The sequence below is a fragment of the Pavona decussata genome, unplaced genomic scaffold, assembly GCF_977016875.1.
Source record: "Pavona decussata unplaced genomic scaffold, jaPavDecu1.1 SCAFFOLD_274, whole genome shotgun sequence".
Lineage (NCBI taxonomy): Eukaryota > Metazoa > Cnidaria > Anthozoa > Scleractinia > Agariciidae > Pavona > Pavona decussata.
In genome coordinates, this window is record NW_028145676.1 from 1 (window position 1) to 60,000 (window position 60,000).

At 37.1% G+C, this 60,000-nt stretch overlaps 2 protein-coding genes and 1 long non-coding RNA gene across 7 annotated transcripts; 2 read left to right on the forward strand and 1 right to left on the reverse strand.

Annotated features, from left to right (window-relative positions):
• The first annotated feature begins 3,386 nt into the window (after positions 1-3,386).
• On the forward strand, positions 3,387-14,304 carry LOC146455408 (uncharacterized). Of its 2 annotated transcripts, XR_014859030.1 has the most exons (6): positions 3,387-3,531; positions 3,868-3,941; positions 4,739-4,826; positions 11,808-13,095; positions 13,189-13,520; positions 13,629-14,304. It is a non-coding gene; the product is annotated as an uncharacterized LOC146455408 (long non-coding RNA). The 2 variants fall into 2 exon arrangements; XR_014859029.1 differs by lacking the exon at positions 13,629-14,304 and having other exon boundaries at positions 13,189-13,569.
• A 14,520-nt stretch (positions 14,305-28,824) lies between these two features.
• Positions 28,825-42,488, reverse strand: LOC146455409 (uncharacterized). Of its 4 annotated transcripts, XM_085094293.1 has the most exons (17): positions 42,439-42,488; positions 41,294-41,375; positions 40,561-40,971; positions 39,666-39,865; positions 38,656-38,779; positions 37,940-38,164; positions 36,604-36,772; positions 35,491-35,708; positions 35,082-35,266; positions 34,292-34,384; positions 33,872-33,952; positions 33,404-33,469; positions 32,464-32,643; positions 31,890-32,101; positions 31,008-31,048; positions 30,454-30,550; positions 28,825-29,932 (listed from the first exon to the last, which is right to left on the reverse strand). In XM_085094293.1, exons 2-17 carry the CDS (start codon positions 41,349-41,351, stop codon positions 29,746-29,748), a joined length of 2,547 nt encoding a protein of 848 aa, XP_084950419.1. In that variant the 5' UTR covers positions 41,352-41,375; positions 42,439-42,488; the 3' UTR covers positions 28,825-29,745. The 4 variants fall into 4 exon arrangements, with proteins under 4 accessions (XP_084950419.1, XP_084950420.1, XP_084950422.1 ...); XM_085094294.1 differs by lacking the exon at positions 42,439-42,488 and having other exon boundaries at positions 33,872-33,949; positions 41,294-41,490; XM_085094296.1 differs by lacking the exons at positions 33,404-33,469; positions 42,439-42,488 and having other exon boundaries at positions 33,872-33,949; positions 41,294-41,490.
• A 1,121-nt stretch (positions 42,489-43,609) lies between these two features.
• Positions 43,610-48,143, forward strand: LOC146455410 (uncharacterized). The gene is made up of 3 exons (XM_085094303.1): positions 43,610-43,741; positions 44,485-44,625; positions 47,155-48,143. The coding sequence occupies exons 1-3, from the start codon at positions 43,651-43,653 to the stop codon at positions 48,141-48,143; spliced, it is 1,221 nt and encodes a 406-aa protein (XP_084950429.1). The 5' UTR covers positions 43,610-43,650.
• The last annotated feature ends 11,857 nt before the right edge of the window (positions 48,144-60,000 follow it).

Consider the following 60,000-nt stretch of genomic DNA (forward strand, 5'->3'; position numbering starts at 1 on the left):
CGCGTCCGTAATAGCGAGGTGACCGCAAGGCGAGAGTTGACTGTATTTGGAAGTGTGCCTAAAGACAAATGCTGGTTCTCTCAAAAACATAGAAAGGAAGAAAGCCTACCTCACCTAAACATGTTTTATGCAAGATTTTGTATCGACTGCGCAATCTGATATTAGTGCCAAATGTGTCCTGCTTACCAACGAAAATAGTTCATAACTACAAAAAAAGGTCTGGCGACTATTGTGAGATTTTTTAATTTTCCGAAGCAACACCGAGAGCCGCGGCCGTTTAGAGGGGTTTTCTGCTGGAAGGTTGATTTACTTAACGTCATTTAAGTTACGAAGGAAAAACTAAAAGCTGGAAAACGGATAAACTGGAAATCGAATTTGAAAATCATATTAAAGCCAAAACTATAACCTTAAACCTTTGGAAATTGGGTACCATTTAACAACAACAACAACAACAACAACAATTTTTCATTATTTGCCAATAAATCCTTAATCCCCTGGCTCCGCACATAGCTGTGCTAATCGAGGCGGTCTAGGAGAATCAGTAAAAGAAGAGGAAAGTACACACAGTAAAAACTACAGAACTAGCCACTTGCACTACCCTACCAACTTCGAAACCAACTTTGTAAATTCACCTCGGAATTCGGCGCCGGCAAATTAAGTCAGGTTTTTCTCGATTATGTGTGAGACATTTTTGTCGGAGTGCCCCATTGCCAACAAATCATAACAATCTAGAATAGATACTCTTGTCTCTGATTAAAATTATTGAGATCAATATAAATGCTCGCTAACCTCGTGTGGGTTTTAAGTTGGCAATTTCCGCGGAACTTAGTTTGGGTTTCTTAAAACGCTCCGCACAGAAATATTTAATAGAACAACGAGAATTACCATATTTCAATTCATCGGTTTCTCAAGACGAGTACACACCTACCCCGCCCTCTCAATTTCTTTTAGCTTTGGAGCTATAGATCTTTGATCATTCTGCTCCCCTCCCCTCCCCTCCCTTATAAAGGCTTATTTTGATTTTGCACGCCCACTTGAATAGCAATTCAAACACCGGCACGAATCAGCGATTGGCTTCAGTTTCTAATCCATATTCATAACGCACTTGTGAGGAATTCGTAGACTTGTGAGTCTTCGTTCGAAAGATTTGCCCAACGGTCATCCAGAAAGAAGAAACAGAGTCAAAAATGGAGGCATAAAGCAAGGAAATATGTCTCTCCATAAGTGAAGGTGAGCTCTGCTTTGTGAGTGCAGTTGTTATCAAGACGTTGTTTACCACAGAATAAACCAGCATAAATTTGTTGCTAGCTGACTGAACACGTGCGCTAGCTTCACTTGTGCGATTTAACCGTAAACTGAATCTACTCAGTATAAACCTTATTCTTCTTTAAATGAGCGTCTTTGCAGACATAATATGTGTAAACTATGTTGTTTGTACTTCAATATTTGAATGAACTTGGACACTGCTTTCCCTGGGCGAACAAGTTTCGACAACTACATTATTCAAAATTTAACATGCATACGATATTCGCTTCTCAAATTAACAATTTTTAATACCGGACAGTTTGAAGCGATAACTTCGAAACCTTCAGCATAAATGTTAGATCAGGAGTTGATAATTATAAGTGATATTACCGCCAAAATTGAAATTGAAAGTTAGGCAAGATTTATACTAGATTTATAGAAGTTTCAAACTAGAGTTCTAGAGTTCTGAAAAGATGTTAAAAATAATATGTCTTCCCTCCAATGAGTACGTTCATAATTTGTTATTTCAGGAAGTTTCTCAGTAAATTGGAAGAGGAATGGGAGAACAGAATCCAAGAAACAACCTGGAATCAGAAGCACCGCTAAGGTAAAACATTGAAATTATATAATTTGCTTTCAAGAATGATGAGGATTAATATGTATACTACCCTTAACGATTAAAATAGTTTTTGAATAAATGCCTTCAGGCGGCCGGCCGGTATCAGTGGAGGATTAAAGGCCCAAGGATGAAAGATTGTTAAAAAAATAAACAGCTGGCCAACAACAACAGTTGGCGAAATTTTGAGGACAATGTTTAAGCGAGTGCATTATCATCCTATATATACCAGCAATTCGAAAGGGATTTATTTATTTTATAACCCTCCGATTAATTTCTGAAACACACACGCTTTACTGTGGAAAAGATAAAACAGGTAGTGATGGCCACGGCGTGTTTGCAGAGAAATAATTGCAAGGTCTCTAGTTTACTAAAGTTTGTTAAACTGCCATTGGATTACAACAACTAAGGCCTAAAACTGTAGTTAACGTCGTTTCTTTGCTTTTTCTCGTCGAAAAAAAAAAAAAAAAAGAATCGGACGACTGTCATCGTCTTACAACCGCCGCAAACAATTATCTTTACATGCGGACCTTGGATATGAGATGATAGATATAGCCAAAGGGGCGCGTAGGGCCACGTTGGCTATAATCATCTTATATCCAAGAAGCGCGAGTGGAATAATTGTTGTTGAAGATTTTGAATCTCGCGGTCAGAAATTTGCTAATCGTCGGTTCTTTCAAGCTTTTGTTCTAGAAACAAAAAAGCCTTAAAGCTGCAAAAAATAAAAATGACTATAAAAGGAAGTTAATCCAGTGCCATTGTCTGCCAAAAATTAAACAGAAAGTTTGATATGTATTTCAAGCAATTAAAAAATATTGCTAGATTTTGCTGATTTCGCTTTGCAAGATCAACCAGAAGACAATTTAATGGTCGCTATTTCTCGGGCATTGTATAATGGCTCACCTACCATGGCCGTTAAGCCAATCAAATCCCTGGAATTGCATTATACAATGATCCAGATTAATAATGGTGGCTATCCATCACTATTCACCAAATACTAAGGTGACTTATTGTTTTAGTATATAACAAGTTAGTGGATAGACAGCCCAGATTTATTTTCGACAAACGATAAAGCTAGCCAGCGTGCAAAATCCAGAATAATACAGGGAAATGAATAGCAAATACTATTCGGAGTATGAGTAGCCAATCAGAGCGCGCCAAAAGTACTATCCACTTGTTAGCTGGTCTGTATGGCATTGGAGACCTATAGATTCTAATATAAGCATGACTACGAATACAATATATTACTTCAAGCTTTCAGCGAAGTACTAAAGAGGGGTATTTCAAAGAAGCTTCATCTCTTTGTGAGCGACGAGCTTTATGAAGTCGTTTTGAATGATTATAGCTAAGCTCTTTCGTGATTGCAAGACGACGAGATCATCTACGTTTCGAGGATTTCTTTTAGCTCTACGCCGTTGTCATAAAACCTTGTAGTAAAATGTCGTTTTCCCGCTAAAATGACACTGGATCACTCGGACGCGCTATTTGTCTATTGGGAAAACTCATACTCTTACTTGCACTCGAAATGGGCTTCAAATTTTCTGCAGAATCTTAATCACTTAATCATGTGAATATATATATTTTTTTATTTCAGGTCAACGCCAATGCAGCAAATTAAACATTGAAAAGAGACAACAGAGTGCAAGAGAACAAACTGGAATAATTGAAAGGTAAGAACTTAATGATATATTAACTAATTAAGGATAGTGTTTGTCTTAAGATGATTGGAGCTAAATCAGGCTACATAGAATATCCACCACATTTATTGGCAAGCCGACTTTATGATGGATGACTTAAGTTTCATCTTTGAATTTAAAGGCTAAGGACTTCTTGTTTCTTTCTTTCTTTCTTTCTTTCTTTATTTTTTGGCTCATAAAATTCTACCATACTCGACCATACTTATTTTACTCATAGAACAAAAAAGAAACAGTACAAATTTTAAATTTTAGTGATTTTGCTTGAGTATTGTTTAGTAGAGCTATAATGTTCAAAATTTTAATTTTCAGTCGATAAAACTGGAAGAGGAAGGAAATGTTCCAACTGAACAAGCTGGAATCAAAAGGAGGAGCTTTGAAATGATGTAAGTTTCTTTGACAAAAAGAAATGGTTGCTCAACTATCTAATAGACTGTCAGTTTTCTAGTTAAACAGGGAAGTTGAATCAGAATCTTTCGCTGAAAAGTTGAAATCTTTGGGGGCAGGGTGGGAGGGGAGCAGAGGGAAGGGACTAATAAGTTTAATAGCACTTAGCGGTGAAGCTCGCGGCTTGGGGCGAGAGGTTCGGGTAGGTAAGTGACGGTTGAGAATCTCGTAGACGTCTTTCTTTTTATCCAGAGTCACTTCCTAATTTGATAAATGAATGTCGATCACTCCTCATAAAACAAAAATGTGAATCGCAAAATCTGCTTTATGTATTTATGTAATTTGCTCTGCAACATTATCAAGAAAAGAAGAAAAGCTTTTTGGGATCGTAGTTCAATTTTTGAAGGCGTCTTCAACCAACTAACACAGTGGATTATAAACCTGGTGTGAGGAGGTGATCGTCGTACCTTTTAGAGGTTAAAATTCGTGCTTTGGTATCCCTTTTGGTGCTAAATTCTAAGATGACTTCCGTCAGACATATGGTGGCACTTTTAGGGTATTGAGCTGAAAAATATGAGAGGAAGTAAATGTCAGCCAACTGATTTGGTACTTCTAAGGGGGAAATAAAGCTCAGACCACGCTCACAGAACAGAATTCTGGTACCTCTTAGGGGTTCCTTTCAAAGTTTCCGACGATCACCCCGTCACGTTTATATGGGAGACCCTCCAGGGATTTTAAAGACGTAACAAAAAAGCACACTCGTTAAAATAATTGATTTTATTATTTGTATTTTTAGACAAGCCAAAAGTGGAAGTGGAAAGGAAAAACTGTATCGAAGGGGAAAACCTGGAATCATTGGATAAAGAGGAAACACCGTAAACAAGGTAAGAACTCTTAAAGTATTTCGATAACTTAAAATGAGACACTTAAAAAAATCGTGGATTGCTGATTCGAATTTTGTTTGTCAGTTGATTTGATTCCAGTCTGGCTCGATTTTAATTGACTATGATTTGACTGGAATAATGAAACAGATGGAGCACTAGTGATAAGTAGCTTAATCTAGATTGAGTGTTGTGGAACGCTATTTTTTGAAAAATGTCAGTAAAATGGGCACTGAATCTTTTGCGATTCTTCGCTTACAACAGTTCAAAATTGATATTTTATCATTTGCAGCTACTCAATTTGTCTGTTTGGTATAGAATTTGAACCAGTTTTGAATGAAAATAATGATGATGATGATGATGATGATGATGATGATGATGATGATGATGATGATGATGATGATGATGATGATGATGATAAGAGGGCCGAAGCAAATAGGCTATAGCCTTCATCCAAACTGATAGTCTACCGAATACTTTGGCCAAAATTGAGGCAAAGCTTAACTTTTCGGATTATAGCTCGCTTAGTTTTCAAATAGCAAGTCACCGTTTCGTAACAGTGCTTGACGACGTCATCTAGCTTATTTTTCTACTAAAAGTATCGAAGAAACAGCGTAGCATTTAAAAAGTAACTGGAGTAGACTGGAATTCCTTTTATTTTTGAGAGTTGAATTCTAACTGGATTTGAAAAACGAACAAAGAACAAAATTTAACACCTGGAAACGGCAGTTTTCAAAGACATTTTCTCGTTTTCTTGTTTTGATTACGCTTGTGGCAATTCAGTAGTATTTTTTTTTCTATCTAGAAGTCATCATTTGAGCGAACAAGGTTCTCGTTCTTTAATTTTATTATAGCCGGGATCATAGACACGTGATCATAGTCTAAATCTTACAAAAATCGGTTACTATAGCAACAACAACAACAATGAAACACGTGGACTTGATTTAACTGAACTTGAAATTGACTTAAATACAAACCATTTATTTAGCAACTTAATGGTATTTCAACTTTTTTAATGCAGGAGAACAGGTTTTCCTTACAAAGCACTAATTTCAAAATAGATTCTCATCGAACACGAACCTCGTTAGAAACGTTGGCAAGAACATCTTCGTGTTTTCTAGTACATATGCATGTGATATCTTATCAGTTAATAAGTGGAAAGTGTTTGGCAGATGTCCTGTTGCTCGATGATCTATGGCTTCACTCTAGCAAATAGAATTGCACAACAAGTATTAGAAAGCTCAGATCATTTTGTCTATTTCATGCATTTCTTTAACCAATTTAGCTTGGGCCTCCGTGTGGTCTACAAATTTTCTTGTCCTCTGTAGCAGTGCGATGCAGAATACATAGGCCTCACAACTCGACACCTTTTTCAGAGAATTGAAAACACTGTCGCAGTTCTTCATCCATTTGCAGACATCTTCAACAAGATCATGATACGAGCCCTAGATCTCTTGACTTAGCCAAGAATTTCGCAGTTCTGAGGAAATGCCAAGGAAAGATGGACTGTCTGGTATACGAGATGCTCCTGATTAAGAAGTACAGACCAAGTCTTAACATCCAATCAGACTCAATACGTGCCAAATTATTCACTTGACTTTGGTTTTCCTTTGTTTGAGGTCACTTGATGATTCACTGGCTTAGAACAATAGACTATTGTTTTCAGTTTAGTTTTGTCTACTTACTTGTGTAAATTTTCTTCATTTTCTTTATAATGATGACAGGATGTCATCGAAACGTCGAAATCTCTCCGCGTTAGTTTTTCTGCTTAATTTAATAACAAAAGTCAATCTTATACGTATTTTGTTTATTCGTTCCTAACGTATGGGAGTTGGGCAGGGGGGGAAGAGAGCGGGAGATGGTGGCCGTTGAAGATCGCTGAGGCTATAAACGTCAATGATCACATCCCTTGTTTTGCACAGCCTTCATCTTGGATTTGTCGATGCTTCCTAAACCTCTGTTACGAGAACAAACTTTGACGGTAAAAAGGTAAAAAATATTCAAATTTGAAAGAACGAAAAAAAAAAGGAGCAGTCAAGATCTTGCTGCTATGGAAACATCAAGTTATCTGACCAATCCATTATTATATCAAATTTTACCAGATTGTTATAAGGAAAGTCACAGAGTTTAGTGATGTTTGCTTTTATATTAAAACCGTTATGAATCAATATTCAAAGTCGGCCTTTGTGCGTTCCCCCTCCTCAAAGCCAACTGATTTGATTCCGGTCCGTTTGCTTAGATTTTAAATGATTTTTATTTAACTCGAATAATAAAACAGATGGAGCACCAGGAATAAGTAGTTAAATCAGGAGTGAGTGTTGTTAAATCAGCATTGGATCATTTCCGATCGATCCTTCGCTTACAATTGTTTAAAATTGATATTTTATCGTTTGTAGCTACTCAATTAGTCTGTTTGGTATAGACTTCGCGCCAGTTTTGAATAATAATGATGATGATGATGAGAATGATGGTAATGATGATGATGATGACGATGGCGATAACAGGGCCGAAGCAAATGGGCTATAGTCTTCATCCGAAGTGATAGTTTACCGAATACTTTGGCCAAAATTGAAGCAACGTTTAACTTTTCCGATTAGAGCGCGCTTAGTTTTCAAGTAGTAAGTCACCGTTTCGTAACAGTGCTTGACGACATCATGTAGTTTATTTTCTACTAAAAGAAGCGAAGAAACAGCGTGACATTTAAAAGAAGACATTGAAAATTTCGAGACAACCTGATTCACCTTAAACAATAGGCGCTGTTCGCATTCTGATTGCTAGGCATTTTGTAATTTGCATTAAACAAAATTTTGAATTAGACTGGAATGCATCATTTGGGCGAACAATCTTCTTGTTTTTTTCATTACATTACAGTCGGGATAATAGACACGTGATCATAGCCTTAATCTTAGTAAAATTGGTTACTATAGCAACAACCGCACTATCAACAACAGTGGAACAAATGGACTTTATTTAATATACATGTAAATGAAGCAGATTTTGTTAAAAATTTACACAGAAACTCTAAAAAGAACTGAACTTGGAGGAAATAGGTTACAAACAAAGTAAAAACAAAGGTGCTTCCAATACAAACCATTTATTTAGCAATTTAATGGTATTTCAAATTTTTTTGAATGAAAGTTCCAGGTTTTCCTTATCAGGCACTAAATAGATTCTGATCGATCTGATACACGAGCACGAACCACGTTTGAAAACTTGTCTGGGAAATCTTCGTATTTCCTAGTAAGCACGATATTTTATCAGTTTATCAGTCGAAACAGTTTGGTAGATTTCCTGTTTCTCGATAATCTATGGCTTCACTCTAGCAAATAGAATTGCAAAAGAAGTATTAAAAAGCTCAGATCATTTTGTCTATTTCATGCATTTCTTTAACCAATTTAGCTTGGGCTTTTGTTTATTCGTTCCTAAAGCCTGGGGTGGGGGTGGTGTCCCTTCAAGACCGTTGATGCTATAAACTGTAATGATCACATCACTTGTTTTGTACTACCTTCATCTTGGATTTGTCGATACCTCTGAGGACCGTCCAAATTGGTTCAAAAATTATCAGGTTACGAGGACAAACTTAGAATTTCTCATAAAAAAAGAGTAAAAATATCCAAATTTGAAAAGAAAAAGGCTGTCAAGATCTTGTTGCTATGGGAATGTCACGTTATCTGACCAATCAAATACTGTATCAAATTGTGCAGGAAAACTAACGCGGAGAGATTTCGACGTTTCGATGACATCTTTCATCATTATCAAGAAAATGAAGAAAATTTACATAAGTAAGTAGACAAAACTAAACTGAAAACAACAGTCTATTGTTCTACGCCAGTGAATCATCAAGTGACCTCACACAAAGGAAAACCAAAGTCAAGTGAATAATTTGGCACGTATTGAGTCTGATTGGATGTTAAGACTTGGTCTGTACTTCTTAATCAGGGGCATCATGTATACCTTTTTGAGCTTGAATGTAAAGATCTTAGATCAATTTCGCGTTAGTTTTTCTGCTTAATTTAATAACAAAAGTCAATCTTATACGTATATCAAATTGTTGCCAGATAATTATTAGGAAAAGTCACAAAGTTTGGTAATTTTTGCTTTTATATTAAAAATGCTATGAATATTTAAACCCAGCCCGGGCACTTTGTGCGCTCCCTTCTCTCAAACCCCCCCCCCCCCCCTCCCCCAACATTTTTTTAGGGCTTATACATGTAGACACAAAGAGGGAGCATCATTTAGCCTAAGACATTTTTGACAAATTTTCGCCTTGGACTATCAGAAAATGTCTCATAATGATTTGGGGAAAAGTAAGCTGGCGAGCTGAAGCAATTTGTTTTAAGAAAAGAATAACGAGATTAATGACCAACTTTTACAAATACAAAGAGAACATTTTTTTTTAAATTATGACTAATTTCTTTTGCAAGCTTGTGACAAACAGAGAGATAGTACTATGAAATTGCTCCACATTATAGCGATTTTGAATCTCGGTTAATGGCCCAAAAACGTGGCTATTTAAGGTTACCCTATACCTTCAGAGGTGTCTCGCATCCAAGCGATGAAGCGCGTCCGGTTTAAACCGTAGATACCTGAACCCTTATATCAAATTAAAGCTTATAGAGCTGGCTATCACACAAAACCAAGAATTTTGAAATAAAATGAATTGCCGAATTTTTAGCGCTGTTTTCTCGAATCAATTCACTTGAAGGAGCCACTTCAAAGAGCTAAAACTCAAAAGGAATTTGTTCGTTTGCCTTCAAATTTGGACAGTAGCTATTTTAACATATAAACAACAAAAACATGTCTGAGAATTTTTTCTTTCGAAATATTTTTTTCCAAGAGCGATTTTTGTTCGATCAATGGTCTATAACTTTTCATTCGAAAATGGTCTATAACTTTTCATTGCGATAGAATATGGCAAAACGCAGACACGTTTTTTTTTTTTTTGCGCTTTGGGTCCGGAAACTGAGGAGAAAATTAAATTAGCGAAAAACAGAATTCGCTTTGACTTGTAGCTTTAAAAATGTGATTCGGACGCCTGCATTTAGAGGTCGTGGAAAATTCGACAATTCATTTTATTTCAAAATTCGTGGTACAGTTTGATGGTAGGCTCTATAAGCTTTAATTTGATATAGAGGCTTAGATATCTACAGTTTAAACTGGACGCACTACATCGCTTTAACGCGAGACACCTCTGAAGGTATAGGGTAACCTTAACTCACCGTCAGTTTACTGTCCCTGTCTTTTGCGATATATTTTTCACTGTCATTTTTTTGTCATTGGGAGGTGCGCCCAAATCAAAAAGGAATTGGAAACAATATATGATTTTTTTTGAGACCCAGAAATACACTGTTATGGTGAGGTTTTCTGGAAATAATAGAATTGTAACAAGTAAAAGTTTCTAAACAATTTTCAGCAACTCTAGTTCACCCACAGCAACTCTAGTTCACCCACAGAGATGAATACTCTTTAGTTGATCTCATAAAATAAGAAGCGTCTCCAAACAGTTTCTTATAAGGACATAAAAAGTCGTATATTATTTATGGACCTTTGAACAGAGTTTAGGCTCAGACCAGTAGAACTTTGTTTTGGAACAGCTGAATGGGAGAGTTACCGTTACCAAATACTCTAGATTATTTTTTATCGGTTTAAGAGAAAAATGTTTAGTATTGGAAGTGGTGAACAGCTTTGAAGAGAAAACAGTGGTATCAGTATATTTTGTTAAATGCTCGAAGTGTGAAGAACGCTTGCCATCTCGCGACTTCTAAGTTAAAATTCGTCCAAAGATTTTCACGCCAATTCAATGGCCGCAATTGAATTTTTTAACAAAAAATATTTAGTGTTGAAGTGGCGAATACCTTTTAGTTGACGAGGAGAACAGTAGTATCAGATTGAGTAAAGTTTATTTTTGCTCGGCGCATGAAGAAAGCTCGCCATCTGGCGACTTCTAAGTTGCAATTCGTCGAAAGATTTTCACGCCAATCCAATGCTCGCAATTAATTTTATCTGCCTAGTGGCTGTTTAGTGTGTCTTGAATTTGTCTTACGCAAAAAAAAAAAAGGTTTCTACTGAGACAAATCAATAAATTTTACTGCGATTGGCCTCGTACAAATGTCTAGAAATTTTAACGTTAGGCTTCTACAAATGTGCTGATTTTCCATGCCAAAATTCACAAAACAAAATCAGCAAGAACGAGCAAAAGAAAAAAAAAGTTATAAACAATGAAACAATTTACGATTAAGAAAAAAAAAATTGCCTGCTGCATCGGGGCTTGAACTCCAAGCCCCTCGAAGCAACTTAAATTTAACGAGGGCAGAGATAAGGCCGTCGTTCTATAAATCCGGGCGTGTGCCTATCCACAAGACCACCGAGGCATTGCATGATAACTTAGGGTCAACATTTCCTAGGTTGTCGGGTATTGTGTCCAGTGAATCTATTTAAATTAATTAGTTCATGCAACTTGAGTGCCTTGTAACCATGACAGCGAAGTCATGAACGCGTGCTAATTGTGAATAACAACAAACACTTTTCAAAACAATAATAGTTGGTGGAAAATTTATTGAGATTTGGCCTTCGCGGTTTCGTTTTCGAATTTACTGAAGCAAAAAAGAAATTACAATTTCAATGAAGATTGATCTTGTAACTGATGAATTTCTCCGTGTGCAAAACAAATAATTCAAGCCGTCATACGCTTTTTTGCTACACGATGGTTATTGGCCTATCTAAAACAATTGAATGAACGCGGGTACAAACATATTATTTTACACAAAATAAACTTAATCTATGTAGAGATGTGTTGTATGCGCTCGCAAACAATAAGCAAAAGAAGGTACAAAAGCGAATGTACTGATTTGTTAAAAAAATAAGCAATTGTAGAGTCCAAATAAATCTAACGTTGTCTTAATTTACTCGACTAAATTTATCAAACGAAATGTGTGGAATGTGCGGAGACAACTTTTGCTTAATGTTGATTTTCTTGTTGTTCAGTTGTGAAGCTCAAACAAGTTGGATTCAACGCAAGACGAAGAACAAAAAGAAAGCGCTGACGAGCAAGCAAGGAAGGAAGGAACTCAAGTCTACAATATTGAGACAAGAGAGAGTGAACATGGCGAAACATTCTGGACTAGATAAAGGTAGAAAATTTATCTTGAATTATCATTCAGCTCGACCGGCGCTAAACATGAAGTTCCACTTTAAAATTGCTTAGATCACCAGCCTTAAAACTGGGAAATGGACATTAAAGTTTAGCAAAATTCAACAAACAAACTGAATTGTTTTGTTAACTAAATTTTCACTAAAAACACTTACATTTGAATTACTTGGCTGACAAAAAATTTTGATTGAATAGATATTGGATGGAGACACATTTGGCTCGAAGATGGTTATCATGCCCTTAGGCCGTTTTAAAAAGTGCAACAACAACAACAACAACAACAACACTTTAGTACAGCACACTAGATAAGTTTATACAAAAATTCTTCCACCCGCATGTTACTGGCTAATCGAGGCCGAGGAAGAAGAAAAAGAAATTACAAATAAACAAGAAATCATTTTTTAGAGTGGAACTTCTTGTTTACAATGCCTGTTCACTGAGTACTGGAACAAAACATGTTTTCGGGATTCACTCGTAAGTGCACGATACAAAATCTCACACCAGTACAGCAAAGGATTCCTTGTTTCTTGTAATCGTCCTAAATTTTGGCCAGTTCTCTCAGCTTGTGGAATCCTCTCCAAATCATTGTTTGTAAGTTCGAGATGCAAACTTTTACTCAAAAACACTGGAGTTTTTAGTGGAAAATGTTTAGAACGCGGTTGAAATTCAGTTTCTAGAAATATTTAGAAAAATGCTTCCAATTTCAAGTCTCCTTACAGTTTAAATGCTTATTATATAAACAAAAAGTGTAGTTTTGAAAATGGACCGAAATACTTTCAGCGGTAAAAAGTGAGCTTTGTATCGTGCACTTATGATTTTCTTCGGTTTCGGCAATTCATTGAACTTTTTTCTCGTCTTATACAAGTTAGTGTTTTGCTATTTTCAAAGGGTGCAAACATGGCTTGAATGTTGCGTTTATGTGGAAATCCAATTTTGTTAACCAAATATCGAATTTTTTCAGTCAGTCATTCACTTTAAACTTGAAAATTTATCATTTGATTTCCACACAAACTCAATTTTGACCGTGTTTGTACTCTTGAAAACAGCAAATTTGTCAAACAAATTGCCAAAGCTAGTTTCAGAAACTTCAGACATCAGTGTCAACAAAGATTTATTCTTGATGTTTTAATTTTCCAAAAAAGGCATAGAATAATTTTTCGTTTGACTTCAGTAATTCGTTTCATAATATTGCCAACCAAAATATTATTCTTGAAGCTTAATTTTTCAAGAAAGACTTAAAATAATTTTTCGTTTTTGACTTCAGTAATTCGTTTCACAATATTGTCAAGTTCAAAGTATTTTTATTATCACTACTTAAGTAGTTACAATAACTTGTAATTAATATCAATTAGTCAATAAAGAATTCAAAACTATTTCATTATTCCACTTTATTTGTCTTGCATTCATTACAATGATAATAAATGAAAAAAAAATCGCGCTTTTAAAAGGGGCCTGGTAACTAGTCAATTTGTAGGCTATCTCTTTTACTTTTTTTTGCCTAGGAGAGGTTGCCGAGAAGAAAAAAAGTCCTGCGCTTTTAACACGGGGTCTAGCACAAAATGAAAAAATATCTTGACTTTTGAGGGGAAGAACCTGGCTTAAACGTGCACAGATTTTTCCCGCCAAAAGACATAATTTTTTTCACTCAGTACTAGAATAGCACAAAATCAAAAAATATCTTGACTTTTGAAGGGCTAAATCCGGCTAAAACCTGCACGGATTTTTCCGGCCAAAAGACTTAAATTTTTTTTGACTCAGTACTTGAACACCCACATCAAAAGCACACCGCTTTTTTTCTTAGTAAAGGCAATCAAACATAGACAAAATTTAAAAGAAATAGTCTACAAAATACTAGTTTTTAAGTCCCCTTTAAAAGCGCCTTTTACTTTACAGTTTTCTCTATCTATTGAAAACAGAAACGTTGTTCCATTAAAAGTAGACAAAAATCTTATGAAATAGCGATTCCTCTCACTTCTTGCACATAGAAAGCTATTAAACTAAAATAAAAAGCCGATACAGTTTGTCTCCCGATTTTTCGCTCAGCGCGCTTCCATATACAACAGTAAATTTCACTGAGGATATAATTTTGGCAAAACGATATTGTATTCAGTTTTTTTCCTGAATTTAAGCACCTCTGGTAGAAACAAAACTATATCAGGTTTCTATTTCACTAATTTGCTATTTAAACGCAAAACGTGAGAAAAAATCGCTCTTACAATTTTTCCAATTTTGTTTTCAAGTCGTACATAAGTCATCGGGCTGATCTTTTTTAGGATTTAGGACTCAACTTCGATTTAAGTCTCGGAAAACGCGCATTTCAGAGCAAAGGTGACCTGTTTTAGGAGCCAGTTATTGAAAGTAAATTAAGCTAACCCAGGGTGAATATTTACATTAACTTCAAAACTCTTGATCAAGACAAGTTTGAAATGTGAATATGAAAGATAAAGTTTAAAACCTCGACGTATCTTATTCTAAGATTGTGAGAAGACCTTTTAAAAGTTGAAAAAAATTAACATAAGGCATTAAACAAAGACCTTGGCGCGAAGAGAGGCAGTTTGCACGTGCAAACTGTCTTGTTCTTGTTTTTCTACTATATTTTGTTTCTGTTACTGTAAATCTTTACAGTTCTGTCTCTTTTTTGTCAGCTTTTGCTCTTGTATCTTATCAGTTCTGTTCTATAATTTATTCGCGCCAAGGTCTTTGCCTTATGTTAATTTTTTTATCTTTCAATAGGTCTTCTCACAATCTTAGAATCATTATCTTTCTCTTGGTAATGGCGTCATGACGACGTTGAAACGTCGAGGTTTTATACGTTTATCTTAAATATTCACATATCTTCAAAACGTCCGTTTTTTTCAGAAAAAAAAAATTGCAAAAATAATTTCGATTGCCTCGTTTGGTCCAAAATATTTCGGGTTGGGCTAATGCTAGACTCACATAGAAAACCGAATGACGGATTTTCTATGACATCTAAACATCTGTTTAAACCCTGGATTAGCGTTAACTTACTTTCAACCAAACCAAACCCTCCAGTTATACACCCTGATGCCTTTTGTCTTGGCGGTCTAAATTGAATTTATCTTAACATGCTATTATGCGAATATAATAATTCGAATAGAAAATACATTATCAAGTTTTAAACGGAGTAATGTTCTTCAGTTTTGCCTAGCTTTTTCTCAGTCTCCTTTTTTTATTTTGCTTCTCTCTTAGTTCTATTACTGTTTTCTTCCGTTAACCTTTTTTCCCGGATTCTCTATAAATTTGGTCTTGTCGATGTTTATTTTTTGTGTGTCATCCTAATGTCATGCTTCTCAACAATATTTTTTCCTTTCATTTTTTTTCTTGTTTCTCCATAGGTTTCGCTTGTTTTCTTGTCAAATGTTGCTCTCATTTCTCCGTCTTTGTTCTTGTTTTCTTACTATATTTTGTTCCTGTTACTGTAAATGGTAGTCTTGTCTCTTTTTTGCAAACATTTTGGCTCTTGTCTCTTTAGTTTCTGTTTCTCTATCGTTTTTCTCTTATTTTCCTATCAAATGCTCCTGTCATTTCTCTGTCTTGTTCTTGTTTTTCCACTATATTTTGTCCCCGTTACTGTAAACGGTACAGTTTTGTCTCTTTTCTGTCAACTTTGTATTGTATTGCAACTTTGTTTTGCTCTCATCTCTTTTGTTTCTGTTTCTTTGTAGTTTTTCTCTTGTTTTCCTGTCAAATGTTACTCTCCTTCCTCTGTCTTGTTTTTCTACTATATTTTGTTCCTGTCGCTGTAAATGGTACTGTTTTGTCTCTTTTTGTCCACTTTTTTTTGCTCGTCTCCTTTGCTTCTCACAATCTTCTATCGTTTTTCTCTTATTTTCCTGCCAAATGTTGCCTCATTTCTCTGTCTTGTTATTAATTTTCTACTATATTTTATTCGTGAGCTGTAAATGGTACAGTTTTGTCTCTTTTTGTCCACCTTTTTTTGCTCGTCTCTTTTGTTTCTCACGGTTTCTCTATCGTTTTTCTCTTGTTTTCCTTTCAAATGTTGCTCTCATTTCTCTATCTTAATATTATTTGTCTACTATATTTTGTTCCTGTTGCTGTAAATGGTAGAGTTTTGTCTCTGTTTTGTCAACTTTTTTTGCCCTTGATTCTTTTCTTTTCTGCTTCTCTACAGATTTTCGCTTGTTTTCCTGTCCAATGTTGCTGGCATTTCTCGTTCTACTATATTTTGTTCTCGTTATTGTAAATGTTATAGTTTTGTCTCTGTTTTGTCAACGCTTTTTCTATCTAAAGGCAGGCACTAATGTTTTTTTTTTCTAATTTCTTTTTCGTCATATTTTGCTCTTGTAGTTTTTGCCATATTTCTCCATGTTATTGTGAGTTTTCCTGCCATGTTTTGTTGTTTTTACTCTTCAGTTTTACCTTGGTTTTCATGTGATCATTTTCTTTGTTCCGCCCTTGTTGTCTCTTTGTTTTGCTCCCGTTTTTTTTTTTTTTTTTTTTTTTACTGTTATGGTAAGCATTCCTGACTGTTTTGTTGTTACTATGTTTTTATTTTTTTAAAACTTTTATGTAATTTGTTGTGTCTGTTTGTCTGTTATTGTTTGTTTATTGTTCTGTCATATATGTTTGCTTTTGTTTGGATGTCGTGTCTTCCCCTTTTTCAAATAATCTCTACAGTCATGTCTCTTTTTCTGTCAATTTTTTTGCACTTGCCTCGTTTGTGTCTGTTTCCCTTTAGTTTTTCTCTTGTTTTCCTGTAAAATGTTGCTCTCGTTCCCCTGTTTTGTTGTTTTTTCTACCGTAGATGGTACAACTTGTCTCTTTGTTACTTGTTTTTGCTCATCTCTTTCTTCCTTTTCTGTTTCTCTCAAGTTTTTTTTCTTGTTTCCCTGTCAAATAACGCTCTCATTTCTCTGTATTGTTTTTGTTTTCTATATTTTGTTCCTGTTGCTGTCAAATGTTGCCTTTTTTTCTCTGTCTTGTTCTTGTTTTTCTAGTGTATTTTGTTTCTGTTACTGTAAATGGCAGTCTTTTTTCTTTTGTTTCTGTTTCTTTGTAGTTTTTCTCTTGTTCTCCTGTCAAATGTTGTTCTCATTTCTCTGTCTTGGTCTTGTTTTTCTACTATATTTTGTTCCTGTTGCTGTAAATGGTACAGTTTTGTCTCTTTTTGTCCACCTTTTATTTGCTCGTCTCTTTTGCTTCTCACAATTTCTCTATGGTTTTTTTTTTTGTTTTCCTGTCAAATATTGCTCTCATTTCTCTGTCTTGTTATTATTTTTCTACTATATTTTGCTCCTGTTGCTGTAAATAGTACAGTTTTTTCTCTGTTTTGTCAACTTTTTTTGCCCCTGATTCTTTATTTTTATTTTTCAGTTTTTCCATTACTTTTATGTGATGATTTGTGTCTGTTTGTCAGTTGTTGTTCATTAGTTTTTCTGTCATGTATTGTTCTGTTTTGTTTTCATGTCGTGTGTTGCTCTTGTTTTCATGAGATATGTTGTTTCTGTTTCTTTCTGTTATTGTTCGTTTTTCTGTCATGTCTTTTGTTTTTTATTTTTTTTTCTCCTCTTGTTTTCATGTGATAGTTTTTTCTCTGTTTCTTTATGTTGTTCTGTCATGTTTGGTCCTTTTTATGTCTGAGCCTTCCCTTGTCTTCATGTAACTTCTTGTGTCTGTTCCTCTATGTTATTTTTCGTTGTTTTTTCATGTAATTTTTTTTTTCTGTTTCTCTATAATATTGCTCATTTTTTCTGTTAGGTTTTGCTCTTGCGAATCTACAATTTTGTGGTCCCTAATTTCATAACGTGCCATGGTCTGCATCCACGTTTTGTCTTGTTTTCTTTTATTCTTCGTTCTCGTTGTAATTTGTTTCTCTTTTGCTTGTTTCCCGTCATGTTTTGCTCTCGTGTATCTACAGCTTCGCTCTGTCTTCAGGTTGTGTTTCGTTCTCGTTCTAACGTCATATATTGTTTGTCTTTTTCGTTTTACAGTGTTGCCTGTTTTCCGTCATGTTTTGCTCTTGTGTACCTACAGCGTCGCTCTGTCTTAAGGTCGTGTTTCGCTTACGTTGTTACGGCATATTTTGTTTGTCTTTTTCTTTTTTTACAGTATTGCCTGTTTTCCGTCATGTTCTGCTCTCGTGTACCTACAGCTTTGCTCATTCGTAAGGTTGTGTTTCGGCGTTCTCGTTGTAATTTCATATTTTGTCTCTGTTTTGCTGTATTATTGTGTTTTCCAGTCAGTTTTTTTTCCCTCAATGCTATAGTTATGACCTGGTTTTCATTTTCGTTTTCCCTCACTTTTGCTCTAATTTTCATGTAGTGAATTGATTCAGATTCTCATAGTACTGCAAAAATTACAGAGAGATTTAAGGCTCGACGTTTCGGAGTCATCTTGACTCCATTATCAAGAGAAAAAATCAGTTTTGTGATAGGCTAGAGCTGAAAATTAACATATTGATAGATGGTTAAACAAATACTTTAGCGCGAATTGAATCAGTTTGCACGTTCAGTTCTGGTATCAGTTTGCGTATGAATAGCATCTCATGAATGAGGCAATAAAATTTGCTGGTGCATTTCGCAAGTACATGAAACCGTTCTAAAAAACGCTGTGGTATCTGGTCATAGTATTGCTCTTTTTTCTGTCCTGTTTTGCTGTTGTTTGTCCGTCTAGTTTTTCCCTAAACTTTTCACGTGGTAAATTGATCTTCAGTTTTTCCTAGGTATTGTTGGTTTTGTTGTTACGTTTTGCTCTCGTTTCTCTTCAGTTTTGCTCTAATTTTCATGTCGTCAATTTCATTTTTCCCATAACATTGCTCGTTTTTCTGTCTTGTTTTGTTGTCGGTTGCTGTTCAGTTTTGCCCTGTACTCTTGATGTCGTAAATTGTTTCAGTTTGTCCGTGTATTACCCGTTTTGTTGTCATGTCTTACTTCCTTTCCTCTTCCGTTTTGCCCTAATTTCCATGGCCAAAATTGATACAGTTCTTTATTTTTAATTTTCATGTCTAAATTTTTTTCAATTTGTCAATAGGATAAATAACTCGTTTTTCTCTCATGTTTTGCTGTCGTTTTCCCACAGACTTCCCCTTATTTTCGTGTCGTAAATTGTTTGAGTTTTCCGTAGTATTGGTCGTTTTTGTGTCCTACTTTGCTGTCGTTTCTTTTCCGCGTTGCCCTCATATTAATGTCGTAATTGTTTCAATTTGTCCATAGTATTACTAGTTTTTGCTGTTGTTTCTTTCTCAGTTTTGGCCTTATTTTCATGTCGTCACTTGTTTTAATTTTTCCGTAGTATTGCTAGTTTCTTTTTAATAAGTCTTGTTGTCATTTCCCCTCGGTTTTACCTAATTTTCATGTGGTAAATTGATTCAGTTTTTCCTAAGTATTGCTGGTTTTGTTGTCACGTTTTGCTCTGGTTTCTCCTCAGTTTTGCCCCATTTTTCATGTCGTCAATCGTTCCATTTTTTTCCCGTAGCACTGCTCGTTTTTCTGTCTTATTTTGCTGTCGTTAATCTTTAGTTTTGCCCTGTACTTTTTTTCATGTCAGTTTTCATGCATTACCCGTTTTATTGTCATGTCTGACTCCCTTTTCTATTCAGTTTTGCCTTAATTGTTTATGTGCAAAACTGATTCAGTTTTTATCATGGGATTGCTCGTTTCTCTGTCAAGTTTTGCTCTCGTTTTACTTTAGTTTTGCCCAAATTTTCATGTCGTATTTTTTTGCAATTTGTCAAAGGGATCAAATAACTCATTTTTCTCTCATGTTTTGCTGTCGTTTTTCTACAGACTTGCCCTAATTTTTGTGTCGTAAATTTGTTCAGTTTTTCCGTAGTATTGGTCGTTTTTGCGTCCTACTATGCTGTCGTTTCTTTTCCGTTTTACCCTCATATTCATGTTGTAATTGTTTCAATTTGTCCATAGTATTACTGGTTTCGCTGTTGTGTTTTGCCCTTATTTTCACGTCGTGGATTACATCTCATCGTTTGCTGTTATTTCTCTTCAATTTTGCCCTAATTTTCTTGTTGTCAGCTTTGTCTCCGTCCTAAATAATCGACTGTAGGTTCGTCCTTCTTTTTTTTTTTTTTTTTTTCGTTTTCCTAGGTAGTTTTTGTCTCCGTCGTAGATAATCGACTGTAGTTTCGCTCTTGTTTTGTCTGACATGTTGATATTGTTATTGTGATGTATTTTGTCGGTGACTATCATAATTGCATCTGTCGTATTTCCGTCATTTCTTTGTATTGTCCACCCGAGTAAATAATCCTAACCTGGATTCACGTACAGAATTTTGTCTAGACAGATGTAATTTTTCAGTCGTTTCGTAAAGTTTTTCTACGTTTCTGCTATTCAGTATTATCGGCAAAATTAAGTTGTGAAAACTAAACAACCACGAACACGAAAGGCATCTACTGAGGTGACGGTAAAATACATTATTGTAAAAATGTTTACTTATTGCTAAACATTTATTATAAAAAGATCTGACTTTGTTAAAACTAAAATCTTCTAAACTTTCAAACTTTTCAAGTTATTTGAGAGGCGATTACCCTTTAAGGTGCAGAGAAATGTTGTTACATTGCCCGGTACTCTCGAGATTTTAGGTGCATGTGTCAGACATCAAAAACCCTTACAAACAGTACACTGCTTCTAACCTTAATGTCTTTGAATAAAATGCCAAAGTTTGAGCAATAAAAGAAAACAGAACAAGTGGTACTAACTTGCGAGTCTGTGGATCAAACGTCGAAGAAACCTCATAATGTGATCGCTCAAATGAAGACTACTTTTTTTGTACTATAGTACTGCCAGCTATACTGCAAAACCTGCTTTATTCGATCTGTGAATAACTGAAATACTCAAGAGTGATATTCAAGTGAGAGTTGCTGAGCAGTATTTTCCTCTGATGCTGGCTATCTCGTGCATAAGGTGGTCCTTACTTTTAAGTCTGTGGATGAAACTCTCAAGTGTTGTCATTCAAATCTGAAAGCTACTGAACTGCACCTTTCCGTGATACATACTGTGCGTTGTAGCGTTTGAGTCTGTAAATTTTGGAATAGCACTTTGCTAAGCTGTAAAATTTGAACTAAGTCTACCATGTGGACCTTATTTACGGTTCTCTATTTAAGGTGGCTGCCTCAGGTTTCCAGTTCTTTCCCGCTTTTAAGTCTGGCGGATCAATACTACCCCTCTTTATCAGTTGATGCAACGATAACTGCATCAATATCAACCAAATGCCTTATTATTGTTTCCTTGACTATATAGATTACCATAAACAGGGGTCTATCTATTTCCGGAGTGTTTTTTTATTTCCGGAGTGGAGATTTTACAGTTATTACTCAAGACATATGCACTTTGTCCTTAATAATCTTAAAAGAGTGTACTTTACAGTTATTAATCAGGAAATTCACCTCTTACGATTAATAATCGTGCATGTTACAGTTAATAATCGTACTATCCACGATTATTAACTACATTTGACAGATTCTACAGTTAATAATCGCAAAGTACGCGATTATTAATCGCGTTTAACAGGACAAACAGTTAATAGTCGTAAATTGTGTTTTCTTGGTCAAAACAACAATCATGGGGCGATTTGACTTGACGGCCGGCCATTACGAAAATTATTACGAAGTCAACCACTGCTCTTTACTGCGCTTGCTTTGAAATAAATCTTACCCAAACGAATTCCTTATGGGACTATACTTCCCTCGAGTTTTACTTTTAGTTTGCCCGTGAGTTCGCGAATGATATTTTGCTCATTTTCACTCTTGCAGTGCGATTTATCTGAAATGTTTGCGAAACTTTTCAAACAAAACGAAGATCTTTTCAAGTCTTTTATTTTGAAATAAGCAAAAGAAAAAGTTGTCTAATGGTTTCACAAATTCAATCGATTTGACTTTTGTGTTTTATTCGCGTTTCGAAGCTTATAACACACCGTGAAATCAACAAGTGGTCGAAAGCTTCCGCGGCTGTCAAACTCGTATAATTATATTTTCGCTAATTTGCACCGTTTCGCTTATAAGTTTTGGGAACACATGCTTTCAAATAAAGAAAAAAAAAAGGAAAATGTTAGGTAGGTCGCTTTGACCTGATATTATTTCTGCTTCTGAGAATTTCTACGAAATTAAACTTAGAAATTGATCACAAACTGGGAAAGAGAAAGCCCGACGAAAACAATTGAAAACGCTATCTCTAAATTCACTCACCAGCGGTACATGACAAATTAAAACAATAAACCGGTCGTAAAAACTACTCATAAACTGAAGGCTGAGCTTAGATTTTGAATTAAGTAATAAATTTAATATATGATACAGTCTTCGCCCTGTTTACCTGTGCAGAAAACGATTTTAAAAAACAACTGTATCTTGGTCGAAGCGTTTTTAATTATGCATGCAAAGTCGACTACTTTGACAAAACAGAATTCTGTATCAGTTACAGGTCTGATGCCAAAGCGCCGCCAAAGCACGACCAGAAAACTTCGAAAACGAGATGTTTTCATGCGACGGGAATCCAGCGAAATTCAGTGGTTCGCTAATTCGTCGAATCCGAAGCAGGATTTATCGGTGTGGACTCATCACGCAGGCAAGAGTGTATAGCAGGCCGCTATAAATACCCTGTTGGTAAAGCACACTCTTTTCTTGTTTAGTTTCAGCCAGCAGAGCAGTGAACAAGGAACCGCCCACCCACCCTGTCAAAAAATAATAATAATAATAATAATAATAATAATAATAATAATCTCGCGTGGATCACGCAATAGTGCTACCCTATGCCAAGCGGTTGCATCTTGGCATAGACCGCTGAGCAATATTATTCCCAGATCTTAGTTGAACTGGGCATGAATGAGAGCGTTATGAAATAGATTACTCTCTGGTACCTGCAGAAAGACCCAATATTGTTTTGATTGTTCGACTTTAGAACGAGGTTAGAAGTGCTAACTTGAATAAGAACAAAATAATATTAGTCTGGAATAAGCTCTATTGAAGCACGACTTTTCCAATTTTGTAAGCTTGTATTTTATGGTCATGAAAATATTCAAACCCTCGATTATATTTGCGCACGCCCTTATTGCTACATCAAAACACTAATTAAGGCAAACTCAAGACTTGTAAGAAGTTGGACTTGACTATATGAACCAAAACGGCAATGGAATATATGTAATTCCTTTTCCAAAGGAACATTCCCAGACAAGCTAAAACTTGCCAAAGTGATTCCTGTATTTAAAGGTGATGAACCGGATTTATTCACTAATTACAGACCAATCTCACTACTTCCTAATTTTTCGAAATTCTTCGAAAAGGTCATGCACAATCGACTAGTAGAATTCGCAAATAGCCATGATATCTTTTACCAACTCCAGTTTGGTTTTCGTAAAAACCATTCCACTGCGCTGTCACTAACTTACCTTGTTAATAAAATTGCAACGTCCATTGACCAAAATGAAATCACGGCAGGTGTTTTTCTTGACCTTTCTAAAGCGTTTGACACGCTAGACCACCAAATCTTATTTGAGAAACTTGAACATTATGGTGTCTGTGGACTAGCATTGCAATGGATTAAAAGTTATTTCTCCAACCGTACCCAATTCGTCCAGATTAACGATACCCGTTCCTCCGAACAGATAATTAGATGCGGTGTTCCACAGGGTTCCATATTAGGCCCTTTACTTTTCATATTATATATCAATGATCTTCCCAAAACAACCAGACTGGCAGAATGCCTGCTCTTTGCAGATGACACTAGTATCTTTTACTCCAATTCAGACCCTGATCATGTTTCCTCTGTAATGAATAGTGAACTGACTAAGATTAGCTTATGGATGAAATCAAACAAACTTTCTGTTAACATAAAGAAAACCAATTATGTTATATTTAAACCCAAACAAAAACCTGTCCGCATGAGCTCCCAAATTACACTTGACAGTATACCCCTCAAGCAAGTAACAGAAGTTAAGTTCTTAGGTATTTATATTGATGAAGGTCTCACCTGGAAATCGCATATCAGTTATATTTGCAAGAAAATCTCTACGTCCGTTGGTATAATGTACAGATTTCGTTTCCTTTTGTCATCAAACACTAAAAAATCTTTGTATTATACCTTAATTTATTCCTATTTAACTTATTGTACTACAGTTTGGTCTTCTACTTATGTAACAAACTTAAATCGCATTTTTCTTCTTCAAAAACGAGCTGTGCGAGCTATGACAAATTCTAATTACCTTGCACCTTCTGCACCTTTATTTGCACAATTGAATATCCTAGATATTTTTAAAGTGAATTCCTTTTATATTGCAAAATTTATGTTTTCCTATCACCAACGTTTGCTGCCTTCGCCCTTTCTAAATTTATTTCCGACTGGTGGTCAAATTCATAATTATGATACTAGAACCTCAGCTCATTTTCGACCTCACACCTGCCGAACTAATATCAAGCAATTTACTATACTCTATAGAGGGCCAAAAATATGGAATGCTTTGCCATTATCAATTACGTCTTCCCCTAGTCTATCCACCTTCAAAAGAAAGCTTCTTGATTTCCTCAGTTAATTGCATGAAACGTCCGACTCTGTTATGTCTTTATAGTCTTACCACCACCGTATGTTAAAAAATCTCAATACAATGTCTTTACTGGTCTTAAAGTCCCAACATGTCTCCGAGGAGACCTCTCAGTATAAGCCCGGGGGTTTCTTGAGGTCTCCTCGCCACTTCTTACTTCTTTTACTATTATTATTTACTCGAAACTTATGTACTTGTAATCCTAGTCTATTATTCATTGTAACTTTCTATGTTTGTATGTCGTGGTGAATAAATAAATAAATAAATAAATAAATAAATAAAGTAAAGTAAATAATTCGTTTTACGTTCGTTTTTAGGCTACATTGACTCTGTATGTTTTTGTTTGTTAGTCAACTATACAGAGGTACAAAATACTAAATACGACACTGTTTACCGTTGATTTAGAAATCTCTGTTGTTGAAACAGTCGTTTGACACTTTTTATTTTTTGCTTAAGCACATGGAACCTCATATCTTCGCGCCTAATTTGTTCAAAAGTTTCCGCCTCTTGAGAGAAAGACACAACAACAGCAAGGTAATTGGGGTTTTTTTTTTTTTTTTTTTTTTTGTTTTATTTTTGCGCACGCCCTTATTTTTTCATTAAAGCATAAATTAAGGCAAAGTTAAGTCTTGTAAGTAGATGGAACAAAGGTCACCAAAGCGTATGTGACACAGATTACCATGCAAGCGTGATTTAAGGGTTTGTGGATTTCCCGTGGATTTCCCCGGCTGGGCACATTTTAGTACTCGTGCCTAGGTTTGATTGTGAGTTTGTTCCAACATTCCAGGGACACGGCTCGGTCGGCGGCAAAAATGGCACCCGATTTGAAATGAACTTTGTTTTCAGCGAAGGCCTGTGTCTCAATAAATGAACTCCTCTGTAAATGAGCTACCCAGGAGGGACTGCACATCATCCTTCTTGCCATATGGTGAGGCAGGTAAGCAAGAGCTTAAGTTTCAAGCAAATTTTAGCGAGGTTTCCGAAGTGCTCTCCTTAAATGACGGGCCAAATTTCATTGAAATTCGACTTGTAGTTTCCTACCTTTCCATTAACATAATACAGTGATACACGTGGACCAGCTGCTGAGAGATAAACCGCTCAAAACAGCGTTTGGAAGCACTGAAGAACATTGAAAACACAGCAAAACACACCGGGTAAGCTTTATCAGACTTTAGTTTATTTTTCGTGGGTTTTTTAGGAAAAATCTTTGTCTAAATTTCGATTTAATTTTAACTCCATACAAACTCTTAAATCACGCTTGCATGGTAATGTGTCACATACGCTTCGGTGACCTGTGGTTGGACTGGACAATGCGAACCAAAACGGCAATGTACAGTAAATAATTCTGATAGTTATTTGTTTTGCAACAGTTAAGCTTCATTGTTGCGTTGAAAAGGAAGAAAAACTGATTGTTTTAAGTGTTCGTTTTTTGGCTGTATTGACTCTTTGTGTTTTTGTTTTTTAGTCAGCTATACAGAGGTAAAAAAAAAAAAGGCTACATAACACATTGTTTACCATTGATTTATTAAAAATGCGCTGTGAGCCTATTAAAAGCTCTTTTGTTAAACACTTTTGTTAGACACTTTTTACTTTTTTCTTAAGCACATCTTCGCACCTAATCTATTGAAAAGTTTCCGCCACTTGAGAGAAAGACACAACAGCAGCAAAGGTAATTGGGGTTTCATTTTTGTCCTGTTCGAAATAGAAGGGAATGCTCTATAACTGATAACAAGGTAAAATCATATGAACTTTCATTTGGCTGGGCTATCAATTGAATCCGACTGGGACCTGGTCATTTTGTGATTGTGTAATTATAATATACCAGTAGCTACTTAAAAAAAAAGATCGGTTTTGCAAATTAAAAAGTAACGTGATCTTTTTAAAAGTCGCGATCCATTTGCTGCTTTCTCGACTATACCAGTGGATCTATGTGAAGTGATTTATTCTTTCATCCGCAGTTCAAATATATCCATTTCATATATTTGACTTCCATCATTAAAAGTTTTCTTATGACTTGAAACGTTTCCGTGGCAACAAAGTTTTGATAGTGGTGTTTACAAAAATGCTGATACATTTTTTTTGATATTTCCAAAGCTCATTAATAATTCATGAGGCCATTGACCTATCAAATGGTCAATAAAACATCACGTCAATGGTTTTCAAACCCGATAAAACCTGCTCCTGTTAGTATGTGGTGTTTAATGTTTTTCTCGTATGCTAATTCCCAACGTTCACAAAAGCATCATTGCTATGAACTCTCTTGACACACGCCTTTCCAGGAATGTTTTGGAAGCCGTTCAAAAAACTCACAGCTCGTGTTTTATCGGGTCTGATACCACTCGGCTGCGCCTCGTGGTTTTTAATCCGGATAAAACTCTGCTGCTCGGGTTTAAAGATTATTTAGAAAATTGCCTTCCCCCCTCCCACTCAGCGAATCAGTACCCAGTATTTGTGTGCTCTAAATCCCATAAGCTGTCTTAAATTATGTAAAGAAGCGGGGGCTTTGAAGAACGCGGAAATTGTGGGGTAAAATAACTACTCATTAGTATGCTCTGTATAAAGCATACTAATGATTTCTTTTGTTTTCCTTTGTCTTAAAGTCTAATTAATATGCCTTATGTAGAGCGTACTAATGGGTATACTGAGCATAGTAATGAGTATATAGAGCACACGGGTACGGCTTGCCATCACCTCTCATGACTTTCGATATGAATCTTGTAAGCCAGCAAATTTACGTCTTCCACGGGGGTGGTGCTCAAATCAACTGGAACGGACTTATACTCACTCCAAGGGTTCAATTGGTGTGTTTCGGTATTCAGCCCTGGCTCGATAGACGTTTACTGACCACGTGGTTCTTTGTCGAGTTTTCTTTGGAATTCTGTCTCTTTCTCTTTGCTCAATTTCGTTCACTGTGGTAGGCTTTTGGAAACGTGCACTTTAATCGAATTCATCCCCCAAGCACTCGGATTTGTCTACGCTCTCAAAAGCAAGTAACTCTTGAGTGGCAAGGACGGCCTCAAGTTCTTCGAGCTCGGTATACTGGCTCATAGCCGGAGCAAATAAGCCATCAAAACACCAAAGAATAAAAAAAGCTCCAAAGAAAGAAAAGCATTGTTATTCATAACATTTTACCAACATTACGGCGACATCCAAAACAAAATAACGTGATTCCCAAGTGTGAATGACATAATTAAAATACTCTCATAAATAGAATCTGCGTAAAACATGGTTTCTTCGCGGATATGACCATCTTCTAAGATGGTTAGACAATGATTGCTCGTGTCCTATGGGATGGTTCAGCTCAGTGGCTTGCATAAATAGTTTGCAAAGGCGATGTGTCAAAAATCAATGTCACTAAAGCTTTTTTAGTATAGTATAGTAAACTCTTATAATCGTGGAATCCTGGGATTACTCCTCCTTCTCCCTGACCTTTACACAAAAAGCATTAGTTTTAGAATTGAAGCACAAGAAATTGAACGAAACATACCAAAAGCCATTTACAATTGTAACGGTTTTACCCTTTAGAGCGCAAATTGCACATAATGCCATAACTCTGTCCATATTTGACAAGGGTTTTTTTATGACTTTTTGACACCAAGATGGTCTTTTTTATTATTATCATTTTAATGCAACACACAAAAACTAATTACAGTACAGTATTTTACAGTTACCACGTCTTACGGCAACGTGAACTTAAAGAAAAGAAAAGAAACTCATTGCAGTACAACTTCATAAACTATAGTAAGATTATTATTAAAAAAGGAAGCAAACAAGGAAATAAAACAAACAATTATCTTAATTACTTTCAACTTATAGCGGCTACTATCTGTTCCAATTTGAAAAAGAAAGCCATGTCAGCTGAAGTACCTTCACATAAACAGCTACTAAATTCAACAAACGGCCCGTAGATCTAGCAAACATGCGCTGCAAACATTATTATAAAGTGCTTAACAAAAACTCCACAGTGGAGCCTACCGACATCAAAACCTGGAAAATCATTTTTTACGACAAATATTGAGAATAGAAAAACAAATTTTCACACCAAGATGGTCTTGTGAAGATCTACTCTTTAAAAAAAGTTAACCCCCTCCTGTACGTGATATGGTTGACCACCCCCATAACTTTTCAACTTTTTTACCCTAAAAGTTGTGTTGGGAACTGCAAAAAATAAGGTATAGTTTAGGGGTATACCTAATATACACCATGATTACAACGTTTTTGAACTTTTAAATTTTTTACGTCTTAAGCCCGTTTATCTCAAAACCATAACTTTTCTTGTTTTTAATTATATAAGTGATTAGAAATACGTTCACTAACTTAAAACGGTATATCATACATAGGCAGTGAGTTTGTAGTTCTGGATCTGGACAAAATGTCGTTTTGCCTTAAAGGGTTAACAAAATGGCAAAACTGAATAGATCTTAAAGAGAAAAAGAAATATCGTTGAGTTAGACTTCGACATTCAAAACCACGATAAGATAAGGGACTGGTTGTTCCAAAAACGTTTCAAGTTATCTGGAGATTTAAAGTTAACCAAGGGCTCTGTCAGTTTCTCTTTGATGAAGAACGTTCACCTGAAAACAACTAAAGCCAAAAACAAATTTACAGCCGGTTCCTTAAATCGCTGAACTACAAACAACATTCAAAAATGATCCTAACTCAATGCATCTGACACGATAACGTGGAACTTAGGCAACTGGACGGCCAAGGAAAGAACGGAAAGAAACCGGTGTGACCAGAGTGACAAGTGATGACCTACGCATCTTGACCCGACTTTTACGAAATGAAAATAAATCGTTTATATTAACATGTCACGTTGATATCTAAACAATTCCCAAGACCCTATTACATAGACTGACTAATAGAAGCGAGGGAAGACAATGTATTAAGGCAAGTATCTGAGTAAAGTCTGGGTATTACAGGTTGCATACAAAAGTGAGAGATTACATTAACCTAGAAATTCTTTTACATAACACTATGCAACTGTCACACAGATAAAAATTCACAGTTGATGAAACTACTAGAATGCTACTCAAAGCTTGTGTCTTAAAGCTGCCTTAGGTAAACAACTTAACGATACATAACCTGAGTTGCCGCTTAAAATATAAGCTTATATTTTTAGTACTAAACGTTCCTTCCCAGAATATAGCTAACTCATTTTAGACCTTAGCTTCTGTAAGCACTCTTTCATGTTTCCTTCAATTTACATGGCATTTCCTAGTTTTTGTGAAAATCTCATTTATTGACTTATTACACTCTATCGTCGGCAGCGCTAGCTCCAGAAGGGACATTGTAGTAAGGACTGGCTTCATCGTGCTTGCTGACGTCCAAGTATGGCACATCCATCTGCATTAGCGTTTCCAGTTTTTCAATCAGTTGAAAGAAATTGGGACGAATACAAGGATCTTCCCTCCAGCATTCCGTCATCATTTCATATCTGTTATGGATTGGGACATGGAAACAATTAATAAATGTTTGAACTGTTTTGTTGTTTCACCAGCAATGATAAATAATCTATAGGCAAATGAATTACAAACCCAACAATTTAGCAAACATATTAACTGTTGGCTTAAAAAACAAATAGAAACATTTAAAACAAGTTCTGTTTCCATGGTTTTAGGTGCATCTTTTCCAAGTCCTTGGCACACTAGTTCTGATGTAATTTTCATAAGGTCTTACAGACCTGTCGCTCTCAAAGGACGATTTTTCTTCACAATGACTTTTACCAATCACTTTTGCATCCATCTTTTTCGTTTGTTAATTCGAATTTGACAAACCCATCCAAAACGTTATGTAACACGCTTGTAAGGTGAGGACACTTAAAGTGGAGCATTAAAGGATATATACAGTGTCTGTGGTGTGAAATTTCTCAGCTATATCATTTCCTAGATTCGAAAGTTAACAAATCCAGATTCTGCATGTTGTCTTAATTTGGCAAAAAGAAATTCAGAAGCTTACACTTCTTCACAGCACATATCTGGCCTTTCCATGCGATAACCAGTGTTCAGTAGGTGGTACAGCCCTGAATTAGTCAATGTCGGGTATGGAACACCTCCTGAATTGTATGAGGATTGTAAGAGTTAGTCAGCCAGTAAACAAAGGTAAGAACATTATTTCTCGCTTTTGTAAATGTTTTATCATGATTTGACAGCTGTATCAACAATTTGATTCGTGGGCTAAAAAACCTTTTGTGCATACCCAGTGGTAGTAGAAGAGACAGGATGACTTTAAGCGACTAAACAACCTCTCCACTTACCCACAAGCCCCAGAGATTGACATTAATGCTTTCATATAGCACTTATCAAAATCTCCCCTTTGTCCTACTGGCCTTAGTAATTTCGGACGTCTGAGTGATTCTGATATTGCACCTTAAACAGTTAAGATATTCAATTTAGTAAGGCTGTCTGAGAAGTGGAATTATTGTAAAATAATGGTAATATCTCCGTACCTGAATGAAAAAGGACAGAATATGTTTTAAAAAAAAAAGATAGAGGCGTGATTGGTTCACTTACCTAAAGTCGACATTTCCCAGAGAAGAACACCAAAGGCCCAGCTATGTAAAAACATAAAGGAAACAGATATTAACTTAATTCAACATCGTCGTTTTCGACAATCTTTTTCCTTTTTTGGACCAGTAGCTCTACCTTCGAAGCTTTAACACAGTACACGTTGTAAATTTCCTCCTCAACATTTCTCAAGTTGTTGACGAGAGCACGTCGCTTTCGCAGCTTTCCAACACAAGTTCTGCGTATATATGGTGGTGCATGGGTCACAGCAAAGTCGAGCGATGCAATTTCGTCGGTAACATTAAATGCTTCACGTCCTTCAACGAGATTTCGATCGTTATGCTTCGTAATGGCCTAAAAACATAACTCTCACACACACACATCGAGCACATTTTGCCGCCATGTTTTTTGCACAAAATTTACGCGAGCATAATTATTCATAATTATTCATTGAATGACCAATAAGAGTAGACCAAAACATTTCACGCACAAAGGACATTTGTTTGGCATCCAATCAGAGCGCGGTCCACGGGTCCTTGAGAAACAACAGGGTACCGGAACACGATTAAAACCGCCATGGCCCAGACGTCCGTTTTTCGACGTTGGAAGAAATACGAGACGTCTGCACGCAGGCTATTCATTCAGCTGAGGTGTGACGGGAGTAGTAATTGAAAACTAGTCTGACCGTGAATATACAAACAAACACAGTTTACATAACTTTTATCAGGGAACCAAATAACTGAGTAAATAACTTAATAAATAAAAAGGCAGATATGTAAACAAGAAAAAACAATAAAACATTTGACTTGAGGGTAACATAAATTACTACCCATATACCAGAGAAACTAGATACTAAAATTGAAAACTACTAGGAAACTATCTACTTACACATCACTTTTGGTAGTGCAAATGTTTTGATAAAGTGCTTCTGGTGCCATCCATTTCACTGGTAGCTTCCTCGTGTTTTCTAGAGTATTGACATCTTCATATATTTGGCGCATCAACCCAAAGTCCGACACTTTCACTTTGTTGTCACAGCCAACAAGCACGTTACGAGCGGCCAGGTCCCGGTGAACAAAATTATTTTCAGCAAGATGATTCTAAACAAAACCATAAACAAGAAAAAAATAAATTATTTGACAATAAGTGGTCATTATTGCATAACGGTAGACGACCACTTGTCGGAAGGAACCGCGGAAGTGTTTTGCTCGATCGCTAGGAATGCACGAGCAATCAACTAATTTCCCATGACAGAAATTTTTCATACGGTTTGTTTAAAACATTTCTCATAACCCAGTGGGCTACTAAACCATAAGGTAATGGTTTCACCCAATTACAGCGCACAGCATGAAACTTGGTGCCATATGTCTGAAACAAAGCCGAAGTTGAATTGGGTTATATTAAACAAGAACAAGCTGAAGGCAGTTTTTATGACTGCGTTGAACACAATTGGAATAATTACCATTCCCTTTGCAATCTGCCAGGCAAAACAAAAAAGCTGTTTGGTGGAAAAGTTTTTCTTCTCTTCATCATCACTATCCTCAAGATTCTCTGTAGAGAAGGCGGCAGCAGGACTGCTTCCATCTGATGTTGATGGAACTGACAACAATTCTTGGTCAAGGAGATCCTCACAGTCATGGCCCTAAATTTCATAAATAGGAGGCGAGTCTCAACCATGTTTTGTTCTGTTGAATTAAACACACTAGGTGATGCAAATGAGCGTACTAAGGAGATATAGAGAATACATTCCCAAATCACTACTTTTGCTCTCCAGTTTGACAAACAATCCTTCTTTGTTGGAAAAAAAGTCAAATATGATGAAAAGAACTCAACTGGTCAACTAGCTCTTTGAGGCAAATTAAAATACAGTATGTTTGCTACATGATTTGGCTAAGAGGCAAAACGTATGAATGCTTGAGTGGCTATTGACGAGTCTTTTTAATGAGTAAACGTCAGAAATCTCCAAAATAAAAACAAAACGTGGCATAACGTAATTTAAGCCAACAAGGTTAAAAAGACAATAAGCAAAAAAGCATGAAGCAAGCATGTCGGAGTCAGAAGATTTGCTTGAATTAATTATCACTCAGCGTTTATTGATTGTTCTCCCTGGACTTGGAAAAAATACTTGACTGATCTAATCCAACGAACGATAATTTGGGAAACGTTTTCATCTTGACGCTTAGGTGTGCAGGTCTGGTGGAATTTCATCAAGATTTAGACAGACGTCTGTCCAGGTATCCACTAGCACCTACTATATGATACGGTTCATTGAAAATTCACTTAATTTTTTTTAAAGGTTAATCAGATTGTGGAAAAGAAACTAGTCATTAATATATTTGACTTGAACTCAAAATCATTTTCAATATGTCATATTATTTACGCTTTGATGGAATATATTCTACCTTCACTGAGGTTTCATCTATCAGTGGCTGATCTCCCACAATCTTTATCTGGATAGCGTTGCTCTTCTGAAAGGGAAAATGACACTAAGTACCATAACACCATGGGAATCAGGTTTTGACAAGGACATTTTTGCAGAAAATAATTATTCCTGTAATGTTTAAGTTTTAGTTCATTTTAGTGTTCTACTCTTGGTTTCGATTACTTGTCTGTCTATGTTTGTAGTTTTCTGACGTTTTAGAGAAATCCAAGATTGTGGATCCATGATGGCCGCCGCTTCGCAAGCATGACCTAGCTCCAAAGGGGTATAACATCATCGACTCCCATTGTGGACCGCAAAGGAAGCATCTTTGAACATGCTATTTATTCTCCAAGCGTTATTTTCATAGTTTTATACTCTCGGTGTTATGGCGGGAGGGCTACACCACTGAAGACGACGCTCTAGATAGGGTTAATATGTGCTTACTTACTTCGGGGCGATCCTGTGAAGACAAGGCCATGTCAACAACAATTGATTCCATCTCCACTGGTATTTGATCTCCTTCCTTCTGCTTCAGAGTACAAAAAATATAAATGAATAAATAAATAGCCAAGAAAGAAAGAAAGAAAGAAACCAATGAACCATTCTGCTGCATGCTATAAGAATTATGAACATTCCACTTTCACACTAGATTACGTTACGTTACGTTGTTTTTGTGTATTTGTCTTTGTACACCCAAGGTGAAAGGAGCTTGGCATTAGGCCCCTCCGGATAACCTAAGACCAAACGTGTAACTAATTACAGACAATTGCTAAAAGAAAGAACTGAAAAATATAAGTGAACAATGACATCTTCGTGTGGCTTGTTGACAGGCAGTTTTATATACTGGAGAAAACGTTTTAAACGGTACCTGTACTTCATTAAAGTCTGTTGTTGCCCTCCCATCTTTAACGACGTCTTTGTCTTCATAGCATTTTGCTTGAGAGATTATAGGCATATTGATCTAAAAATTAATCATAAGTCATGAGCAATGAACACAGTTTCTAAAAGTATATTAACGAATGATTTAGGTTGAATTATAATAGGCCTTTTGAGGGAAGGATAAGTTATAATTTGAACATGCTATTATGTTTCATTGAATTGCTTTGTTTTTCACTCTGAAATGTTTTTTTCTTAGTTATAGTTAATCGATTAATTGAAAAATGGGATAAAATTAACATTAATGAGATATGGATGTATACTGCATCGTCTTGTGAGACGTACGGACGCCAATTTAACATATTCACTATAGCCGGGTTTGTTAACTCTCGGGCGAACAACAGTGGGGGGGGGGGGGGGGGGGGCGGGGAATCCAAGACTTTCAATAGACATAAAGAAGAAACATCAGTAGCCATGAAGTAATTAGCAATAAACTAGGCATCATTTTCATTTAAATAGGTGAGAAAAATCTTTTCAGTTAGATTATGATTATGTAAGTTACAATAATGCTGGAACCGTAGCTCAGGTGCTTCGCGTTGTTGTTAAGCGTTCCGACTCTAGCTTATTCAATGGCGGTGCCTTTATGTTATTTATTTATTTATTTATTTATTTATTTATTTACTAATTCATTTATTTATTTATTTATTTATATGCCATAGTAATTTGAGCGTTGCACGTAATATGGTAAGCTTTCTATTGCTTTTACTCATCGAATATCATACCATTCTTCTCCGCCTGCGTAACCACTGCAAAAGGTCACCAAATGCCACGTACTCTATCACCAGGAAGTTATGTTCCTGAACCGTGCAACATCCAACGAGGGATACGATATTCTGGTGGAAACCCAACAGCTTCATCTGCTCAATCTCAGACATGAATTCTTCCTTTTGTGCCTCAGTTGCATCATCTATATAAAACAAGTAACTCCACATTAATCACAGCATAAAGTTTCTATTATCACTCCTTTAATCACAAATTGAGCTAATTTGGATAGAGACGAATGCTTGGCTCTTTTCAGCCTCAACAGCATCGACATCTTTGCTATAAGTCGCTCATTAAATCGATCATCAGACTCTGGTTCAATGTTGAGCCTCAGACTTGCAGCCAGTACACGGATCGACTCTAAATTACCTTGCAAAACTTTGACAGCAACTATCTGAGATGCCCTCTTTGGTTCTTTTCGCAGCCGTTTTCCAGTTTCAAATACCTCAATTCCTGCTCGTCTTCTTAGAGTTGCTTTGTGAACCACGCCAAATGCCCCTCGGCCCAGCTCTTCTTCGTATTCTATTTGCTCAGGAAGTATTTCCCACTTGTCGAGGGGAACAATTTGGCGTTGTGAGCGAGCCGTTCTGGAGGAAAATCAACAATTAATACTTAAAATACAACTGAACATTTTTTCAGTTTTTTTTTCTATTTTTGTTAAGAGCTAAAACAGCTTGTTCACGACTTACAAAAGCAACAGTATGGGGAATTTCAGGGAAGGCTGACATGTCTGCTTTGTTTATAGGGTAATGAAATTTCATTGCTTGTATCTTTTGCAATTTTATCAAGATATTTACTTGTGGTTATTAAATATCAAACTTCTGTACCGCTGCAATTGAAATTGCTTGATAGATAAGTGTCCATTAATGAAACGTTTCCATTTAAATCGCCATAGTTTTCTACGTCAAAATTTAAACTTCTCTTTAATTTTCATTCGGAACGATATTACATGGCACTAACATCTAACTCTTTCAGCATGGTTAGGATGAAAGTTTAGCTAACCAAGAAAGCTGTCAAAACCAGACTGGAATTTTAAGATTCGGTTGAAGCTTTCTCAGCGTAGTTGCAAACGAGGTAAAAAAAGTATATATCCCCAGTTCCTCTGCTGAGATTTAGGCGTGGATTGAAATCCTTCATTGCAAGTGGGCCTTAGAAACGTTTTGCTTGTGTTTGGTAAGTTCTTTGATACCTACCAAGAAAAGAAAAATGAACGACTATGTCTTTTTTGTTTGAATGTTTCATAGTAGTATAGATCTTGCTCAGTTCAAACTGAAGTAACTTAGCCCAGTCCCATCTGTTACCTTTATTCGGTGCTGAAGGTAAGAGTTGAAAGTACAGAAGACTTGATCTGCTTTAAAAGTACTTTTGAAGTTACGAGCAAGGGCGGAATGAGGGGGGGGGGGGGGGAGCAACCCTGCTTAACATCTTCGGGACTTCGAAAAACCTAGACAGAAAAGTGTTAAGACCCTCAGAGTTACAAACCTTTTAATTTTCTTGCGATGTGACTTGCCGTAGCACCAGATGCCAATCATAATTGAAACTATCAGCAACAGAAGCAACGCAACACCAGCAGATATGTAGGCAACTGCATTTATGGTGTTCTTACGCTCTTGTATAGACTCATCCCCTTCCTCTTTGGGGGGTTTACTTACTGCAGAGAAAAATAAACAAGAACATAACATGCACAATAACTAGCAGAGGCCTTAATTAATAGTGACTGATATGGAATGGAAACAATCGTTAAGAAAGGATAAGAAAAACTAGCTACAGAATGGAGCATTCAGCATTTTAAGAATGCGCTTGAATTTCCCAGATTACTCTAAGTTTTTTTCACTAGCCAATCTTTTCTTACCTTCTACATCCCACACCAAGTAAACATGTTTATGTAAGAGATAAATACCGAGAACGGAGGTATTAATCCATATACATCCCGAGGGCCGTAGGCCCGAGGGATGTATATGGATTAATTCCGACGTTCGAGGTATTTATCTGACTTATTTCATGAAATTATTCCTTTGTTCAAGGGGACAAACGCCGGCTAGTTAGTACCGTCACACTTAGGTGAGAAACCGAGAGCAATAGAAGCAACCTGATGTGTGCGTTTCTCGCAGTACTGCTAATGTAAATGAGGGATTTATCTGTATAAATCCCTCGTTTCAGTTAGTTTAATATTCATGAAGGATGTAAGTTAAATAAAGGATGTTGAATAACAAAAGAAAATGTGTGATTCATGAAATAACCAAGATAACAGACAAATTATTGTTTGCAAAGCAAAATGGGTGCGATTTTTCTAATAGCAGGATGGTCTAATTTAGGGGATTTACTAAGATAATGGGAATCACAACTTTCCCTACTTTTGGGGCCTTTTATAATACAATCAAATGACGGAGGATGGGAATTCAGAACAATTTGTTCCTATTTACTTGACTTTGAAACTGATAAGCCGACAGAATTGATAAGCCAACTGCATCTCAACACACAGCTGCTATGCATAAATTTCTTCTTGCATTCCCCTTTCATGCTTAAATGTAAGCATATTATTAATTATTCCATGATCACAAGGAGGTCTTGTGACCAAAATTCGTGCCATTAATTCCTTTGTAACAAATTTTAGGAACAGCTGATGGTATAGGAAGGTGGCGCCGAGTCAATTGCTAGAATGGCAACTCGTGATAAATTAATAAGACCATACCATGTTAGTAAATTAACATGATTGTATGGTACTCGTCCAGCTAAAGATTTACAGTATAACTTTATAATTAAAGAGTAATTTGAAAGCAAAAATAATGGTTTTAAAGGAAATATCTTCAAAACTAACCTTCATTACACAAGTTACCATTGCAGCATTGTATAAAATAACCATCCATATCAGTTTTATTACAAAAGTCTTGTTTAGTGCATCCATATTTAAAACGTTTTTCAGCACTTGATCCTTGTTGATTCGACGCATAGTAGCATTGGCTATCATTGAAAATACATGGACGGCCTGGGCACTCTTTAAAGGTCATGGTACTCTTACATTCGAAGCATTTGAGCCTTTGATCTACGTGTTACAAGAAAACAGAAACTATCAATACATGATGTAGGCACATTGGGATAACTTAACTTGAGCCTGGGGAGGATTGAAGATACACAGTGAATTCAGGCATACGAACAAAAACGCGATGAACTAGGCTTCCCTTTTGTTACAGTTTATACCCCAGAGGGACACTTAAGAGCGTAAAATGGGAAAGCATAAAAGGGTAAACATCCGTTGGATATGAAGATATCGTTTTGTTAGCTAGACAGACGGAGAGAATATCATTCCCTGCTTTGTGACTGTGACGGAAATAGGAATAGAACAAGTATTCGTGCGGTCTGTTTTTAAACTGAACTTATTTAAAACTTGTGAAGACGTGTCTCATAATGCCATTCGGGGCAAGCTACACAATGCCTGTAGCAGGGACGAACAGAAAAATCAACTCATTTGCAAAACTGGCAACGTTTCTTCCATAAAGGTGTAAATGCATTCTAAGGCACTACTTTAGTTTGCACCTGAAACTTGCTTTTCGCAGACGTAGAGCATTTCTTTTTCGCAGTTCTCTTCATTCTTCGAACCAGTAAAGGCAGTTGACATCTTTATACATGCCCTGTTCCTTTTTTCGTTAATCCACACATACTGTGAAACAAGACAAAGATTGAATACGAGGATGAGTTTCATCCCATTTAAATACAGAGCCAACTACTCGATTCAAATGAAATTGGCTCAAAAATTATCAAAACCAATAGATAGGAATACAAATGGCAAAAAGAACAATGACAATAAACTCAAATTACTCAAAAAAGTAGAAAACATTGAACTTTGGAAAACTGAAAAACATGCTCTAAATTGTCTGGCTTCTATGTAAAGATCAGGTCTTGTATACTAGACTTTTAAAGACGCGGATGTTGTGATCATGTGGTAGCTTTTCAATTCACGGACGTTGTGATCGATTTAATTCACGGATGTTGATCGTGTGGCGTCTTTTAATACGCGGATGTTGTGATAATGTGGCAGCTTTTTAAGGTGTGGTCGTGTGGCAACTTTTTAAGACGCAGATATCATGACCGATCCATTTTTCAGGTAGCAAGAGTCCGACCTTCGGCGCTTGTAAAATTGTAAAGTTCCCCTTTATGCAGCTCAGATTCGAAAATCATACTTTCCACCCACCCAATGTAAACCAGAAATTTGCCCTCGATTTTCATTCCACAATTCTAAGTCAGGCTACATTTAATGATTTCACTGCGGAAGAATACACCATAATAAGTAGTTTTTAGTGGTTTCTCCAAAATACACAGGAAAAACTTGAAAAAGTTCTTCAATTTTTGCCCCATTTGCATCATAACCATCCGTAGCCAAAGAAACTTAATATTAGTTTCTGATAGTTGGGTTATTGTTAACAAAACTGAAGCATTATTTTAACGATCCACCGATACAAATACATTTTCTGACCATTCAAAGGGACACTAAAAATAGGTGAGTGCTAGTTCATTTTAAATTTTTGCTAAATGGTCTATTAACTTACACTCGTTGCGTCCTTAAGACCAGTCATACCAAGGTAGGAAGCTATGAAACCTCGCTCTTCTTTGTCATCCGTCTTAAGCAAATCTCCTCCGGATGCTTGACAGTCACGACGTGCATTAAGCCACGTTTTCAATTTGTCACTTGCCTTGTAACAAGTCAAGCCATTGAGAAACCAGTCATCTGCAGGACAAGGCAGTGGACCTAAATAGGAAAAACCATCAATTCTAGCGTACTGGTTGGTTGGTTGGTTGGTTGGTTGGTTGGTTGGTTGGTTGGTTGGTTGGTTGGTTGGTTGGTTGGTTGGTTGGCTGGCTGGCTGGCTGGCTGGCTGGCTGGCGGGTTGGTTGGTTGGTTGGTTGGTTGGTTGGTTGGTTGGTTGGTTGGCTGGTTGGTTGGTTGGTTGGTTGGTTGGTTGGTTGGTTGGTTGGTTGGTTGGTTGGTTGGTTGGTTCGTTCGTTCGTTCGTTCGTTCGTTCGTTAGTTAGGTAGTTAGTTTTTTTATTGGAGGGGATATTTACTCATATAAATGTTTTTTGTATATATTTGTTTTATTTTAATCATCGAAGAGTGCCCACTTCTTTTTCGAAAAGGCAACTTGTAAACAATTTAGAGCACTTGTGCTACTTAAAATTAGGAAGAAATAAAAATATTTCAATAAAGGATCTAAACAGCTGTGTTGGTAAGACAAACTGCGGCAGGTTTCAAAACAGTATGATATGTGACAAACAAACAACAAGCTAGACTGCTCTGTTTAAAATTTAAGCTTTGTTATTTAAGCTTTGCTTAAATAATCTGACGCTAATAGATCTTCCACACCGTAACTTACTGACAAACAAAGTTAATGCACAGTTCTTATGATTTTTTTCACTTTTTTATGCTTTTTGACAGCAATCCTACCTTTAGGCTTTTCACAGATGAACTCTTGGTTTTCCTTGTAGTTGCAACTTGTGAAACTCCAACCATTTCTTGACAGTTGAACACAACGAATGCCAGAAAGGTTACACGGTTTGTCATTAAGCCAGTCTGCGTAAACAGAACTGTTAAAAGGCGTTTCATCACTCCAAAGATATCCGCCTTCCTGAAACCAGTAAACCAAGCCAATCCAAGCGTGATAAGACCTTTGCTGTGAAGACAAGTTTCTAACAAATTCCATTTCCTTTTCACTCCCTATGCTGGCCAGATTCCCTCCAAAGCCACGACACACTTTCACAGCTTTCAACCAGTCGAATTCGAACGTGTTTCGGTATTTGTCCATCAGAATATAGCAGGAGTTACTAAATTCATTCCAACCATCTGGGCAAACTAAATCTAGAGGAAAAAAACGTAAAGAAGTCAGATTCTACCTAGAAAATATTTTATATTTTCTGTACAAAAGTAAAACAAAAACATTTTAGGCAAAAATTAGACCTACCAATCTGTTAGCTACATTAGGACAAAAAACGAAATACGATGTTGTAGGATGCAGAATTGTTTTGATGAAATGATAAGCCATCAAAGGCGCACAGGTACATTTCGAGAAAATCAAACTAGCACAAAGAAACGAAATGTTTCTTCAGTGCTTGTGCTTAATTCACAAATAGCAATTGTAAGAGTTGTTACCTATTTAACCAAACGGCTAAAATTTACATACCAGCTTCAGACGTTATTCCCAATAGAAGAAGTAGAGCGAGAGAAACAATCTTCGCCATTTTATGTCACCAGAAATGCAGTGGCTATAAATACAGAAAGGATAACCAAAGAACAGTTCTCATCTTTGTAACAACGGAAATAATTTTTTTCTATCAAGCTGCTCTCTGATAGCCTGCGCGCTTACATGCTTACTGTCTCCTTTTTTCCTCAAAGCAAATATGCAACGTCTACGTGCAGGCAACTATTTAATAATGTTAATTCTTCGCACTTGTCAACACCCTGCAACACTCCATCTGGCTTACCAACAGTATAATTTTGCCTGACATGGATCCTACAATCTTCATGTTCCATCGTTCTACTCCTTTCCACATTTAAGAAGGAGGCAATATCAAATTTTAGTTCCAAGTTGTTTACTGTCCTAATCATTTAACCAGACAGGCTTGCTTGTTGTGACGTTTAGAGATGACAGAAGGAACACAAAAAGTTCAATAAATTCACCGCTGACGTAAGAAGATTCTAGCTGAGGGAATGTTTGTGGCTGACGCTGATCAGGCGTCGTTGCTTGTAATAGAAATTGTCGTCACTAAAACAAGAATAGCTGAGCTAATAAGTTTTTTTTTTCCTTCTTGCCATGCGAAAACTACGTTCAACGGCAATAATGTTTCCCGTGAAACGTCTGTGAACATTCCATAAACCACCCAGATCACATACCATAAACCACTCAGATCACGGCTATTGTTGGTAGATGTATTTAAAAGTATTCTATTTCCTAACACTCCCATTCATGCTCAGTTGAAATAGAGGTATGGAAATAATGATTGACCAGCGGCCTAAGCCAAGCTGGAACAGCTTGGATTAGGGAGGGGCAGTAGCGGTGCGACCCGAGCGATGGGGTGGGAGGGTGTGCCGTTCCCTCCCCCTCGTTCCGCTGGAAAAAGTGAGTGTGAGTGGAGTTGACAGTCCGCTTGCTACTTATGACACTGCTCTTACATAATCATTATGTAATCATCACGAAGATATTCTCATTTGGCCTAACTAGCCGCATTGTTGGAGCATATTTCAAATTTACATATGATTAGGAGTGTTTTGAATAGTTGCTGTTTCCTTAAATTTCACTGACACCCGTAAACAAAAAACTATGCCTACCTTTATCCGGAATTACGGTACCTTAACTGAAAGACTGCATGCATGAGTTGGTGACGGCTCTGCATAAAAAGCTGTATGTACTTTTGAGCCAGCCGTAGACAAAAAAAAAACAAAACAAAACGACATAACAACTTTCTTTTTCATTAAGAAAGAAATCTAACTAGCTGAAAATTTCTTCAATGAGTTTCAAATCACTCATGTCGGGAACATATGGAAACAACTCGTGTAATACATCACTTCTTTTACATCCTGTGTCGTTGTTTTTTGGCTTCAGCTAGACATTAATCGACGCACGTTGCTCTGTAAACACCTGTCTAATATAGCACACAGCACAGGTCTAATATAAACACGAGCTCTCGAAACGTAGCAAGAAATAAAAACTGAATGATTTTGGTAGAATTGTATTTTTCTCAAGTAAAAAGTTCATTTTGAATTTCTGCGTTGTCGAGTGCCGATACCAAGGAACAGATGGGGTGGACAAGGAAGATGTCTTAGTATATGAGGTAAAGGATTCATTTTACATCTTAAGTGATTAAAATTGAAGGAACCAGAAGACGTTTTTAATGAAATCAGATTAAAATTGATTTCTCCTTTCACTAAAATCTAGCTAGTTATTGCGGATATATATGCGGATGTAGACAGTACCTGACAAGAAATGAACAGCGTTAAAAGGCCGTATCCTCGAGTTCCTCTGAACCTCATTATGAAGGCAAGGGTAAGTGACAGCATATGTATTTCATAACAAAAACCTTGCACTTAACCTCACTTTTATAATGGGATTCGAGACAACCCGGAAATGCTCTATTCCATCAATATATAGGTAACGACTAAAAATTACGTAACTCTTTCTTTTCTAGATAAGAACCAAGCAAGATAAAATTATTTCATTTGGATACACATTTTGTATTTAAGGAAAGACATTTGATCAGGCACTGATGTTCACGATAGCTGAGTTATGGGGACAGCAAATTGATTATCCCTTTTCAACGTATAGTTTTCACTTTTTTTCCTTTTCCTTTTCGGTAAGGCGCTTCCACTATTTTGCAGCTGCGATGACACTGCAGGACAAAAAATTAAAATATGGAAATAAATGAATATATTTCCTGAAGAAAAAGGAAGGTGACATTCAATAGCTGTTATTTATTTATTTTTTTTTTTTTCGAGAAAAAAATCTGTGGACCTTATAAGTTGTTTTCAAACGAAAATATCAAAATGGCTGTCACGAAAACGCGGTTCGTTCTTCTTGTTGTCATGTACATGTCCTCGATTGCGGTGATGGCAGAGCCGCCGTTAAAGCCTGCAGGTAAAAGAATATTTATATCATTGGAAAAAGCGGCTAATGGTTTACATTCATGATAGGCATTAAAATTGACTAGACTAGCAAAGCGGGCAAGAAATAATCTTTATGGGGAAGAAACGTCTCAAGTTGGGGTTTGTTCTCATAATAAAAATAGTTAATATCTCGGGACAAAAAAAAACAAACAAACAAAAAAAACGTTAGATCGAAGGGCATCGGAAAAGCGTTAAATAGTAAAACATGTATACTATAGGCAATTTTCCATTCTGCTATCATTTCGCCTGAGAAGTCTCGACGTTTAAGCTTGTTTCGCTTCTTGCCCTCTTCCTTCTTTTATTTTTATTTCTTTATTTTATATTGGCTCTTGAATAGAGCTTTCCCTCAATCGGGTTGCCGTTGGGAACCTTCTCCAGTGGATAACGGTAAAACTAAAAGTGAATATGGAGAGGAGATCGAGCAAGAGACGAACAGGTGTTATTTAACAAGACTGCTGGACCCAAATCTTCTGTATGTTCAACAACAGATTATCGACGCAAAATGATCATTTCCCCAACCTAAACCGAAGTTTGGGTAACAGGAAGCAGTGGAGCGGATTCTGCCCGAGTAGACGTTAAAAATCTTTACCTTTCGCGATGTGTGAAGGCACCACCAAACTGTGTGCCTTTTTAAAAATTTATCTGGGAATAATTTAGAGAGAGGGATAGGTTTGTGTTTGCTAACACAGTGATGCCACCCATAATTATTTGTAGCTTTCCCTGAGGAGGAGAAAGTCATTGAGGCGATTAAGAAACGAAACGACGTGAATAGCAAAAAGCAAGAACAGGTTAACGAACTGGTCGACAGAATAATAACGGAGATTGAGAGTACCATTTGCGCAGTTGGTGACACAGGTAGGTAGATATAGTTGAATATATATAACCCACTTCCCTACTTTTCCCGTGAAAATGTATGCGGTATGTCAATTTAATCGGCATTGCTTCTTCCTAAAATACACCTGCTCGGGAAAGGGTTGACTGCAAGATTTAGTGCGGTTCCCATAAGAACCTTCCGGCAGGTAAATAAGCTATATGTTTGTCAGGTTATGGAATTGTTAATAGTTTGTACAACTGACGGTAGGACCTCGGCGTTATTAGTTCTCCTCTGTCATGCCACTTAACTGTTGAAGTTTCTTAACCGAGTAAGTAGAATTTTTTTACCAAGGAAACATGATATACGATTTTTGCAGACCGCATGAAACTGTGCCAGATCTCTCACATTTTCTTAATTTCCTGTAGGCCCGCTTGAAATCTCTGTTCGGATCTTGCGAACAATATAATACAGCGAGCGTACTCAGATTGGGGAGATTAGTATGTCGCCTGCAGTAACGTAGCCTGTTCCAGGCTCCTAGAGAGACGCGCGAAAGAAAGGGCGAAGGGACGAAAACGAGAAGGGCTGGGGGAGAGAAAAAGAGGGAAAGAAGAGGAACCTGTAATCATTTTCTTAAACACCTCATGCCGCCCACTTTTTCCAAAATGTGTCTACATGTCAAAATGTCAAACGTTTCATTGTCACGGGTTTCGATTACTCGCGCGAGTTCTCGAGTTCGCGCGGTTGTCCCAACATCGCTTCGATGTCGTGGACACCGAAAGGTTCTCCGGGTTTGGGATTTCAACTCTCAAAATCCTGTAGATTTTGCCAAAAAAATTTGACGTGTCTTGGAACGAAAGTTCCCCGGGTGTACTTGTTCAACGTCGTTCGAAATAAAGAACTTATTAACGCGACGTTATCGAGCGACGAGACTCTGGTGTTGGCAGACGTTGTGTCTTCGCTTGGTTGTGTCTTCGCAAGCTTTTAAGAAACAAAGAGCTTTCCAGCGTCGGCTGCCTCACTTTTGCGAGGACCCTGGCCAGAATTTATGGCACGTTTAATGTTAAAATGGGGTTGACAGATCTGCACGACTCCCACTGTGTGTCCGTTGTTTTGATAAAAGCTTTTACAATGCATACATGTCTTTCAGCGATTTTCCTTTTGTATAAGAGATTATTCCCTTTTGATCAAAACGTGATGCAACCACTCTGCTTAAAGACTTATCTAGGAAGATCGACGGGCCTCTGCTCGCAAGGTATGAGCCATTAGGATTAGTTTTTGATATGCCATTGTGTATGCTAGCTCTGTGGCATTTGTTAAAGTTTATCGGCTCGTATTAACTGCAAGTTTTTAGGTAGCGCTAAATACATTTTATCTGTGAAGATACAGGATCCGTGGATTTCTTTACTCGTGAATTCATGCTCATGCTATTGCATATCGCTGCGGGAATATTGAAACTGCCGCAGGATGTTTGTTTATCACGGATATGAGTGTCTAACAGATCCTTGACTTTCAAAGCTTACTATTGTTGTCTCTCGCTTTCGAGAGCTATAGCATTTGTTTTACATTCGTCGCCAATTCCTATTGCTGCGGCCGAGAACCCTAGTTGTTTTAACTGCTCGACCTGATCTCTCATCACTGAAACCAACGGAGAAACCACTATAATGGTTGACAACGGCTTGACTTCACTTGAGCACAAAGCACGCGAGACTCGAGTAAACAGTTGAAATATTAAGCTCTTCCCGCAACCGGTGGGTAGAATGGCGAAAACGTCTTTCCCACGAGCTAGATTGAGAAGGCACGCTGTTTGCTCCTTCCTGAGTACTTTCACTTGCGGAAAATATCGAAGACAATTCTCTAAAACTGCATTAAACTCAGTCTGATCAAAACCACGCGCGTGTGACACACTCACCATTTTGACTCTTTCAGATTCTTTTGCGGTATCTTTCGTGTGATGTGTGAACTGTCAAAACTGACCAATCAGAGGGTAAACCGGGAGATGGTATACCGGCATGAGGTGTTTAAAAAAATGCTCACAGGCTCCTCTTCTTTCCCTCTTTTTCTCTCCCCCAGCCCCCCTCGTTTTCGTCCCCTCACCCTCTCCTTCGCGCGTCTCTCTAGGAGCCTGGAACAGGCTAGCAGTAACGCGACCAGCCGCAACCAGGGTCCTTTCTCGGGGAAAGAAGAGCGAGGAATCTGGGAACGAGGTTATGACGTAACTGTACCACGTAAAAATAGTATGAATGAATACAGGGGCAACTCGAGAAAGTTTTGGCATCCAAAAGCAACTTACGCTAAACAAAATGAGTGAATCCACGCAGCCAAAAAAACCATAGCAGACTTCAAACTTTACTGAACTTCACATCGATATCTCAAAAGAAAAGTAGTGTGGCTTATCACGTTACAAACTGATCAAAGTTCCTATATTGGTGGAACGGAATAATTCTATTTTCACGTTTCAAATAAACAGTGCAAAGACTATCACGCATGTAACCCTTTGACCCCTGAATATTTTGCCAATTTTTGTTAGAGTTGACTATTCATCTAAGGGTAATTTTGTATTTCTTTTAAAGATTGTTCCAGTAGTAAGTATCATTTCGAAAAATATCAAGATTTGCCAACCAGAAGTGCTCGCGCTGTTGAATGTTTCAGCTTCGATGAAAGTCTTTTCCTTGCCTTCACCAACGATATAGATCGTACTGGCTCTTTCATCTACAAAATGGACAATTTAACTGGAACATTTTCTCTCTTCCAAACCATAGACACTACTGCCGGACGCATCGAATATTTTACGATCGCCGACAAACATTACCTCGCTTTTGCCCACCGAACTATTGGAGACTTGGTTATTTATCAGTGGAATGGACAACAATTTGTTGTTTCACAAAGTTTTCCAACAAATGGAACAAGCAAGTTACATTTCTTCCAGGTGGGGCCGGCAATGTTTCTAGCCGTTACGAGCAGTAACCTCGAAAAGTCAATCATCTACAAATTGGAAGGCAACCAGTTTAAAACGTTTCAGGAAATAGAAACCGACATAGCGACGGGATGCACGACGTTTGTAATAAACGATGAAACTTTTATAGCTTTTGCAAACTTTATAAAGTCTGGAAATAGCTATTCTGTCCAATCTCCTGTATACAAGTGGTCAGTCAACAGCTTTGTTAAAGTGCAGGCTCTCCAGACAAACGGCGCTCACGATGTGAAGTCCTTTACCCACAATGGTGAGACATTCCTCGCCTTTGCCAACGCATATAATGGGAAAAGTAGCAACATCGATTCGTTCATTTACAAGTGGAATGGCAGCAGGTTCGCCCATTTCCAGTCCATTCCAACTAGTCAAGCCACCGCCCTGCATCCGTTTGAGATCTGCGATGAAACGTTTTTGGGTATAGCCAGCGAGAGAGGAGTAGTGTATCGGTTTCCGGGATCACAGTTCATCAAATACCAAGAAATGATAAATTTTAGCGTGAGTTCTATGACGTCATTTGAGTACAAAGGTCACATTTACCTGGCAGTTGCATATTTTGAAAAAGACAGCACGCTTTTTAAATGGATGTAAGTGTATGTTTACGTTTAGGTTTGTGGGTTGTTTACGCCAACAATTGAAAACAGCCAAAGTTCCGAGAAAATTTAAGTTTAGGGGTAGTTACACCTGAGGGCCATTTTACCGCCACTTGACATAGCTTTAATGGAAATATCCCGTTCGCGTTTCAAGCAATCCAAAAACCCTGTCATCATATCGTGAATCTGTGTTGTGGAGTATTTTTTGAATTTTTGGGTGATTTTTGGGTATATTTAGGAGGAGTAGTTTTTCTAGAAAGATTGGTAAAATTAAGAGAAATAAGAAATATTGAAGATTTAGTGAAGTTTTAAAATTGGAATTTGTAGTTAATAATTAATAGACGGATACCAAGTCAGTCCACTAGCAACCTGGGGTGCTCTTGCGTGGGCATCAACCGTCTGTTGGTGTTCCAAACATCATTTTCTTACCTCTATCCCTTCTTGAAACCTCTTCAAATTTCATTCAAATTTAGGTGTATTGCCCCCTTAATACAACATAAAGCACAATAGGAGAAAATACAGTGAGAAACGCCTCCACCCTTGCAAGGACAGTATTACCGTTGTAGAGCTTAGTTTCCTTGAAGATAATCCATATTATCACTGTAAATGTTGTAATTATCGTTATTATATATCAGTAATTAAGAAGTTTACCATTGGACAATTTAAGGGCGTGGAAACCATATTCCATGAAACACAAGTTGACTGACAGAACATCTGGCTGGTCATATTGTGAGTCTTGTTAATATGACCACATTGTCAATTCATTCATATTCATATTGTCAATATGACCAGCTCCCAGCTCAGTTGGTAGAGCACCGGCATCGCAGAGGTCATGGGTTCTAATCCCGTTCAACCTGAATTTTTTTCAGGCTTTCTTTTCGCAACTGCTTAAGTTGGGTACTAAATGCGAGAATCTTTTTTCTATTAAATTTTCATCCGCAGTTCAACTGTATCTTTCATATATTTCTATTCATTTATTCATCCCTCACAATATGACCAGCTCCCAGTTGGCCTGATAGCTCAGTTGGTAGAGCACTGCACCAGCATCGCAGAGGTCATGGGTTCTAATCCCGTTCAAGCCTGAGTTTTTTTTCAGGCTTTCTTTTTGCAACTGCTTAAGTTGTGTACTAACTGCGAGGATCTTTCTTCTATTAAAAGAGATAGAAGAGAAATGTATTTTAGAGAGACGTGAATGGTAACCGTAGAATGTCGAGAAGAAGAGAAAGACGTAGACGGTGAGCATGAGAGTAGGAAAGGATCTAAGAAAGAGGCACGTGCGAACTATAAGAAATAGATCCAAAAGAGAACCGGCAAAAAGTTACAACTTTGAGATAACAGGGGGAGGCAGAAATATTAGCACGTTTAGTAATGTTACAGGATTACATGTAGTGGAATGAGTATAAACTGTGAAAGTGAGTCGCCAAGGAAAATGTTTCAACCAGGCCTTTAGGGCAGGAAACGTATGGGAACTTGCGGGAGGCGGAGATTTTAAAGACTCCTTCCTATCCTCATCCCTGCCAGCGCACTCAAATCTAATTTTCTTCTAATTTTAGTTGTAGCTTAAGCAGCAGTAACCATATTGGGAGGTACGAAAGGTTTTCAGCTTCTATAGCAATTGAAATATCATATATAGATTTTTGAGAGCCATAAGATCGTAATCTACACAGTAAGGTACACAAGTCACGCTGATTAATCAGTTCAAATCAGAAGTAAAGATTTATTTAAGTTTATTAGCAGATACAGCAGTATTGGAAACTACATGCTTGTATTCCATAAGTCGTTAAGTATGAGGCAGTTTAGTACCGTGATAGCACGCGAAGTAAGTTCGAAGTTTTGTAGCAACAGATTAAGTGCCATGTAATTGATTTTTAGATTCGAAATAAAGTTATTAAATCGTTAGGAGACTTAAACTTTCACTGGTGACCTGCTTTTACGAAGCCTTCGTGTTACGGCCGCATTCCACGTCGATATGTTTAGCATTTAGTTCTTTGTATGGTTGCACATTCCTCTCACATTCTTTTCAGATATCGCTATTCATTCTGTTAAATTTCTCCGCATAATTTTCTTTGTTCTTAGATCATTTTGTAAGTTTCATAGTCCATTCCAATTCATTTCTCTTCAGCGTTCACGGCAACATCGTTGCAGTTTTTTCGTCCAGCCATCGTACATTTTTTCCGTTCAACTTTCTAGCCACACAACGTTTGTAAGTATCTTCGCTTAATTTCTTTCCGTTTCCTGTATTTTCGTCGTTTCATAGCCGTCATTTGTATTCCTTAGTAAGTTGTATTTGTTTCGCTTTTAGCAACCGTAATCGCAATTCGAAATAACAGTAATAAAGACGAGTTGGAACCGTGAACTATCCCTGGATTATTCGCTTATACTTCGTTCGAACATTTTATGTTATTTGCCTTGTTGTCTTTTGGATTTTAAGTTAGCCTTTCATCTTTTCATTTTAGAAGGGAAAAATCCACATCCGCAATAGCAAGCACCCGCGGGAGGGCGAGGGCGAAGACATTTATAGCATAGAAACTTTCCAACCCAGACCTCCCAGAAGTCCCGATTAATTCCCATAGATTTCGGCGTAGGTCCATTGAAAGAGACGATTTTCTTCAGCTTCTTATGAAATTTGTCTTTGTGAGGGACCTTAATTTTGTATGCACAAGAAGTGTGTTCTAGGCTGGAAACTCTACGGGCCGAATATTTAAACGAAGTTTTGAGTTAGACCTTTATTTTTTTCATCGCGCAGAATGCCTATTGTTCTTGGGACATTTACTTACTGCACGAGAAAAATTGTAGAACTGTAATATTAGCTATGAAGCGTACCTTGAATGACTCTCATTGGTCAAAAGACCAGGCCTTCAATGGCCACGGCCAAGCGAGGTCTAAATTGCGTGATTTAAGGACGGCGCCTACTATTGTTACTGCGCATACGTTCTGCGCATCGCGAGATAATCGGGTTTCCTATGGGCGGTGCCTACTAATACAGGAATATTTTTGCACGGTTTAAAACTATACGGAGAAAGCAGAACTTACCAGATGCTTCTGGTATCTCAAAAAAAAATTCGGGGTAACCATGCATTTTTCAGAGATAATTAAGCTTCAATTTAGGAAAAAATCCCATACATTGCTTTATATTTTCGCGTTTTTTAGAGATATTAATGTTTAATTACCTCTGAAAAATGCACGGTTACCCCCCAATTTTCTTTTTGGATTAAAATAGCGTTTGCTAAGATCTGCTTTTCCCGCATAGTCATAAACCCCGCAAAAAATACTTCGGTATTAGTAGGCACCGTCCATAAATGCGGATGATCCGCATTCCACGGAGACCACGTGTCAACGCTGTTTTCACAAACAGGCAATCGTTTTGCAAGAATGGGCGTTAGAATAGTTTTGACGATGTCACTGAAACCGAAAGACCAGACGATGATTAGAAATGAGTTTCAAATCGCAAAATGCCAATTTTACTGAGGAAGAAAAAGTTTTTTCTTGCCGAGCTGGGAAAACAATATCCTGATAGAGGGTGTCTAATTTGCGCGTGTCGCAGGTCGACATTTGACATTCACGTGTAGCTGGAATGAAAAACACTGGAACTGTCCACATGAGCCGCGATTGTACAACGTAACGGAAACCAATTTCGAATACGGTCTGGGCTAGCTCCCAGGAAAGGCCACTTCTGATTAATAATAACTGATTCAACAACCATCAGTTCCTGATGTTTCGAACTAAGTTTTTTAAACAAAGTTATCCCCTACTCAAACTGCTCTGGAATATGTTCCATAGGGCAATAGTTCATAAGAAGTTTAATGGTGTTTGTTTTGTCAGTTGATTTTTTCATGTGGCAAACTTTATAAAAGTAAGAGACCGTTATGCGACCAGCTCGCTGATCTATCCAGAACTGGCTGTTGCTCTGATGAACAGTTTATGCACAAATAACTACACATGGTTTTTCCTCAATTAACAACAAGTCCATAAACAACTGTGCCGCCCCATCAAAGCAAATTTCTTCACTACCAATACCATTTTCACATTTGAAGATATGAGAGTACTCCTTCATGGTATACACCCTTATATTATCTATAGTTTCATACCTTTCAATGTTATGTTCATCATGCTATATGCTTAGCTACTATTGCTTCAGGGATCTCAGGATCTGGCGGTTTAGGGAGAAACTGGAGAGCTCCAGAATGGGGATGAACTTCTTGAAGGCCTCTTCTGAGCTTTTCCTTAATTGAACTCGCGTCAAACGATGAATGGACGGGTTCAAAATTATCTGGCTTCACAGGGTCCTTCTCTGTTTTGCCAAACTCTGCTTTTACAATTTTTAAATCTTTAAACGAATAGCACACTCGTTGTTTCCAATCTCCTTTTCCATTTGCACTTTCCCGAAGTGCACGTTGACATCAAATTGTTACTAACTATAGACTGTAGGTCGAACAACACAGCTGCTACATGTCTGCAATAACCATTACTCCGCTGGATTTTAAGGTTACAAATCCATCATAACTGCTATGACCTTCTTCACTTTTTACCCTTTCTGTCGATTTTACTTTAAACTGAAAGAAAACAAAAGCATTTCTCCTTCACTGGATGATACTTAACATTTACCACGTGGCCATCGTGAAACAGCCTAAAACCCAGCAGACTTTTGAATTACTGAAGATTTTCAGTCCAATAATCTTCTTTACTCACTAAATAATTATACAGGTCTCTGAACGTAAATTCTAGAATGTTGGAGAAGTTGTATGTCCAAGCAGTCAACGTTTTAGTATCTGGTAAATACCCCTCACTTGTCTGTAGTTTATCTTCCAACAGGTTTTTGAAGTCTTCGTCAGAATCCTCCGGTTTTTTCTGCTTCATTTCTGCTTCTTTCTCGCATAAATCAGGCAATTCTGCCTTACGCTTCCCTTCACTACCACCACTTAACTGAATGCCTCTCTTCCGCAAGTATTTTTTCAGCCTATCTACCTTAAATTTTGAGATATCTTTGCTAGATGTTGTTCCTTCTCTCGAAGCCTCCATTTTTGTTTTAAAGGCTATGCACTTAGCCTCGTTCTCGGGCCTTAATTTTGGATCTCTGACAAACGAAAACTCGGAAATGGGCTATTTACCCGCGACCCCCGACACGCGCAAATTAGACACTCACTCGTAATGAAAAAAAAAATGAAAATTTACAAAATTTAAGCCGTTGCAATGCTTATCAATTTGAAATTTGGTGATCACTTTGAAATTTGTATTATTTGTATTATTTGTAATGGATTAAAATTATAAAAGTTCAACACGCGAATGCTGGGCAAATGTTTTGAACCGTTTAAACGGGCCTGAAGTTGTTGTTATTGTTTGTTTTTTTTTTTTTAACTTTGCACTGATCACGTTTACCAAGCAGCATTAGCATGCATGCAGCCAGCTGTGCCATTTTAGTTGTTCTTCCCGTAATTATAGGTTCTCATACTATATCCTTTAACTTGTCTCTTTAACCCTCGCCCCGTGTATAACTGTTTTAATACTCGCTAGAAAATCGTTAACTCAAAAGTCTGTTATAATTTGTCCCTTTTTGCAACCATTATCGGCAGGTTCCCACGTCAGTGCTAGTTATTCTGCAGATTAGCATTATTAATCAAAATGTGACGAGTGAAATGAAGGCTCGGGATATTATAAGAATTTAAACAAAATGCTGCTGAAATTATTTCCTTATTTCACGAGTATACCATTTGATTCCCTTTAGTACCGTGGGTGACAAATCACGCTCACAATTTTGACCTTTGAGTTGTTTATTGTATCGAGTAGTTTCACATGCGAAATTATGCTGAAATTTTGCGCCAAAATCGAGGAGTAATTTGTCACCAATGATTTTTAGACTTAATTCATTTCTCGTCAATTTTGTCCTTCGTTGCCAGTAAATGTTATCTATTCTCCTAGTTCTCAAAGTCCTGAACCTTTTATCAGTATAATAAAAGCGCTATTAAGGGGCCACCAGCCGCTGTGGCGCCCACCTTTCATCATCCCAATTACGTTTCTGTCATTGTTTTACAAAGCTTGGCCCTTTTTTAATTTTTGTCCAATGAATGACTGAATCCAACTCTATTTTTGATCGCAAAGTTTTGATCCCAGCCAAACAAAAATCGACTTGTGATTTTATTTTAAATCGGTGGACAGATGCCACTACCAGCAGTTAATTATGCAAATGTTTGATATCGGGCTAACATAAAATGTTCTGATCATTTTCTGATGAATAAATAACATCCGTTAATAACTCAACAAAGCAGCATTCTGTTTTCCTTCACTCTCCCAGTTAAAAGGGATATCTGATCAGACCACAACTCTTGCAAATTTCACTTGAGGTATGTGCTTCAGAGTAGAAAATAGATTTTTTTCCTACTGGCGAGTTCTTATTTTTATTTTTCTGTAAGCTTCAACATTATTTTAACGCAAAGATAGCCCATTGATACGTACAATTGAAATGACTTGTATTTCTAGATGAAAAGGAGAAAACAGTTCACATTGATCGTTTACTTCCTTTCACCACTGCTAATTTACTTCATACGAATCAGTAACTAGAATGCAAGCATTTCCTTACTTTTCTTAGAGAAAGTAAAGCTGCCGATCTTTACAGGCTAAGGCCAAAATTGCTTCCTTTCTCGCGAGGTTGGCCAGCTTTTCTCTTGCTTTAAAAATATACACTGTAAGTAGGCCACGATGACAAATGTAAAACTGATCCTTTGATTTGTTTTGTTTTTTTCTTCAATGGGTTAGAATCAAGATGACTTTTGAGAAAACAATGTCCCTTGTCTTCGTCATCACAGTGTTCCAGGTGGCGGTGATAGCAAAACAGTCCATCAATTGCAAGTTTGGAGGTAAATATTAATAACATAATGAAAAAGTGGCTAAGAAAACCGACAATTTACACTTTGACTTGATGGACCGATCCCTGGCCAGTAAATTTTCAAGTTCAAATTTTCAAATTCAAATGTTTAAGGAGGCTCGAAAGGGTTTTTGGCCGCGTGCGAGCGTAACCGACGCACCCCACAGATGAGGTGTACGTGTCGGCTAAACTTGTGAGTCAAAATGTCTCTCAAATTTGCGCGTGCAGAACACCGGAAATGGAAATGCAGCGTCAAATCGCGCAAACTGGAAGTAAAAGCTGCAGGAAACATTTCTTTTTCTCTCGAAATTTTGGGCGGTGACCTTTCTTGATGTTTTGCATGCATGCAATGTTTAGTATGCCACTTCAAATAGAAACTTTTGCGAGAACGTTATCCAGTAGAATTTTCTGTAGCTGAAAAAAAAGCTTTTTTCGATAAAACACAGGACCTAAAAGATAACTTTGTGCCATTTTGCCAAAGCAGTTAAAGAATTTAGGATGCTTTCTATCAAAGCAATTAAAACGGTAGGTCACCGACTTTGCTTTAAATATTTGAGATAACTTGGAAACACTAAAATTGAGAGGTCCTTTTTGTAGAGCTGACCTGTTGTCATGGTAACCCGTATGACGTCAGAACTAACGTTTACGTATTGTCCAACAGCTGAGGTACAAAGATGTATCTAGTTTTTCCAAGTGATCGGATTCACTTTTTTGTAATCTTCAGACATTACAGCAACACTACAACAATAAAAACCGCTGCGTGTACATAAAGAAAGCTGTCGAAATTACGTACCTTGGGAAGGCTCACACTGTTTCCATAAAAGTAATTAAAAAATATATAAGGCAAAATTGAACATATGTAGTTTGCGATAACGGCTTTTCGGGCACGTATTTTTGAGAACTCTGAGGATCTTGCTTCACTAGATCTAGAAATAAACCAAACCAGCGAGGGAAGGTGCGAAATTTGTTCATCCAAATAGCTTTGAAAACATCAATAAAAATTGACTATTTTTTCTGCTTACAAAGAGAAATATTTTTGCGCATTTATATTCACACACTCCAATCTGGTATAATTTTGTCCGAAGATATGTCAGTGGCTAAACCTGTATGTTTTCATGATCACATACCTAGTGATCAGAATTCTCCCGAGAATGGGTGCAGACCGTAAAGCCGTTTTATCTTAGGGTTTATTGTGAACAGAGACATAGGAGAAATATCTACAGTAGTTATGGCCTACAATAGCTCCCAAGAGTCTAGTGTAGCTCAGTGGTAGCGAATCCAAAGTAGTACTCGGGAAGTCTTAGGTTCGACTCCTGATAGGAGCAGTTCTGCTTTTCGTGTATCACTCACTGAAGGATACACAATCATTCTGAGAGTAGAAGTTGCTGTAGATCCATAAGTACTTTCAGTAACAATAAATTAACACCAAATCTTTTATGGAGTTAATGAAACAAAAAGCACGTTTAGTTAGTTTGATTTTATTTATTATTATTTATATTTTTAAGAAAAGACAACTAAACTATTGTAATAATTTTAAGAAACAGAAATTTCTCGATTTAACTCTGCGCCTTTTAAAGTTGAAAAAAAGTTTCCCCAGAAATGAACGCTTCTCACGTGCTCTCCAAACTTCCCGCGTACATCCATAACTGGATATACCCATTCTAAGCATGAACCCATCCTTAAAGTACATTAGCCCTTCAAAACTCAAACTAGGAGGCGATGGAAAGTTGCTGTTGATCATGAACAACAATTTATTGACTGCTAAACTGATGAAGTTGGGGGGAAAACAGCCAAACATAAAATGTATTATTTAGTCTATTATTACAGCAGCGGGATTATTCTAATTGTCGAAATTGTGGTGACTAAAAACCTTTTCGCGTGGTATTACATAATGTATTCAGGGTGTTGCCTAAACATTTCTTGTAGCTACCGCTGAGGAAGAGAAGGTCTGTGATGCAATAAGGGAACAAAACGAAGAAGAAAAGAAACAACAAGGATATGTTAAGAACCTAATCGATAGAATAGCAGCAGAGATTGAACGCACCAGTCAGTGTGATGCAGGTAGGTTAACTCCACATTGAACAGACAGAACCATTTGCGTCATATATATTTTGTCCCCATAGTGAAAAGTTCATTCGTAGTTGGCAGAAAGAAAATATTTTCAACCTTGAATTGGAATGACACCCTTCTACTTTAGAGGAAGAACGAAAAATTTCCAAGTCAAGTCACCGTTAATGGTTAGGGAACCACTTTGTTACATCTTTTGTCGAGGTAGTCCACCACCATTTTCGCATAGTGATAATTTTACTAAGTGGATTCAACTAGAATCGAAATAGGTGATCAGATACGTGGGAAATGAGCCAGGCCCAGAATTGGGGGCAGGATTTCAACTGCAAGAATGTCGCAACAATATTTTGCGGCTTCTACTGCGTACTTCTCTTGGCGTCGTTCTTTAAACTCGTTGTGTCAGTTATTAGGTTAGCCATTCAATGTGGATCTCAATCTTAGCGACTGTTGGAAAACGTATGTGTTGGACCAGTTTAGTGTGGACGCAAGGCAAAAGGCATAGAAATATAATGTATCCCTTTTCAAAGGAAATATATTAGTGTGATCAGGGAGTTAAGCTAAGGTAACGCTCAGGGCTTTAACAAATTAACTGAAAGAACTAACTGAATGTTTACTGTGTTGTTCAGCTTATTCAGTACATATCATATCATATCATATCATATCATATATCATATATCATATCATAGTAAAATTTAATCCGTTTTTACTTTATTTTATACATTTTAAATGCATAAATATCCCTAAGGACAGACTAATTTGATAAGCCAACACAACCGCTTAAATTTATGGTCAGCCTGCTACACAGACAGAGAATTGCACTTTATCAGTAAAGTTTCAGAGCTGCAACATTTGTGACTTTCAGTAGGTGATACGTTGATTACTGTTGGATGTGGTATAGACTTTTTAATGTTTTAAGGCACTTTTGTTTTTCTTTAAACTAAGATTGTTCCGGTAGATTGCCTCTCTTCGAAAAATATCAAGACCTTCCCACCAGAGGAGCACGCGCTGTTGAACAGTTCAGTGTTGATGGGAATCTTTTTCTCGCCTTCGCCAACTTTAGAGGGGATAAAAACGGATATAAGACAAGCTCTTCAATCTACAAACTGTATGTTTCAACTGGAAAGTTCTCTCTTAACCAATCCATAGACACCACAGGAGGACGTCATATCGAATATTTTACGATCGCCGACAAACATTATCTTGCTGTTGCCAACCGCTACGACGGCGTTACAAGCCGCCTGAACTCGGTCATATATAAATGGGATGGACAACAGTTTGTTGCTTTCCAAAACCTTCAAACAAATGGAGCAAACAACTTTCATTTCTTTCAAATGTTGCCAGAAATTTTTCTTACCGTTACGAGTTATAACGAAGTGTTAGATCGACCCACTACAAACTCAATCATTTACAAATGGGAAGGCAACCAGTTTAAAAAGTTTCAGGAGATAGAAACCGAGAGAGCGATAGGTAGCACGGCATTCGTAATAAACAGTGAAACTTTTATAGCTTTTGCAAACAATTTCAAATCCAGAGAAGGGTATTCTGTTCAATCTCCTGTATACAAGTGGTCAGTCAACAACAGCAGCTTTGTTAAAGTGCAGACCCTCCAAACTTATGGCGCCCACGATGTGAAATCCTTTAACCACAATGAGGAGACATTTCTCGCCTTTGCAAATTACAGAAATGGGGCAAGTTACGACGTTGATTCGTTCCTTTACAAATGGAATGGCAGCAGGTTTGTTCTTTTCCAGTCCATTCCCACTCGTGGTACCGTCGCCATGCACCCATTTGTGATCTGCGACGGAACATTCCTGGGTGTGGCCAACGAGCGGGGGAAGACAGTTGTGTATCGGTTCTCTGGATCGCAGTTCAGCAAATACCAAGAAATGGTTTATGGAGCAAATGATTTGACGTCGTTTGAGTACAAAGGTCACACTTACCTGGCAATTACAGATTATACAAAAGGCGGGGGTTACAACATCAACAGCGAGCTGTATAAATGGATCTAAGTGTATAATTATCTCTGACTTAGGAACTACAATCGACTCCCGATAACTCGAACCCTCGCTAACTCGAACCTCGCGCTAACTCAAACCAATTTTCCTTTTCCTTCAGGTCATTTTCTATATAATTTTACTCTTAATAATTCGAACTCCCAATAACTCGAACCTTTTCCAATTTCCCTTGAAGGTTCGAGTTATCAGGAGTAAGTTTAGCCAACAATTACAAACACGCCAAAAGCTCGCAGAAGATTTTCTTTAATCAACATAAATGTATCCCACATAAAGCACGACAGGATATATAGTTGTGAGAAACGACTGAACTTTGCAAGGACTTTGTTAACATTACAAAGCTTAATTTGCATACCATTAAATTAAACTGTATCTAAGTATATAATTAATTCTGAGGTTTGGGGGAAAGGAATTAAGTTAAATCAACAATTATAAAGACGCCAAAGCTCGCAGAGGATTTAAAAGAATTTATCAAAAAATAAAATAAATGTATCAAACGTAAAGCACGATATGATATATAATTGTGAAACGAGTCCAACTTTGCAAGAATAGTGTTAACATTATAAAGATTAGTTTTCACACAGCTTATTCATATTATCAGCGAAAATATAGTAAATATTGTTACCACAATGGTTGCTTACCATGTAGGGTACTTAACCCGTTTAGTCACACAATATTTAACATCAATAAATACTTTAAAACGGTTCAAAACGCTAAAAAAGTAAAACCCTCATGTTTTATGTACAAACTTTGGCCGAGGAGTTAATTTATTCAATAGTGCTTTGTTATAGAGTCGTAGATTTCAAAGGCGCTCAATTGGAATATTATCGAATTTTGATCGGCGTTCATGCAAAAGTACTACTAGATCCTAAAGATTTAAAAACGTAGACCTAAAACTCAATGACTGAAATATCTTT

What these genes read in the sequence shown, in the direction of transcription:
- LOC146455410 (XM_085094303.1), top strand. Translation starts at nt 43,651, where the DNA reads ATGGCTGTCACGAAAACGCGGTTCGTTCTTCTTGTTGTCATGTACATG. An exon ending in GCCGCCGTTAAAGCCTGCAG is followed by an intron (nt 43,742 to 44,484) that starts GTAAAAGAATAT and finishes AATTATTTGTAG; the next exon opens with CTTTCCCTGAGGAGGAGAAA. An exon ending in TTGCGCAGTTGGTGACACAG is followed by an intron (nt 44,626 to 47,154) that starts GTAGGTAGATAT and finishes TTTCTTTTAAAG; the next exon opens with ATTGTTCCAGTAGTAAGTAT.
- LOC146455409 (XM_085094293.1), bottom strand. Translation starts at nt 41,351, where the DNA reads ATGGCGAAGATTGTTTCTCTCGCTCTACTTCTTCTATTGGGAATAACG. An exon ending in CATCTGTGAAAAGCCTAAAG is followed by an intron (nt 39,866 to 40,560) that starts GTAGGATTGCTG and finishes TTTCCTATTTAG; the next exon opens with GTCCACTGCCTTGTCCTGCA. An exon ending in CATCGCAAGAAAATTAAAAG is followed by an intron (nt 35,709 to 36,603) that starts GTTTGTAACTCT and finishes ATTTTCCTCCAG; the next exon opens with AACGGCTCGCTCACAACGCC.